The sequence below is a fragment of the Hibiscus syriacus genome, unplaced genomic scaffold (genome assembly GCF_006381635.1).
Source record: "Hibiscus syriacus cultivar Baekdansim isolate YM2019G1 unplaced genomic scaffold, ASM638163v2 tig00111016_pilon, whole genome shotgun sequence".
Taxonomy (NCBI): Eukaryota; Viridiplantae; Streptophyta; class Magnoliopsida; order Malvales; family Malvaceae; genus Hibiscus; species Hibiscus syriacus.
The window spans coordinates 360994-433082 of NW_024062955.1; the positions used below are offsets into that span (position 1 = coordinate 360994).

At 33.8% G+C, this 72089-nt stretch overlaps 4 protein-coding genes and 1 pseudogene across 6 annotated transcripts; 1 reads left to right on the forward strand and 4 right to left on the reverse strand.

The window, feature by feature from the left end:
• Window positions 1-11324: 11324 nt before the first annotated feature.
• On the reverse strand, window positions 11325-12168 carry LOC120150175 (ethylene-responsive transcription factor WIN1-like). The gene is made up of 2 exons (XM_039162880.1): window positions 11944-12168; window positions 11325-11825 (listed from the first exon to the last, which is right to left on the reverse strand). Exons 1-2 carry the CDS (start codon window positions 12021-12023, stop codon window positions 11366-11368), a joined length of 540 nt encoding a protein of 179 aa, XP_039018811.1. The 5' UTR covers window positions 12024-12168; the 3' UTR covers window positions 11325-11365.
• A 5146-nt stretch (window positions 12169-17314) lies between these two features.
• Window positions 17315-26309, reverse strand: LOC120150171 (CBL-interacting serine/threonine-protein kinase 24-like). 2 transcript variants are annotated; one of them, XM_039162877.1, is made up of 15 exons: window positions 26211-26227; window positions 25755-25965; window positions 25028-25090; window positions 24865-24936; window positions 24665-24772; window positions 24503-24577; window positions 24356-24409; window positions 23299-23424; window positions 22733-22822; window positions 20514-20633; window positions 20191-20310; window positions 19633-19749; window positions 19050-19106; window positions 18866-18940; window positions 17315-17784 (listed from the first exon to the last, which is right to left on the reverse strand). In XM_039162877.1, the coding sequence occupies exons 2-15, from the start codon at window positions 25917-25919 to the stop codon at window positions 17686-17688; spliced, it is 1341 nt and encodes a 446-aa protein (XP_039018808.1). In that variant the 5' UTR covers window positions 25920-25965; window positions 26211-26227; the 3' UTR covers window positions 17315-17685. The 2 variants fall into 2 exon arrangements, with proteins under 2 accessions (XP_039018808.1, XP_039018807.1); XM_039162876.1 differs by having other exon boundaries at window positions 17647-17784; window positions 25755-25957; window positions 26157-26309.
• Window positions 26310-30710: 4401 nt separating this feature from the next.
• On the reverse strand, window positions 30711-32111 carry LOC120150208 (thylakoid lumenal 16.5 kDa protein, chloroplastic-like). 2 transcript variants are annotated; one of them, XM_039162901.1, is made up of 5 exons: window positions 31720-32111; window positions 31445-31584; window positions 31230-31302; window positions 30957-31065; window positions 30711-30796 (listed from the first exon to the last, which is right to left on the reverse strand). In XM_039162901.1, coding segments are annotated over exons 1-5 (693 nt in total). In that variant the 5' UTR covers window positions 32090-32111; the 3' UTR covers window positions 30711-30795. The 2 variants fall into 2 exon arrangements, with proteins under 2 accessions (XP_039018832.1, XP_039018831.1); XM_039162900.1 differs by lacking the exon at window positions 30711-30796 and having other exon boundaries at window positions 30889-31065; window positions 31720-32109.
• Window positions 32112-43945: 11834 nt separating this feature from the next.
• Window positions 43946-46767, forward strand: LOC120150207 (glucan endo-1,3-beta-glucosidase 14-like). The gene is made up of 3 exons (XM_039162899.1): window positions 43946-44389; window positions 44909-45945; window positions 46454-46767. Exons 1-3 carry the CDS (start codon window positions 44338-44340, stop codon window positions 46529-46531), a joined length of 1167 nt encoding a protein of 388 aa, XP_039018830.1. The 5' UTR covers window positions 43946-44337; the 3' UTR covers window positions 46532-46767.
• A 535-nt stretch (window positions 46768-47302) lies between these two features.
• On the reverse strand, window positions 47303-51326 carry LOC120150188 (annotated as a pseudogene).
• Window positions 51327-72089: the final 20763 nt, after the last annotated feature.

Sequence of the window (72089 nt, forward strand, 5' to 3'; positions counted from 1 at the left end):
TAACTTCTCCACTTTGGAGAAATAAAAAACTTCTAACATTATCTTCATATCATTTTTCAAATGTCTGTAACAACAGAACCTTTCCCAAATTCACTATTGAGCTCGGATGCTCTTAACTCTTTTAACTATTTCGATACATTTATTCTATGAATTAAAGAAGTAGAAAATTGAAAACATACCAAAATATCATTCCACATCATAAAATATTATCTAATCTTATACAGGCACTCCCTGAGGTTTTCGTTCTTCTCCCTACCTGGCCAGGACAGTTGAATGTTATTACCTTCAGTCTATTGCCTTGTATTTCACTTTGGAAACTCTTATGATCATACATCTAATATAACATAACATTTTAATTCTATTACCAATACATTACACTCCTTACACTATCAGATCAGAAAAATGTTCACTTTATGTTGGCATATATACTTTTTAAAACACTTTTGACCACATTTTTAGCCTAGAATCGGCTAAACTGCAGCTCTGATACAATTAAATGTAACACCCCAACTCGTACCCGAACCGAATACGAGTCTGAGATGTCATATTAACTTTTAAAAATGACATTCTTATAAAATATCAAAACATTTGAACTCTTTTTAAGAAAATATCACAATATTCTATTAAATTATGTTTAGTATAAAATTTTGAGTCAGAAACTTATTTATAAATAGTGAAATATGATATGAACAGTATCGTATGAACAATAATGAATAGTACTATGAACAATGATGAACAGTACCGTGAACAGTTCCAAAATGTTAAAATTTTTATAGAATGTAAGAGGGGAATCGATTCCCCTACTACATGGAACCGATTCCCTGCTACAGTACTTCGGTAAAACATGTATAAAACTCAAAATTTAAAACGTTCATCATTATACATTTTCATTTACATTTATACGTTTAAAATATTCCAAAACTCTATTAGAGCGTAACCAATACAAATCCTTTATTTATTACATGCCAACTAAATTCTTTCTAACAAAATACATGTAATTCTATCTACATTTCTGATATGATCTTCGGTAAGGAGAACTGACCTGTCTTGATCCTTTTTACTTCTCTATTCACTTTCCAAACCTACATGTGAAACAATCACACACTAAGTCAATGACTTAGTGAGGCATATAAAACATATAATATAACCATATACCATTTCATATAAACAAAAGGTATACATCTGCAAATATTATCATTAATCACTTTTACCTACCATATATTCATCATATAACACATATATATATCACTATACCAAGGAATAAACATATCATCATGTAATTTCTATAGCATATTTCATATTACCAAATATACATATCACATATAGTGTATTTGTTATTATCTCTTACTAACCCATATACACATGTCAATAATTCTTTTTATCATATAACATATACTAAACATTTCTATACAGATCATGGAACACATATATCATTTTCAACACATTTAACATTTCACATTCATTATCATTAATTTTTATAATTTAACACCCTTATACATAACATATAATGCATTAACCAAGCAGTACACCATTACATAAATCCTGTGATCTATTCCATATAACCAATCACATATACATATCATATTCAGTATACTTATTAAATCTCTTTATTAGCCCATGTACACTGTTTAGAACTAAAGGTATGTGAGTACATTGAGGTTGTACACTAATACTGTCACCACAGCTCGTATAAGTCCCACTGAGTGACATATGAAATTTGTCCCGAATGACCATTGTATTGTCCCGAAGGACCACTGTATTGTCCCGAATGGCCTATGAAACCCTCGACTCCTGGCATGCCAACTATACCTATAGCTCTCGTATCATATAATATGGGATTATTCTTTTGCTTCATATATTCATGTACTCATATCATTGCTCTTATGATCACATTTCACATGTGCATATAATCACATAGTTTACTTTCATGTAATTCATGTCACTTTTCATATGAATTCATATTCATGTCTTATTCTTATCTTTGTTTCATCACTTAATCTCATATCATATAACATGTATTCGCATACACTATTTATACCAGTTTACATATCTTATCACACTAACATGTATTCACACCATTCATGTAACATATTCAAAAATATATATCACATACACTCATGCCACACAAGTGTCATATCAATCACAAATTGAGTAATATTTTAGGAGTCACTTCTTACCACAGTAACTCTGTCACTGGCTCATCGCAAGCCAATGTTTGTTCAACAAGTACAAATTAAATTGCACTCACCTTAGCCTTGCTTACTTTGATTTGATCCTAATTCTTTGATTGTTCCAGAACTTGTTTAGGCTCAATATCTACATAAATATAATTTTCAAAACAATTATCAGAAACCTAAACCTTAAACTTGATGTTAATAACTTAAGCTAGTTTAATGAACCAAAATTCCAAAATTCCATTTTTTTTCTTTAGGGGGGTATTTGTTCCCTCTGCATAATCTGGAATTTTTCGTTCAAGCCCAGAAATCACGTTTTAAACACGAAAATTCACTCAATTCAACTTGAATACTTCATATTTCATCCCCTTTCATATTCTTAACTTACATATACATGATTAAACTCTTTTATATCCATTTATCTCATCTTAAACTCAAAATCCTCTCCTCTTTATGAACTTCAATAATCATACCCAATTTTCAATATGTTCTAATTTCAATTCTATCACTTCATATCTCTTATTTAAACTGATGACAAGTCAAATTTAACTTCAAATTCAACTTATCAATTCTTTTTCGGAAATTCATTTAGAAACTCATTCTATTTAATCTTTCATAACTTCTTCATCTTTTGATTTTAAGATAACTTAAGCTTTCCTTAAGCTTACTTATCATCTAATGATCAAAACCCAACCTTTAATTCAACAAATATTCAACAAAATAGAAAACCCACCTTTGCCTTGGAGCTTTCACGGGAGGAAGAAGATGAAGAAGGAAGAAGAGTTTGTAGATAACTCTTCCCCACCCCACGTGAATCATTCATATAAATGGGGGAAAATATATTTCTTGTCAAATGACCATTTTACCCTTTAATTCCTTTGATAATTACTAATAACTTTCAGGAAATATCTCCACATAAATCATTGAACTATTTAATTATTCTACTTTTATCACCAAATTCTGAAATTTTATAATTTAGTCATTAACCTGTAATTTGGGATGTTACAAATAAAACCTGTAGCTAACTTCAAGACACCACATAGCAGAAAACTTCAAACTTAACAGACTATATTGGAGAACTGCATAACTCTAAACATAAACCTAGACTCGTTATCAACAGTAACCAAGAATAATAGAATCAGGGTTTAGAATAAAATCTTGAACGTATGGAATCAACATCGGCCATAAACTATTAGCCCAAAACCCTATCTGAATCATGGCTATATTAAATATTTGATCCACCGAAAAAGAGCTCCCATTAAACCTGGTTTTGTTTTTGCAAATCCATATTTTGCAAATCAGACCAAAAAAATCCCAGTTGCCATAAGGGTCACAATTTCCTTCTAATTTTTTGAGTGGACCATATCTCTAACAGCTCTTTAACCTTCATGGGGAAAACAATATTTGTCTTCCACATACTACACCAACGTTGCCAAATTTTCTAAACAACTTCACATTGACACAAAACATGATTGATTGATTTCGGTTCTTGATTGCAAAACTTACAAAGGGGATTATCATTGCATAAAACACCTCGCTTTTCCAGCTCTAGAATAACCGGCAACCTTTGATGTACTACTTTCCACAGAAAAATAGAAACTTTAGGAGGGATAAATTTAAACCAATCCATTTTCCAGATTGGATCTTCCAAGTTACCAGCACAAGCCAACTTTGTACAATAGGATTTAGAATTGTAGATGCCATCAATAGTACCTGACCATTTTAATCTATCCAATCCTGGTGCTGAACTAACAACTCTATTAAGAACTTGAAGAAATTCACTCCATAGCACCATTTCCCAATCAAAAATAGATCTCCTTAACTCGATCTTCCATTCCCAGAATCCAAGAAACCAATGACTTCCCAGATTTTTTAGTAGCAATCCCATATAATCTAGGAAATTATGCTTTTAGAGAAATCGATTCAGTCCAATGACCAGACCAGAAATCAATTTTGATACAATTACCCATCACACAACTCACTTCTGAAAATAAATCAACCCCATTTGACACTACCAGATTAGCAATATTACGCCAAACCCATCAAGAATTTCGAACATTTACAACTTTTGGGAGTAACTAATCCTCAGCATAGTTATACTTAGCAACCACTATCTTTCTCCATAAACTATCGTCTTCTTCACTAAAACACCAAATCCATTAATTAAGCAAAGCTCGGTTCCTAGTTTTGACATCAAATATACCCAAACCCCATGTGATTTTGGCCCACAAATATTATCCCACTTTATCCAATGAATGTCTCTCTCAGACTTAGCAATCCAAACAAAATTCAATATACATTTGTTTATCCTCTCAGCTATGGACTTAGGAATTGGGAATAGAGACATATAATACACAGGTAAATTAACTAAAACTGATTTAATCATCGTGATTCTACCCCCAAGAGATAGACGTTTACCTTTCCAACTGTTTAGACGAGATCTAACTTTGTCCAAAATGGGTTGCCATAGTGTCTTGGAATTCTTTTTTTGGCCTAACAGGAGACCCAAATAAGTCATAGGAAGATTTTCCCAACCACAGTAGATGGAATCAACCCACCTTTTTACTCTATTTTCTTCTACATTGATACCAAAAATCTTAGTCTTCTTCATGTTTAACTTCAGACCAGCAGCCACTTCAAAAATTTTGAGATCACGATTAATATTTTTTATCATCGTTTTTTTTTCTTCCAAAAAATAAGTAGATCGTCTGCAAATTAAATATGGGACACAACTACACTTCCAGACCTCCAACCCCACCACAAATACCAACTTCAGCCACTTTCTTTATCATACCATTGAGAGCCTCACCCACAAAATTTAAAAGTAACGGCGTCAGTGGACAACCTTACCTTATACCCCTCTTAATTGAAAAAAATATTAAATGAACATCCATTAACTAGCACAACAATTGTAGGGGATGAAATACAGAGATTTACCCATTTCCTCCATCTTCTACCGAAGCCCATTTTCTTTAAAATCAAATTCAGAAAGTGCTAATCCACAGTGTCACATGCTTTGCTAAAATCAGCCTTAACAAGACTGCTTCTTTTCTGCTTTTAATCAAATCATCAATGACTTCATTCGTGATCAAAATACAATCTGTAATCTGTTTACCATAAATAAAAGCGAACTGATTTTCTCCAATCACTTATTTAAGACAGCTTGCCATCCTCTTAGCCAAAACATGATATACAATCTTATACATGCTACCCACCAAGGAAATCGGTCTGAAATCCTCAAGATATACTGCCTTAGCTTTCTTAGAGATAAGAGCAATAAATGATTTATTAAAAGAATTATCTTCAACTCTGGAACAATAGAAATCATCCATGAATTTCATAACATCTCCTTTAATGAACTTCCAGAATTTCTTAAAAAAATCCAAGTCGAACCCATCCGGACCTGGTGCTCTTGATCCATCAGACAACTTTATGGTAAGCCAAACCTCATTTTCAGTAAATAGACTTTCAATAATCCTTCTAGTGGTAACATTTAATCTCTTGAAAGGAATATCAAATCTCTTAACATGTAATTTTTCACATCATTATAACCAAATCGAAAATAATTAACAAAAGCTTGTTGGATCCTTTTCTGATGTTTTGGAACCGAATTTTGAACCTTTAATTTCAAAATCTGATTAATTCTTCAACTGGATGCATCTGTTAGATGAAAGAATTTTACGTTTTTATCACCTTCTTTGAACCACCTAAGTCTGGATTTTTGTAGCCACTCTCGTTCTTCCTTCCTCAAAACTACCCATAACCTTGCCTTCATTAACACAAGCTCGGATTGAGTTGAACTATTGTTGGAATTCGATATGCACATATTTTCTAAATCATCTATATTTTTTCAATCTCTTCAACAGAATCTAACTTCTTCGCTCGGACTACCCTCTCTCATTCCTTGGTCACAAACTTAGACAACATCAAAATATGATTCATACCTTTACCCTGGTTAGATTCACATACAACCTTAATTCTTTCAAAGAGAATAGGGTCATCGGCCCAATGATTGAACCATTTAAAAGGCCGAGAAAGCTTTTTTAAATTCCTTTCTTTTAGAATAACATGTTTATGATCAGATAAACTTCTAGAAAGGATGATTTACTTCAGTTGAGGGAACATACATGCAATATCTATTGAAATCAATGTTCTATCCAGACTGCTCACATCCACATTCAAACCTCCCCTAAACCATGTAAAAGTACTTCCCGAAATTAAAATATATATCAAATATCATCTTGAAATGAAGTCTTCAAAAATTCTCATTGCAGCCGAATGATCATGAACCCTACTCTTTCTGATTCCACTCTGACTATGTTGAAATCTCCACCCACAATAATAGGAATATTCAAGTTTACAATGACATCATTAAGTTGATCAAAAAATTCCAATCTTTCACCTTGAGCATTCGGGCCATACACATTAATTAAACTTATCTCCATATTATTCTGCACTAGCAAATATTTTAAAGCCACTTGGTAAATCAGACCCAGTTACAAACACCCAGGTCGGGTTAGCCCAAGACCCAAACCCAGTTAGGGTTTCCCACATCTTCTCTAGCTGCACTAGCTTAGCCGTTGGATCTTGCCTTGATCCAACGGTCCAAATAAGAATATGAAACCCTAGGGTTTCATCATAACCCTAGGGCTACGCCAGCCGCCGCCTCCAGTGCCAGATGTTCCTCTCAACCACTGCCACGTAAGCTACCTTCGTTGAAGACCACAGGCCAGATCCAGAAGATCTGGTGCATTAAATATACCCACCTATAAATCGACGCCGCCCCTAGTCATCGCCATAGACCGATGACTCAGAAGGAGCCCATGTAACCCCTTCAGACCGATAAGGGTAACCTGATCTGATCTAGAGTGTCACATTAGGGCCACCGAAGCGACCCAATGTAAAAATAACGAAAAATTTAAAACTTTTAATAAAACATGTACTTATAAAATGATTTATCAGTATACAGAACTAAAACAGATTTTCAGACTCGTATATAAAATAAAATACAATTACATGCCCCCTAATCACATGTACCATACTCTGAAAACAACACCGGAAGAACTCCCTTACTGAAGTCGATAGATGTACTAGTACAATTCTTTTAACCTAAAAAGATGAGTAACAGAGTGAGCTTTGGAAAACTCAGTAATACAGAACTACCAGATGATGCATAAGAACGTGCATATACAAATAAACATATTTTTCCTTATTGGTTCAAATATTTACAGATTTCTTTGGCTGAGCTGAGGTCCCATTGATATTTCAGGTAGTAACAGATAATATTTAGTTCAGATGGAAATATTTCAGATATCTAGGTTCAGAAAATCAGAATAGGTTATCTAGTGTGTTCCCGTAAAACCAGTGAAAAGATACAGATCTTTTAAAACATATATATATATACCCCCATCCTTTCACAATCTGTTTGTGTAGGTTCCCCAGAACCATACACCCAACCCACACAACCTGTAAGGCCCTGAGCACAAAGCCGAGGAACCTGCAAAAATACTTCATTCAACAATACCCCCAATTAAAACATGTTTCGTCAGTAAATGGAGATATCAGAAATCAAAACAGAATTCAAAATAGATATCATAACAGAATCCAGATCATAAATCAAAACGGAATTCAGGTCATGTATCAGAACAGAATTCAAGTCGGAAATCAGATAAAATATTTATATGATTAGGGATAATTCTATGCACATCTGTCCTCCAATTCTTATAATAGTCATCTGAGCCATATTCAGATACCGAGTTTTTACTATATTCGAATCAAGTGTACAACTTCATTAATTACACATATTAGACCAAACATTTCCATTTATGCATTTACCAATATTCACATGTTTCATAAAGCATAAAGAGGTAGTAAAGTATTACCTCAATTTTTGTGTAATACTGATCGACCATTAAATTCCATTCGAACGCCCTCGATCTTGAAATCATCTTCCAATATTTCCTCGGATTCATATCAATAGAAATTACATAAAAAAATGGAGCTTAATTCTGAAAACGGATCGACTCGGATGATAAATCAGTGAAAAACAGGTTACCAAGTTCGAATTTGGTGAAACGGACTTCGGATTCAGATTCAGGACGTCGAAAACATAAAATATGACTTTTCAAAAATTTTGAATTTTGAGTCAAAGTCAACGGTTTTGACTGGCAATTTCGAGTCCTTCGGGTCTGAATTTCGAAAAATGGACTGCGGAATCAGACTTGTAACATCGAAAAACGTCAGGATAGGTATACTTGGTCAAAGTCAAAGGTCGTTTAATATCCGATCAAAGCTAGTCAAAGTTTTGGTCAATTGTGGTCAACGCCTGTTAACGGTCAACAGTCGACTATTTTACACAAATATCACTCTAACAGAAATTAATTACAAAATTAGCCATATTCTGTAAATATTTACGAAACTAACACCCAAATTTTACACAAATAGCACCCAAACATAAATTAATTACAAAATTAACACCCAGACGATGCCCACTCTCAGGCGGTGACGCATGCGGCGCTTGAACAGTAACACGGTGTCGGAAAATTCCCAGAAAAATTCTTAAAAATTATTTTAAGCGATTTTGAGGCAGTTACAAAGCTCGGTTTGAACAGTAGAGAGCTCGATTTCGAAACGTCGAAAACTTTGACGGTCTCACTCCTCCACGCGCAGGCGACAACGGAGAACATCGGTGGACTCGGAATGATGCAAGGAACACGATGGTACGGGAGGTGTCGTAAACGGATGATCGGATCATCGTGAATCGACGAAAAACGAACTGAAATTGAGTTATTACCGACGATACTTCCGACTGAAATTATCGACGAACGGTGATGATTCACGATGAAAGGTTTGAGGGGTTTTGTTCCTCGGTCGATAACGAACACGATGGTGGTTTCAGTTCGTCGATCGGAGGTCAGACGGTGAGTAGATCAGAGTTGAAATGAGGGTTGTTGGAAAGGGAAAACTGGGAAAATAATCTGGAACTGCGCACGAGGAAGGGGTTTATATTTTCTCCTAAAGAAAAATGGTCAAATCATGAGTTTAGCCACTGAATTTCTTGCACTTCTTAAAATGGTCTGCCAACTTTGAAAATTTTCAATTTAATCCTTAATTTCTTCCAAAATACCAATTAAATCCAATACTTTAAAATTTATAAATTTTAGCCCCTAAATTGGGGTGTTACAACCCATCCCTCTGACCGATCCGAGAGATGCACCACGGGGCTTATAAAACCCCCTCACCTACAAACATACAACACAACAAGAACAAAGAGAAAAAAAACAAACACGGAGAGCAACAAGAGAGAGAGAGAAAAAAACAGAGCCAACAACAACCACTAAACAGAAAAACGAGATCGAGGAAAGAATAACTTACCCACGTTCGTCGGAGTCTTCAAACAATCTCCGGAGCACTTGTTTTTCGAAGGTAAAAATGTAGATCTAAGACAAACGACGAGTTTTTAGGATGAGAGGGGTTCATATTCGGGAAAAATGAAGGTCGAGGTTCGATTTCGTGTAATTTTTTGAACTCTGGCCACCATGGACGGTGGTCGTTGGCGTCGATGTACGATGGCCGGCCTGGTGGCCGGTTTCCCTCCAGTGAGGGATTTTAGAGAGAGGCGAGAGAAAAATAATTCTCTCTTTTTAGAGAGAGAGTGAAAGAGAAAAAAATGAGGTTAACTTATTGTTTTGGGTCGATTTGGGGTATAAATACCTCTCCCCAAACGACATCGTTTTAGGGAGGAGTTTCTGCATATTTAGTGTGTATATATATAGTGAATATCTTTTCATTTTCTACTATTAATCTCAACCATCTACTTTCACTCATCCAAGGATCCTAAATATGTGTAAAACTAAAAGAGTTTTACATTATGTAACATGATCATATATATATTCATTCATTTATTTATACTTTTCATGAAATCTATGTTTATAGTGAAATCTTTATTTTTTTTTTAATCCATAGAAGTATACCATGTTGAAAATAATAGAACTACCATAAAACAAACATTAGCACTAGCTGAAAAGTAAATCAAACATAAATAGATCAAATTAAAGTTGTGTCATGAAATAATCGTTATCTTATAAGTAAAATCGTCCTAATTGGTGTTATCATAAAGTGGATATAATCCCTAAAGTTATTACAACTCTTCAATATTTGTACATCTAAATATTGAGGTGAAAATCAATTGGTAATGCTCTTCTTGAAAAGATGAAATTGAGGACGAAAATATTTTTTCCGGTTATAATTAGACGGACAAAAAATAATATTTCAAAAAAAAAGATTTTTTTTAAGAGATAAGGAGAGATAAGAGAGAATTTGTTCTTATTGTTGTGTCTTATAGAAGTTAAAAACTTTTATTTATGAGTTCAAATACATGGCAAAAAGGATAAAAAGTTAATAACGATTACAAAAAATAATTAAGTGTCACAAATATTATTTTATTGATCCTATTTTTTTAATATTTTGCGATGATTAGTAACGGTAAAATATAAATTATGATAAAATATTTTACTGATAGGATTGTCCAAAAGAAACATATATGAATCAGATCAAGCTGAATAATTCTTACCAAATTTAAGAATTTTTACATTATCAACCGATAAAATTGAACCAAGCTAAATCTCATCTCTTAAATATATCTTATTTCATATTTGCGTCGTGTTATTTATTTATTTATCATTCATAAAATTCTAACAATAAATCTTACCTCCACAAAACAAAACATGATAACTGTGGACGATAGTGATTTTGAAGTCTTCGTTTTATTGCAATCCTTTTAAGTTTGTTTTATCTAACTATTGTAAATGTTTTACATACATGAGGAAATAATTCTGCATCTCTAGTAATTTATAAACAAAATTTTAATCCGATTCATTTAATAAATTTATTGTTTAAATCATAACGCTACAAAATAACCTTTTTTATTTTCAAGCTACAACCAATATATATAAAAAACTAATTGTAAATCAAAATAATAATATGTATAATTATTGAATTTTACACAATTTAAAAATTATGGCATCCTTTCCTTTTATGCAAAGATTACATAATATATATGCAACAAATGAATGACATGATATATATATATATAATATCCTGTACAACACAATATATGACTTTTCAAACCAAAGCAAGTGAAAAGAGAGAATTAAAGATTACTTGAACAAGTTACCCTCTCCTTGTTCACATCAAACGAACAACAGTTCCTTGTTAAGCAGTTCTTCGATCATTTGCAGTGCAACTCTTTCTTCTTCATCCATGTCTGTTCTGGGTTCAGCCCCTGAGGTATTGGAAGGGGGTGGCACAGCAGCATTTCCTTTTCCAAGCTCAACAGTCATCACCCAATTGGAACCCGAGCTCTGGCCTGCCCTTTTTTGCCACACTCCTATGTGCGAATTCTCGGTGTCGAGCCTCAGACAAGTCATGGAAGGAGATGGTGTCTTGCTGCATTTTCTGAGCTTGGCATGTAGGAACTCCGACAGCTCATTGGGTGGTGTTGAATGTGTGTTTTCTGTGCCTTTTGGGTGATCTCCTCCACTTGGGAAGTTGGTTTTTGCATTCCTTCCACTCATTAAGATGGCCGCTTGGTCGTATGCTCGAGCTGCTTCTTCGGCTGTTTCGAATGTCCCTAGCCACACCCTTTTCTTCCTGCAACAACAGTTACAAATTTCGACCACGAATCGTAAAACATATTAGCACAATGTCAAAAAGATATTCCTAACATTTCACTAAATAGTATCTTAATCAAACGTTAAACGATACTTACAATAAAGGATGGCGAATTTCAGACACCCAGGAACCCCAGTGTCGCTGCCTGACACCTCTAAACTTCTTCGACTGCACCATGATTAGATGAATGAAACTGAAAAGTGTACGGAAAGATGAGATTTAAAGAAGAAGAAGAGAGAATTATTGATGAATGAAAAGTACATGAGAGAGAGGTAAGGGATATATGAAGGAAGATACTCCGTCAGTGGTAAGTTAAACTGAAAAGATGGGCTGACGGCGAATTGTAAAACTGTCGTATATATCATTCGTCACCTCAAAAATAAATGACATGGGTCTTACCTAGCAGAATACTATTCAGTCACCACAGGTGCTTCTCATCCTATATATACTTTCCATGTGCTTGAAAATAATGTGAAAATTTTGACATTGATGGGACAACTTGATTATTTACTTAAGTCATCGGTTATTTTTGAGTTAGGTATGTTAAACACTATTTACTTCTTCTAATTTTGATGAATAATTTATAGTTAGTGATCTATGATAGAGTTGCATATGATTAATGGTGTCTTTCCATGGTGATAGAAAAAATCTCAAGAAGAAAAGAAAGTCATTTTATTCTTACGTGAGGTTTATATAAAACTCTTAATGTTGGTGTCAGACTTAAAATCATAATTATTATTCGTAAGTTGACATATTAAATAGATATGACTGTATGAAAAGAGAATTGACTCTCACAAATCACATGAATTTATCAAAAGTCTTGTTAAAGAAAAATAACTAACGAAAGATGTAAACTTTGAGGACTATGGTCCACAGAGGGAATTCTTTGAAGATTTCTTCTTATTCTGAAGAGTTCAATCGTTAAAAAAATTATTGTATAGTAAATCAGAAGAAGATATAATAACTTTTAACTCGCATTACTAATTAATAGAGATAAATAATGTGGTGGAAAAGATTATTAAACGAAGTAAATAACCTTGTCAGGCCTTTTTAAGGGAAGTTTACGAGTTTCACATGGAGGGACTATTGATGTAGGGCATGGAGTCCTATGAGGTGATTGGAAGATGTTAGAGCAATAAAAACATGCAATGTACTGAAAATGTAAACAGCAATGACTTGGTACTGTCTCTTTTAGGATCAGAAACTGACTGCACTCAGTCAGTACTCGGAACTCACCTAGCAATGGGGCATAATTTATGATCTTTGGACTCTATTGGTTCCAATTGGCAAGTCGTTATGTACATTTTGAACCTCACTCATCTGTCCATTCACCCTTATTATTTCCCCCCTTAATTATATAGTTTTTTTTTCTTTGGCACCCCTATTCATAGGTACGTTGAACATAAAGATATCATTAGATATAAGGTCTTTAAATCTCACGGGAAGTTATGATCTTATATCCAAATACCTTATATTAATTCACAATCGATCCCATTAGTCAGACGTATCCATTTATAAATAATAATAATGATTTTTTACGCTCGATATTAGCATTAATCGTCATTATCAGTGGCGAATTCACAACTTTAATAGGGTGAGAACATACTCACCTAAAATTCAAATTTTTTTTATTAGTTATCTATTTTATTGATGATGTTTATCTTTAAATTTTATTTGTGTCCATCCGATTTTTTAAATTATATTGTCAACGTATGTGTGTCCACCTTATAAAATATTTTTAAATCCGTTATCGATTATTATAAAATCTCTCGATCAAGAATGATATAAAAAAATTATCACCCAAATAGAGAATTTTGATATTGATCAACAAACGTTTAATTTTTGGACTTTAACTTTCCGTTCAAATAAAAATAAATAATTTATAACTATCGTAACTAGCCACAATGAAATGCTGACTAATTGTCTCGGAGCCGCTCCTTCTTTTGGGGATTGATGCCTCTTGTGGTTTTACGGATTATCGAATCAAAGAACCAGTCATGTTCTTTTAACTGTGATTACTTTTTTCTATAACCAAGTTTCTGAGATCTGTATAAGGTGAAGTGAAAGCTCTTGTTCCATGAAGATTACTCATTTAATAAGGAAGAAATGTACAGGAAACAAAAGGGTACGATTCAGAGATACTAATTACCACCATTTTTTTATTTAAAAATAATTACCACCGTTTAGCACCCACCAAAAAATAATTGTTATCTTTTGAAATTTTAAATTTAAGTAATATGTATATAAGAATATAAGTGATTATTGTTAAATCGTTAAAAATATTTAAACGAATATAATCTTATATTCACCTTAAATTTATAAAAAAAAAAAAGAAAAAGAAAAAAGAATACCACCACTTTCTATGTCCAAATAGCATGAATGCTATTCAGGATCTCCTTCAAAATTCAAAACTGAATTACAAGTGAACTTTTAAGGAGAAAATTCATTTTCGGATATTGAAGAAGATACCAATTAGAAAGTTTACCTTTTCATCTCTACTAAAAAAATAGTACATGTTTGTTAAATAATAAACTGATTTTTAAAGGTTAGGATCCATTTACATATATTGTAGAACTTTTAATTAGTTTTACATCTTTTTAAGATCATTAGATAAGTGAAAATAAACTGTTGAGATTAACTTCTTTTTTTTCTGTAAATATATTCATATTTTTTATTGTTAATCTCACGTTTATTTTCTATCAATCAACTATTTTAAAAATGTGTAAAATTAAAAAGTTTTACAACAAATAAACAGAATCTACCTTTATTTTTAATAATAAATAATATTGGATAGAACGATAAAAACAACATAAAAGGTAAAGTAATATACGTACGTAGTTTGTATGTAGTGATATACGTAAATGACATGCAACGAAAATACATACAAAATATGTATTCATCCATTAAGAGTAGTTCTAGGTTGGTTTGAATGGAAAGCGAAACCCACATGCAAGAGTGTAGTCATTGAAAGAATATCATTGGCATGGGACATGCTCGTGCTTCAGTGTTCAAAGACATTAGACTGGTAGCTAGATACCTCAACAATGTGGTCCCAAAATCAGCCCATCAATACCTTTCAACATTGTTATTATGGTACCAATCCCCAAATTAAATGCTCCTTTTCTCCTTGTGGGAACCTTTTACCAAGGTAATTCTTTTGAAAGTTGAGCGAGCGCAGACTTTTGCAAAAAAAATAAAATAAAATTGAGCTTGCAAATTAGAAGTGATGAATGGGACGTTACTGAAGAAGGAAAAAAAACCTTTTACCTAACATCTCCACAATCCTTTACATTTAACCTTTTTGTAACCATTAATGATTGAATTTTTTTTTATAATCATCGATGTCTGATCTATTAATCAAACGAATACTGCAGAGGCAAGGGTGACCCTCTCAACCCAATTTACTTCATTTGTAAATGCAAGATTCGAAGCTCTTACTTTGTTTAAAGGATCTAATGTCTTATCTCACTAAATCGATTGATTATTAATATTAACGATTGAACCCGTATAAATAGTAATTATGTCAAACTTATTATACATAAGTAATAGAAAACAGTGCCCAAATGAAATGCTCCTTTTCTCCTTCCGCCCTTGTATTTCTCAAGAATTTTTTTTAATATCAAACTGAAGGGACCATTCTGCTAAGATATGAGAATATGGATTGTATTAAATTTAACTATGGGTGCAAAAGTCTATTAGTATTAGTAATCTACCTAGGGATGGGCATGGTCGGGTTGGGTCAGGTTTTTGGTCAATCCGACCCGACCAAAACAAGATTTCACCCGACCCAATATATAACTTAAAAATCGATCAGATCCAACCCGTAATAATAAAAAATATTATTTTTATTCAATAAAAACAGTGACTTAATTGAAAAAAATAATATATAGAGGGTTATTAATGTAATTATTCCTAAATATATAATATAAAATTATAATTTTTTTGGGTCGGATCAGATATTTTTCACCCTAAACCTAACCCGAACCGAACCGGAATTTTTTTAAAAACCCCCCCAAAAAAAACTAATCAATGTTTGAGCAACGATCTCTAAATCTACCTCGTACTTTTGTGTATACCCCTTGCCACTGATCTCTCTTTATAACCATCAATGTTTCCATCCACTTTAAGTTTCATTACGAATAAAACCTATCAAGTAGTGTTAGTGGTAAAAGGAAATAAAACCTAGCAAGATGTCTGCAAGGTGTGTGTGCGTTGTCAATAAATTAAGAAAGTTCTAATTAAATCCATCACTCAAATTATCGTTGGTTTGAGCCAATGTATGAACATTACTCACAAATTTTAAGTCGTTACAACCATAACATACTTTTTTATTAGTATGGGATGAATGAAAAGTAATATTTGTTCAAAGACTCTCCACCATTTGACATTGAATGTCCATACCTATACATACATAGTGCTCAAACCGAAGACCTCAAAAAATAACAATACTTCCTTAACCATTGGGATAGCAGCCTTCGGGCCTCTTTATAATAATAAATTCTGGCTCGGCCCGGCTCACTATTCACGATCACTCAATTGGAGATTCTCAAGACTATCGAATTGAACTCGAGACAAATAACTCTAAGAGTGAAAGTTTCTCTTAACCTGAAGCTGCTGTCGGTATTGGAAACGTATTCAGTTTTTTTGATCCATTCCATAGGCGAAATCCATCATTGGCTAAACAATTATTTGGTTATGGTATTTTGGGTAACTATTAAAATCGTTTGGTTCATGCTTATCCTATATTTATATACAAGAATCACAAAAATATATCAATAGCACCCAAACATCAAGGATTGTTAGAGTTGGGTGTGCATTAAGCTTAAATTCGGCACACAAAACACCCTCTAACTCCAATTCATCAACCACCTTGGAATTTTTTTAACTCCTTGAACGTTGTCCCACTTCTCGGACTATAAACACACACACAAAATATTTGAAATTTTTAAAATGAATGTCACATATTGATATTCACTACTAATTTTATAGAGAAAAAAATATAAAGGGCTATTAAATTATATCAAAATGATCTTTTTTAAACATTAAACTTCCAAAATTTACAAAATAAGTATTAAACTTTAGATTTTATTAAAAAATTAAATTGAATCATAAAATAATTAAATTCGATTTTTAAAATTTTTAAATTAATAGAATCAAAATTTGACTGAACACGAAAATTGATTCATGAATTCAAGTTACCTCAAATAATTCCAACTAATGATCACTCATAGTCGATTTTGCTGGATGCATCCTCGCAATGTTTTAGCTTTATCATACATTTCATGGGAATGCTTGAAAAACTTTCTTTCATTTTCAGTCCCAATGAAAAGTCCGGTATTAGGAAACTTACCACACTGATTTAACATGAGGGGGGGGGGGACAAGAATGAAAACAGTACTCTGAATTGCTGCTAATTTTGTGAACTGCCAAATATAGAAAACAACATCGAAAACCGAAACCGTAGATGCGAAGTAAGAAGAGGCTCCATTTGCAGCATGAACAATGAAGATGGAGCATTATTCTGTTATTATTATACAAATACCATACACCGAGTACAGCAGCAAGGCATTAACACTTAAAACCCAAGTCTTCTGGACCTGTGTTTCAATGGGAGAAGCAAAGGAAAGGAATTGGATGAAAAGAAAAGCCTACAGATAACCATGGCTAGTAATATATTCTCAAGAGCTTTCATCTGGAAAGGAAAACCTGGAAACCAATGTGTGCGCAGCAGACAACTTCATAGCAGCACGACATGTCGAAAAAGCTTAGCTGAAGAGGAATTGCTTCCTTCGGCCTGTTAGCATGTAACTGATTTTGCATAATGTCCACTTAAAATGGATCAGTAAGTAATTGTTCTAAAGAAACTGGGATTTCTGTTAAGACCCTCCGTTGGTTTCCAGATGATACTTTCTAGCTTACTACAGAAATTCTTGTAGAACTGTCAAAAAGAAAACATTGCTATCAGTAAGGGTAAATATATATTTTGGTACCTGAACTTGACTTTAAGATGCAGTTTGCCACCTAAACCTTTTTTGTCCAATTAGGTATCTGAACTTCATTTAAGGATTTATTTGGCACCTGAAGCTTTTTGTGGTTCAATTAGGTAAATGAGCGTGACTTGTTGGTCCAAATTGGTATCCAAACTTCACTTTTTGGTCCAAATTGATACCGTAAATGACTTGTTTAAACCATGAAGCCAAAGTTCAAGTACCTAATTGGATCCAAAAAAGTTTAGGCATCACATTGAATCTTAAAGCCAAGTTCAAGTACCTAATTGGACCCAAAAAATGTTAAGATATTAAATTGCACCTTAAAATCAAGTTCAGATACTGAAATATATATTTACCCTGGGTATAGACATTACATGAAACTACAATTTACTCAGATATCAATCAAGATACAAGAACCAGCTACCAATTCAAAAAAAGGTTTTGCAAAACTACAAGGCCAAGGTTGCTATAGGTCAACAACATATAGTGTAGGCAGCTAGGAAGCAAACTAGCCACATCCATCTCGTATCATGAATCGGAAAATTACAGAGATAATACAATAAACTAAAATAAATGTGAGATAAGTTCATTCTTGATTCATAAAACAGCAGCAGAATAGGTTTGAAATAGACTTTTTAATCTCATGCAAAGAAGATTGAGGACACTGGCATAAAAGGTGAAAGCTAAAACTTGGAATCGTTCAAGACAAAAATGGCAGAAGGGAAGACAACTAAGAACAAGCAAAAGTAAATAGCCATTTACTAGAACATAATGAAAATTTAATCACTCTAGCATGCCAAAAACGGTTGAATTCCCGCTTTTGGGACCAATTTGATAGAATCAACTCACCAGACAGAGATTTAGTACATATTAGAGTACCAGGAAAATTATTAACCCACTCTAGTTTAATCTAATTTGTATTGCATGTAACCTGTAACCTAAGGTTAAGAGAAAACTAAGAGTAACACAATGATGATAAAAGTGTACAATTGGATGTCTAAAATAATGAGCAAGACACACACAACCAACCTTGTGATATTCAAGAGTATCTCCAGCAGCTTTTCGAACATCTACCATGAACAGTGACGGCGCAACTTCAAAAATCTAAATAAGATGTATAAAACTGACTTTCAAACAGAAGTCAACTTGAAATTAACCTGCCAATGTAAAAACACATTTATTACGAAATGAGATAAGAGTTTGAGGAGTCTACCTCCAGGACCACTGCAAATTGTCCCTGCTTATTTGCAGATCTTCCCTCAAGTCTTGTCTGCAGTTAGAAGGAAAGAACAGATATTACGGAAAAATATGTGATATAATATACAGTACACTTGTACACCGATGTTCTTTTGCAATATGGAACATGATGCCCGCAGCCCGGACAAACAGTAGGGTGACCCACATATATTGCTAAAAACAGAAAGTTCAAGTAACCTAGACAGTGTTGTTTCTTCATTTAACCTTTTCCATTAATACCACTATCACAAAAAGTGAACAGGTACCTAATGTCTGGCTGCAAATCTTCGGTTGCTGGTATTAGCTTAACCGAATTATTTCTGAAAGTTCCTTTGAGAAATATTCAAATTTAGAATTAGCTAGGTGCCTATCACTAAGAAGCCATGTCGGACCTTCTCTATCAGCATGTTAGCATATGCCTAACTTTCTTTTATCTTTAGAAGAAAAAAAGAAAACGATTGGAGTAAAAAGGTAAAATTGCTTCATTTTGTGGAAAAGCCTCTCTAAAGCATACTTGTAATGAACAGCCAACTGAATTTTGTAAGGAAGATATGTCATACCTTGTAATTACGTGTGTGAACCTTCAGTCCCATTGATTCAGCAACAGCTTCAACACTTGAGATTATAACTGTAGCTGGTTTGCGTGATACAAAACGAGTTTGCCGTTTTACATAATCCTACCAAAGAAAAGTAATGTCTATAGCTTGTACAATATAGCATTAAACAGTATATATATATATCTCATTCTCCAAAAGAAATTATCAGCAAACAGCATTGATATCATAAAAAAGGGAGGAGAAGATCACTCCACCCACCCACCCCTTCTCATTTCCTGAATGCTATGCAAGTTGATAGCAATTCAATATGCCTTTTTCATATTTAAAGCAAGCATGAAAAGCAACAAAAGTATAAGCTATAACCAACCAACAACCATGACAAAGTGAGAGAAATAGAATGGACAGTTCTTTGAGGTGAAGAGGAATAACACAAAAGATAAAATACAGGGAATGCTAACTTCTGAAACCAAAAAAGTAGTAACAATTTGAACAACAAACAACAAATCAACAAGGACTAAGATTCTATTCAGTAGCAGAAAATACCGACATGTACTGCTGTACCTGTTGCCTGTCAAATAATGCAGATAGATTCAAGCCTTGGGATAGCGTAATCATCTCAAATGCATTCATTATCAAGGGACCCCCCTGATTGACTAAGGGCTGCTCAGATACATATTGGTCCTGCAAAGTACCGGTAACTGCTCAGAACACAACAAAAATCCAGAGAAAAGGGTTCTCAAGGCAATCAGGATGCATTAACATGATCGACTCTAATAACAACCATTAGTGTTGACATGAAAAAAATTAAAAATATTTAAGCTAGCATCAGATCTCATAGGCTAAGAAAAGTTATAGTACAAAGAAAAAAAGAATAAATTCCGCACCTCAATATCATTAAAAACTGCAAGGACATCATCCAAATTCACTTCTTCTTCTCTAGGTTTCACAGGCACATAATGCTTGCAGAACCATGGATCTTTTTTAATTCCCTCAATTTGAATACGCTACAGTTATCCCGCAACCAGTTAGAAAATGATTTAGAAACATCAAACAAGCATCATAACAGTTACTAACTTGCATTATTCACCTTGTTACATCTAACTAATGCCCACCATCGTATTTTGAAGAATTCAGAAAATTTCAAACAGTAGAGTTCAAGAAATAAATAAGGCCAGATGTAATGAAACTTTATTCTTCAATTCTCATGCCTAAACTACCTGCGGCATTTTCTAAAACTCGGGGACTTTCATCTAAAAACAACTTGTTCTATTCATTTGACTATTTGTATGGGTAGTGTTTTGCCTGGGGTAGACATCCACAATATACAGAACATCCACAATATCCCAGAGTGGTAGACATCAAAGCTTCTTGAGCTTAGATATTACCTCGAGTAGAATGACAAAAGCAATGCACTCAGTGGTTAAAGGGTGTGTAAAAATATAAGGTATCATGGACATACGGGATAATGCAATAAATATGGCATGTTAAAGATGGCATTCGAATAAACAAAACCTAGAGCGGTAGGCATCCACCATTTCCAGAGTGGTAGACATCAAAGCTTCTTGAGCTTAGATATTGCATCGAGTAGGATAACAAAAAGAGAAAATAACCTCAGTGACCGAAAATGCCTTATAATATACGATTTTAACCAACTTTTTTTGTATTTGCCAAAATGACCAACAAATTCGCAACGCGATCTCAAATTTCGCAACCCAGGTTCCAAATTCGCAACGCGATTTTAAGATTCGCAACGCGATAGTCAAAATTCGCAACGCGATTTAAGATTCGCAACGCGATACTCCAAAATCGCAATGCATTTGTTTCTTAAGAATTTTCTCTAAAAAGATAGTACCCGCGCGGACGTGTCGAAGACACGTATTACCACGACCACGACCACGACGGGACGGGATGGACGGCGGCGGCGCGTTAGAGTCCCCCTTGTTCTCTTTCACTCAACAAGGAAGTGGGAAATCCAAGCCTTAAATACCCATTCCCAATAGTGTTTTCAATACTATGTGGGATTGAGTATTGCCAACACTTGTTTCCAATGCTAAGTTGAAACATTTAACATTTAACATTTGGAGGTTGGAACACATTTAACCAAGTGAACATCGCCAAGATAATTAAGTTGGAACACATTTAATCAATGCTTGAGAAGGCAATGTACTTGGCGAAAGTTGGGTTAAGAGAAGATAAAAGAGATGATGTGAAGCAAGAGTAAACACTTCGTCGTGTTCCCCCGACGATGTCGCCATCACACCATGTAGCCAACACAAAAGACATTTGATTAACCCCAATGTGTTGTATACATCCTGGCACGTAATAATGGAATAGGATCTTATGTTAAAAACAAATATCACTTAAATATTGCAAAACAAACCAAGTTTTCCCAACTCGATTACAAATATCACTTAATTATCTTGGCCACCGAAAGGATGTTCACTTGGTTAAATGTGTTCCAACTTCCAAATGTTAAATGTTAAATGTTTCAACTTAGCATTGGAAACAAGTGTTGGTAATACTCAATCCCACATAGTATTGAAAACACTATTGGGAATGGGTATTTAAGGCTTGGATTTCCCACTTCCTTGTTGAGTGAAAGAGAACAAGGGAGACTCTCGTGCACCGCCGTCCCGTCCCGTCGTGGTGGTGGTCGTGGTCGTGGTCGTGGTAATACGTGTCTTCGACACGTCCGCGCGGATACTATCTTTTTAGAGAAAATTCTTAAGAAACAAATGCATTGCGATTTTGGAGTATCGCGTTGCGAATCTTAAAATCGCGTTACGATTTTGGACTATCGCGTTGCGAATCTTAAAATCGCGCTGCGAATTTGGAACCTGGGTTGCGAAATTTGAATTCGCGTTGCGAATTTGTTGGTCATTTTGGAAAATCCAAAAAAAGTTGGTTAAAATCATATATTATAAGGCATTTTCGGTCACTGAGGTTATTTTCTCTAACAAAAATAATGCATTGAGCGGTTCGAGGGCGTGTAAAAATAAAAGGTATTCACGGACATACGGGATAATGCAACAAATATGTCATGTTAATAATGACATTCAAATAAATAAAAAGTTGAGCTCATCACTAAGCTAAATACACTTACGGTTTTAGGATTGGGGTCAAGGATCTTTTGTATCAATGATTTTGCCCCAGGAGAAAACCAAAATGGACAAGAAAACTGGGCAGCACTAATCTGCACATTGAGAAAAGGATAGTAGAAGTTTCACAGTTATATCAGCACTCCTACCAAATTCTCAAGGGGTAACATTAAGTTGAATTAAGGTGGTTCCTCTTAGCAAGACATATATACTAAATGGTAGGATTTTACAAGAGTGATAAACAACTACATATTTGCATTTGCAGCCCCCATTATTCTATATGAAAAGATGCAAGAATTATAGTTTCAGCACAGGATGCAAGTCTGACAAAAGAATTATAAGAACAAAATAACGTACGAAATGGGTACATAGATAACACGGCAAGCACTCATTACAATTTACAACTCAAAAGAATGGAGGAAAAACAGCTAGAGCATTGCAACGTAACTGTAGACAAATAGCTTAATAGCAGCCTGTCTACAAATGATGGGAAAATTATTTACTAATAATAAATGAGTACATTGCAAATTATTAATGTATAAAGTAACTGTGAAAAAATGATGGTAATAACCTTCTTGTACAAGGTTGGAAGGTCTATCTCATCAAATGGGAGATACCCAGCCATTATAACAAAGAGAATGACTCCACAAGACCACACATCAGCAGCCGCACCATCATAACCCTCATTGCCGAGCACCTAATGGGCAATAAGTTACCATGAGATTAAACTACATAACAGCAATTAAACATATGCATTTGAACCGTCTTTCAGCATAAATTATATAATTTGGTTCTGATTCAATGCTGACCAGCTCTCAGCAACCAAGGAAAAAGAAACTACAGATATTAGTGAATTTGTCATGATGACAAACACAAAGTCAACAACCATCAATAATAAAGATTAAATATAAAAAGGAATAAACTGAACTAATGGGAAAATACTTATCAAGAAAAACCCCGAAATTCTTAACCATCCTTGGTGTCCTATTCATCACTTTATTTCAGCAGTAACACCCTTAGGACCCTTAGCATTTCAGCCCCTTCTCCCCCTTAGCAAACATCACAAACTAATGATAAGATATTACTTTCGGAATCTTATCAGTTTCTGCAAAGTAGCAGCATTTATAATATTAAACTGATTAATATGTATTTAGTGATTGAACACTCATAGTAACTGATAAAAGCGTATGTTAATCCAACTGATAACTACCTGAAGGAGTGACATAGCAAGGACAGTGAAGTGATAGATCAGTTGTTAAGATAGCTTTATAATGTAAGAGGTCGTCTGGGGATCAAACCTAAGAACATATATTACTTGGGAAAAATGGGCTATGCTTAACTGGAGCATGACAATTTTACATTGGCAATTTGATTTGGAAAATTTTACATTATTTAGTGGCATTGGCATATAAAATCTTAATATGCAGAAAAATAATATATATAAATATATTGCAAGCAAGGTCCAGCAGTTCAAAATATAAGAGGCTATAGTAGATAACAATTAACTTTGAGCAAAGTCATGAGAAAAAAAAATCCATTGTATTTTGGAAGTCAAACACAGTGAAAAGCATAGTAGACAATAAGGCAAATTTGATGCATAATCCTTTAAGTCACTTGAAGGAAGGTACCTCTGGTGCAACATAATTTGGGGTTCCACACGTCGTGTGGAGAAGTCTGCCTCCCTGCTCATGGACATCAATGCTTAATGAGAGAGAAAAATATTTACATGTTAAGACTTTTCTGTATGGAACACAGATATTAGTCAATATGCTTACTTGCTGGGGTAATGCACTCAGTCCGAAGTCAGAAACCTTCAAATTTCCAGAAGAGTCGAGAAGAAGATTTTCAGGCTACAAAATATGAAGGAAAAGAAAAAGTTGGTCAGGATTATCATGAAACATTGATTTCCAGAGATATTTGATTTCAAAATATTGCACCTTTAGGTCTCTGTGATAAACACCCTTACTGTGACAATGAGCAACAGCATCAATAAGCTGTTGAAAGTATAGCCTACATTCATTCTCAGAAAGTCTTACACAGTGAACCTACACATAGGAGTAAAGAGGAGATAAATGTTTCCCGGGTGGAAACCAACAACAAATGAAGGAAAATCTCCATGAGGAAGGAGATGTCTTACAATTTTATCAAAGAGCTCTCCTCCACTAACAAACTCAAGAATAATATATATCTTTGTCTTACTTGCCAATACCTACATTTTTTAAAAAAAAGGACAAGGTAAATATCAACAATGTAAGCAAGAACATAAAAGTATGATGTACATTAATTAAATATACTCATACCTCATGCAACCTAACTATGTAAGGATGTTTAACAATCTTCATTACGGATATCTCTCTTTTAATCTGAAACCAATCGGAAAAAACAAATTAAAACCCAAAAAGGGTTAGCCAACTAAATGGCATAGAGGAAGAGATTCTTCTGGTAGGCAAAATGCTTCTCCATTTTCTAGAAGATCTCAAATATTACGCAGCTAAACATTTAAAATCCATAGGATTAGGTTTGAGTTACCAGGGAAGCATGAACTAAAATACACAAATATCCTCCCGGGTGGGCTACAGGGAGGTGTCTCTAGTTCCAAACAATAGCAGCATATGAATGATACTTCTTTGAATTCATATTATACTAACATATTTTAATAGGGAAAGAACAATCTCCACTTCCCAGACACCTTTGGTTACTTAATTTCAGAAAAGTGATATGATCTATTTTTTGTGCTTAAAAGGATCAAAAGCCAAGAGAAAAGCTTATAAAGGACTTTTCTTCTGAAGCAGTACCCTCCTAATCCAGAGAATTTCACGTATTCTTCATTACAGCATGTCCAACAGCCTACTCTTACCAGCCATAATTCACGCATAAAACGTAAAACAACCCAAATTGCTTTCAAACCAAACTATGAAAGGTGCGAGCCAATTTGGTTATTAGCAGTGATCACAGTAACTTTTGACGAATTAAAAATGATAAAGCCAAAGGATTTTATGGTGCTTCTTGATAGAATTAAATAATTACCTGAACAACCATCCCGTGCTTGAGAATGGTGGGTTTCGCCAAAACTTTAATGGCCACGCTCTCTCCGGTGTCAGTATTCTTTGCAAACTTAACTTTGGCGAATGTTCCTTGGCCAATTGTTCGCCCAATCTCATACTTCCCCAGTTTCTTAGTTCCTTTCTTCATTATTCTTCAACGATCATTATAAACCAAATAATTAACACCTGAAGCCCAACAGGTTATCGAAATTAAAGAATTTTACAGTTCCTGCTGCGTTGACTACTCCATGCTAATAGAGACTAATAAGATGATGTAAAAATATAAATTAAAAAGTAGGGCAATCTTTGTCTAGCTGCTGAGAAATTAGAAAGAAAACGAGGGAAAAACACATTAAAAAAAGACCTGTTCCGGCTAAAATCTTACCTCCAAGAAGACTAGTAAAATTTAACTCAAAATTTTCTGTGTTGAATGAGAAAAAACGATTGTCCGAGCTTCGTCGAGGGATTGGCCTGATCTGCGACTGTAATTTGATCGATGATCAATGCAAGCAACGACAGAGCTGGAATTTCTGTTCTCATTTCTTTCTTTCTGTTCTTGTCATTTTATACGAGTTTTTCTTAATAATTTATTTAATATTTGATAGGGCGGTGTCACTTTGATTTCAGGTAGGGTGTATTCTGTTCGGTTTGATTTGGTTTTTTATCAAAAATTGAATTGAACTGAAATAAACGGGTTTTTAATATTTAAATCGAAACCGAAATTGAATAGTTAAAAACTGAAAAAATTGAAATTGATTTTTTCGATTCGGTTCGATTTTTTTAACGGTTTGGGTTTTTCGATTCGGTTCGGTTTATCGGTTTTTCAATAAAAAATCACTTGAAACTATAATTGTTTTTACAAATATTGCCTATTCGGTTCAATATGGAACAAATGGGTTTCATATGGAAAACCCGAACCGAACCGAATCAAAAAAATGAAGCCTTTAAACCGAACCGAAAACCGAACCGTTTAAAGCCAAACCGAACCGAATCGAATCGTTTTACTCGATTCGTGTTGGTTTTTCGATTTTCTCGATTTCGTTGCTCAGCCCTAATTTCAGGTGTATATTTTATTGGGTGACGTCAATTTAATTTAAAGTTAATAAAATATAATATAAATTAAGTATTTATCTATTTTTATAATTTTATTTTAATTATTTAATTAATATTTTTAAAAATTATATATAACATTATATTTTAATTTAAAATATATCAAAATATATTAAAATTTTATTATAATAGCATTTAATTATTTAATATTGATTTAAGATCGGTAAAATTTATAAGGCCAATATCAATACAATAATAGCCACCTAAATCCTATCTTTTTAATAAAAAAAATAAGATAGTAAATTTAATTTTATTAAAAAAAATAATTTTGACCTATTTTTTAAAAAATTTAAATTTTCATGTAATTTAATTCTTTTATTTTATATTATTTTTTTTCGAGGAATATGTTTTTTAATATTTTTTAAATAGTATAGGTGATTACAATATAGTATATGTTTAGAATTTTTCTTAGTTATTGACAATACATATATACCCTACATATGAAGCTACTTAAATACAGAACCTTAAGAGAGAACAACGTCCTCTTGAACTATTAAAATCACACGATGCGTTAAATCTAAATTTAATATTTAAAATGAAGTTTTTTATAAAATTATTTGGTTGTGAATGAAATGGATTTGTATTTGAGACAAAAGTTGAGTACATTTTTTCTTTGAAGATAATAGATTATTAAGTTGTATTTTTTTTATAAAAATTGAAACAGTTTATTCATTGAGAATTAAGTTGTTTTTTGTGAAATTAGATATATTACAAGCGCAAGTGGGTGGAACTTGCAAATATTAAATGGAAGTCAACATATAGATGAGATTTGTAAACATTCACATAATTACTCTTATGATAATCTACATATCCCCATACAAGTGGGTGAAATTATAAATATATTACTCGATTAAAATATTATTTTAAACAGTTATTTCATCGTTAAATATTAGATAGAATAATTATGTGACCTGATATGATAATTATTTTAGTTCTTAAAACTTGTATAATTTATCAATTTATTCCTAATATGAAACAAGTCAATAAATTTAACATTCATATTTATAATTCCATCATTCTAGTCTTTGTTATTTTTCTATATTACTTGTTATTCTTCTATATTATTATCTCATTTTTTAACAATAACTTGTTGTTTTTTATAAAATATAATTATTCAACTTCTTTTTTTATTGATGAAAATTAAATATTTATAATTGAAATAAAAGTTAAAATTAATAGTTTAGAATGCAAATTATCCACACACACACAAAAGACCGAGACCACTGAAAATTGTATATTATTACTAATATTCATTTTGAAATTAAATTTTATTTTAATTGCTTTTAGGAGGCAGGATTTCTTTAATTGTTCTTCAATTTATTGCATATATTTTTAAAATAAAATTCAAAATATTTTCATTTTTTATAATGTTTGGGCATAGATAGAGATGGACCAAGGAGGGAGGGAGGGAGGGAGGGAGGGAGAGGGAGACGGTCGTCCCCTTGAAAATTTAAAAGGATCATATATTCTAAATTTTTTTTACGTATTTTCTACTAAAATCTATTTTCATTTCCCTAAAATTTTATAAATTTTGCCCCCTCTTAAAATTTTAAAAATTTACTCATTTAACCTAAAATATTGTGTCCTTCCTGAGAATAAATTTACATATAAAACAAGCTTTTCTTTTGGATGTTAGCCAAGAAAGTGTTAAAGAAGGAAAAGAGGTTTTACTTTTGGTTTATTAAATTTTAAGGGTAAAATAAAAATTTTCACAAAACAATACATTGTTCAATATCTATACTAAACAAAGGGATAGGTAGGTTTCCTGAAAATGAAAAAGGAAACTAGTCTACTTGTTTTTTCAAGGGAGAGGAGGGTCCTATAAATTCATATCATCCCATTTATTTTTCCTTTGTCTTTTCCTTTGACTTTGTTGATTTCAAAACTGGAATTAGAACTAACCTATAATATATCTTTTGACAAAAATATATTAGTAGTCTTTCTGATTATTTTTCGTTAAAAATTTAGTGACAAATAATGTGATAGTTAATAAAATTGGTATGATACTAATAAATTTATTCATCGTTTTTCATTTCATTTTAATCCGATCTTAATTCTAAAAAAATAACATTCAACAATCTATTATTCCACCAATCTATTATTCAACTAATTTAGATCAAATTTTGCATAGGCGTATTATGAAAGCGACACGCTCAACCCAGTTTGTTCCATTCACAATAGCATGTATCTTTTTCCTCTTACTTTGATCTCATGAAAAATATTTTTTTTAAACTTCGATGATATCGAGTGTCGATCGTATCTTATCGACCTTTTTCCTTATTCCTTCCAACCATACATATTTGTCACATATAGTTTAGAAATAAAATTAAAAATATTCTCAATCTTTTTATAATGTTCGAATAAAATTATTTTGATTTTGGATTAGTAAAATAGATTTTTACAAAACAATACATCAAAATTAATATTTCATCATTTATACTAAGCAAAGGGATAGTTACACCACAAGCTTCCTAAAGTAGTGCTGGAAAATGAAAAAGGAAAGTGATCTGACTTGTTTTTTCAAGGGATAGGAAGGTCCTACAAATTCATATCATCCCATTTTTTCTTTTTCCTTCTTTTTGGTTGTCTTTTACTCAACTTTGTTAATTTCAAAACTAGTGTTAGAACCAACATATAACTTTCGGCAAAATATGAAAAAGTCCTCTAATTATAAGATATTTTTTATTGTACTTCAAGCTATGAAAAATTATAAAATAATCATCTAATTTATAAAGTAATAAATTAGTCTTTTTTTAATTTGACATTTAACAAAATTAATAGGGTTAATGCAAAATGAGTGTCCAAACTATAATCTAAGTTAACTTTAGGTGCTTAAACTTTTTTCGCTCAAAGTAAGTGTCTAATGTTTTCAACGTTACAATTTTAAGTGTCTACGCCGTAATGGCGGTTAAAAAACCTTTAACTGACACGTTTCATATTTATAGTTTTTTTTTGAATTTTTTTTAAAAAAATTAAAAAATATTATTATTTTTTAAAAATCCAAACTTCTTTAAAATTACAAAAAAAAAACCCAAATTCTTAAAATCTTAAAACCCCTTAGTGAAACTCCTAGGGAGGAAACATGAAGTTGTGGACGCTTCATGAGAGACATGAGTCTATGTAATTTCAATATCCACACTTGTTTGATATGTAAAATGTATAATAGAATAGAAATGTACTATTGAAATTATAAGTTCAACGTTCGGATATTTTTATTCGTATATTAATCGATTTAGTTCATGATCGAGGAGCATCGTCACATGTTATGAATTTCTTTTAACTCGGTTTGAAATCAAAGGATTATTTCGGGATTTTAGATATTTCAAAATTTCTTATAAGTCGCTCCGTGATTTAATGTAGCAACCGGAACCTTTAGATATCTTCGAGTCGGGTCTTGGGTGTTACAAATAACACATTTGTAGAGTGTAGATTTCCGAAGTTTGCTACACTAGTTTTGGCATGTCATTTTGAGTTACCTACGGCTTTCACTGCATCCAATCCTTCTCCATCCCTGTCCAGTATCTAATGGTAGATAGATTTAGCTGCTTCCGATGTATTGGTCAGGCCTAAGAGTTTACAGTGATAGATGTAACACTGTGGCATCTAATACTGCAAATGGATGTAATATGCAGCGTTAAGTATCAAGTGCAAACCATTGTGTAATCTCAATGGTAAAAGGAAACATTATTCTTCAAGGATCCAAATTTAAGCAATTGTGTCTGTAGTATGTGTTTACGTTATCAATATACTTAAAAATTTCTGAATAAATATTTTCTTGTAATCACTATACAATCCATACTATTTGTAAACGCAATAATGATTCCATCACAAATTTGTGTTGCTTATTGAGATTGAGAAATCTTACAAAAAAACAACCGAAGCTCAAATATATTGAGTAAAGTTATTACAACTCTTATGAAAGAAATAGTTTGGTAATCTCAATTTTTGGACAAGATGAATTGTCGGTACTATTTTGTTCTGGTAAAAACTCTGATGGATGACAGACAAAACATTTAAATGTGAATTTCAGTAGAAGCTAAGAAGAACAAAATGAAGATTTCATCATTCTTTTCTTCACAGTCCTTTAAGTTGTCCAGTAAGTCCTGTCAAGGTTGTCCATTTCTCAAATGCAGCTGCAGATTCCACAAATGCTACTTTGGATGATTCAACATCATTTTTTGTAACTACAGAGAGTACAATGCAAAGCCATTATCAGCCATTCACACAACAGATTAGTTTTAAATTGTACTGCTACTGTCTGCTATTGTCACCTGGACTATGCAACCATGCATTTCTTCGATCTCGATGCTTGAATATCGATGTTTTTTTACATGAAAGACTGACATACCTGATGATATCAATGAAGCTAAAGAAGAATTGAACGTCTCCACCTGCGTCTTCTCTCCAGTACTAGAGCTCAGCTGTTAAGAAAAAGTAAAGAAAACCAGTCATGACATCTTTAGAACATGAGGCATCTTCAAGAAAACCGGAACTGTCGATGTCGGATACTAATATTTTCTATAATATGGCTGATAAATTAAGTATGCAAACATTGTCAATGACCTTGTTGAAGGCTAGATTGGCATTCTTGACCCACTCTGTATCAGTGCTTCCCCCAAGAACTGAACTAGCTGCAGATAGATCATTGTTGTCAATGGCTTGTCCAATTTGGCTCAACTTATAGACAAGATCCTGCAAATACCCTGAAACATTCCAATTTCATTGCAGCAATGTCAGCAAACACCAAAGACAATAACATTTTCTGTTGAACTTAAGCAAACACATACAAGGTTTCAAAGAACTTGAATCAAACACAAAGGAAACGCAAAAAAAACAACCTTTCTCTTTGCCTGATGAACTGATTACTCCTTGTTTTTCAAGCCTATTCTTTCTATCCTTCTTGACTTTCTCCAAAAGCTCTACATCATCATCGGCCTCTAGAATTGCTGCAATGGCATTGGAGCAACCATTACCGGCAGCCAACACCAAGCCGGTGATGAAGCAAAGGGAGAAGCTTCTTTTAGTTAAAGCTGGAGTGGGGAGTGGAGATTCATTGACTGCTTTGCAAAGAGTACTTCTTTGGACATTTTGATTGTTGAGATGAACTAATGCAGGCCCTAATGATGATGATAATGATGATGAATATGTTGAAGGGGGAAGAGATGAGAGGAAGAAGGAATTAGCAGTTGAAAGAAATGAAGTTGCCATTTTTTTCCTGGAAAATTTGGTGGGAAAAACTAGAGGTATTGGCATTATCAGAAGATAAGGTTGGTGGATTCTGTTTGTTATCTGGGCCATTCATTTTTCAAATCCTTTCTCTCTCTCATTCCATCAATGTACTATAGTAACCAAAATAAAACCAATTAAATTATTATTTAAAATCATTACTAATTAAATATATTATAATTAATTAATTATATTAAAATCTATATTACTTGCAAATAAGGCTTGTGTAATCTTATTAAAAGCGAATGTTTTGTTTGGTTGACAAAAATAAAATAAAATTATGAGAAAATCGCCTCAGTGACCAAAAATGCCTTATAATATACGATTTTAACCAACTTTTTTTGGATTTGCGAAAATGACCAACAAAATCGCAACGCGAAATAAAAATCGCAACGCGATTTAGAAAATCGCAACGTTGAAAAGAAAATCGCAACGGTCAAAAGAAAATCGCAACGCGATATTCCAAGAATCGCAATGCGATTAAGAGAATCGCAACGCGATCTTCCAAGAATCGCAACGCGATTCAGAAAATCGCAACGCGATTCCAAGAATCGCAACGCGATTCCAAGAATCGCAACGCGATTCCAAGAATCGCAACGCGATTCAGAAAATGAGTAAATTCTTTCAAAAGCTATTGTATTTGTTTCTTTCTTAAGAATTTTCTCTAAAAAGATAGTATCCGCGCGGACGTGTCGAAGACACGTATTACCACGACCACGACCACGACCACGACCACGACCCGAGACGAGACGAGACGGCGGCGGCGGCGCGCGAGAGTCCCCCTTGTTCTCTTTCACTCAACAAGGAAATGGGAAATCCAAGCCTTAAATACTCTTCCCAATAGTGTTTCCAATACTATGTGGGATTGAGCATTACTCAACACTTCAAAGAAAATATAGCAATTTTTGTAGCATGTTTCCCGCTTAATCCATATTTAAAAATATTAAAACATTTTATCATATTAAAACTATATGTACAAGTTTGAATTGAAATGTAGATATCTACAACTCTTTTAATTCTCTTGATAAAATGTTTTAATATTTTTAGATATGGATTAAGCGGGAAAATACTACAAAAATTGCTATATTTTCTTTGAAGTGTTGAGTAATGCTCAATCCCACATAGTATTGGAAACACTATTGGGAAGTGTATTTAAGGCTTGGATTTCCCATTTCCTTGTTGAGTGAAAGAGAACAAGGGGGACTCTCGCGCGCCGCCGCCGCCGTCTCGTCTCGTCTCGGGTCGTGGTCGTGGTCGTGGTCGTGGTCGTGGTAATACGTGTCTTCGACACGTCCGCGCGGATACTATCTTTTTAGAGAAAATTCTTAAGAAAGAAACAAATACAATAGCTTTTGAAAGAATTTACTCATTTTCTTAATCGCGTTGCGATTCTTGGAATCGCGTTGCGATTTTCTTAATCGCGTTGCGATTTTCTGAATCGCGTTGCGATTCTTGGAATCGCGTTGCGATTTTCTTAATCGCGTTGCGATTCTTGGAAGATCGCGTTGCGATTCTCTTAATCGCATTGCGATTCTTGGAATATCGCGTTGCGATTTTCTTTTGACCGTTGCGATTTTCTTTTCAACGTTGCGATTTTCTAAATCGCGTTGCGATTTTTATTTCGCGTTGCGATTTTGTTGGTCATTTTCGCAAATCCAAAAAAAGTTGGTTAAAATCGTATATTATAACTTTTTTTTGGTCACTGAGGCGATTTTCTCTAAAATTATTAGGCTTCTAGCTTTTTTCATAATATTTTATTTCATAAAAATTAGGCTGTTAAGCTGGTAGTTCCACGTATTCGTTGTAAAAGAAACAAAACAAAGTACCAAGAATTCCAAATTGTCATCTCTGATATCTCTAATCATAGTCGTATCTGATATTTTCGGGACCTAAGTGAAATTAAAAAATAAACTCTTATAGAATAAAAGTATATTTTATTCATTTTAAACAATTATTTTAATATTATATTAATAAATAGTAGAAATGATTAAATTAGGAGTTTTAGTTATAAAAATAAAAAAATGAGATTGAAAAAATTAGGGACTTCAATTATAAAGATAAAAAGTAAACTAAAAAAGGGTAAACTACGTAAATGGTCATGATGTTTGCGTAAGTTTTCATTTTCACCACTGATGTTTCAAAATTTACAAATCGATCACTAATGTTATCGTTTGTTACAAATTGGTCACTCGTCGTTAACTGCCGTTAACGAGAGTGACGGAATACACAGATGGACTGTTTAAAGCTTATTATGATTGGGTTGACCGCCGTATGGAGTGTCAAATGTTAAAGTCATAGCTTGGGTTGTTGTTTCATCTTCTTTCAATATGATTTAGTAAATATTGGTTCTTCTTTGTTTCTGCTACATAAAAAGAATGGAAGCAAGGAAGACGGGGATGGAGAAAATAAGGAAAAGAGATCCTCAACCATTGTTCTCAAGTTTAATTGCTTTTGTGAAGGTTGAGTAGCCAAAATCTTCACACACACTTAAGATTTTGAAGGTACAATCAACATGTATGTGTAAGATTCCCATTTTCTTTTGAGTTTTCCTTATTTCTTCGTCTTTATTTCTTCATTATGTTTTTGTCAACTCCATGAAAGTTGATGTCTCGTTGAGTTTTCATTGATGATGATGACTGTGAATCCTACTACCATGAAAGAGAAGCTCGAAAAGAAAACTATGATTTGTTAACTCTATAGTGTAGAAAAAATAAAGAAGAAACAATGGACTTTTAGATGACAGAACTTTATGCTTTTATTCAATGCTTAGAATGGAACAAACATAGGCCTTATATAGGCTTGACAGCACAACAAACTGACAGAAAAAAAAGGAACCACTACTGCACGTAAATAACAATAAAATCAGAAAAATAAGGAACCACAACAATCAATACTAAAAATAGGATGACTTTGAATCACTCTCCAACACTCCCCCTTGATTCAAAGTTGCAAACGCCAAGTTGTTGTATAAAGTAAGCATGTTTATCTTTAGGGAGAGACTTCGTTAGTATATCTGCCATTTGCTCATTTGTAATGCAATATTTCAGAATAATTGATCCATCAGAAACAAGATCACGAATGAAGTGTGCCCGAAAATCTATATGCTTTGTTCTTTCATGAAATGATGGATTTTTTGACATGGAAATCATTGCTTGATTGTCACAGTAGATCACAATTGCTTCCTTTTACTTTAAACTGATATCATCTAGGATCCTTCTTAACCATAGAGCTTGACAAGCTGATGAAGTTGTAGCTGTATATTCAGCTTCCGATGAAGACAGAGCTGTTGTAGCTTATTTTTTAGAACTCCAACAAACATGACATGATCCAAAGCCGAAGACATAACCTGACGTGCTTCTTCTATCCTCCAAACATCCAGCCCAATCACTATCTGTATAACCACTCAAATTGAACTTTGAAATATTATCATACCATAGCCCAAAATCAAGAGTTTCAGCAATATACCGTAAGACTCTTTTTGCAATGACAAAATGATGCCTTGATGGACAGTGCATGAACCTTGAAATAACTCCAAGAGCAAAAGAAATGCCCGGCCGCGTATTAGTCAAGTAAATCAAGCCCCCAACTAGACTTCTAAAGCTCATTGCATCTGTTGCTTCAGTACCATCATCATTCTTCAACTTTTCATTCAAATTCATAGGTGTTACTACAATTTTGCACCCCATCATATTTAATTTTTTAAGTAAATCAACAACATATTTCTTTTGCGACACAAATATTCCATGTTCAACCTGCTTTACCTCAAGTCCAAGGAAAAATTGCAATGATCCAAGATTCGTCATTTCAAATTCCTTTTTCATACAAGCTTTGAATTCATTTATTAGGCTTGAGGAACCCATGTAAATCATGTCATCAATATAAAGGCAAATAATTAGAAAATCATTGGTACTTTGCTGTTTGAAAGAAAGATTGGGCTCATACTTGTTTCTTTCAAAACCATTTTTAAGAAAGTATGCATCGATTTTACTGTACCATACGTGCGGAGCTTGCTTCAGCCCATAGAGAGCTCTTCGTAGCTTGTACACTTTTTCTTCTTTGCCTTCGATCGTGAATCCGTCAGGTTGAGCAGCATAGACCTCCTCTTGTAAATCACCATTTAGAAAAGCCGACTTAACATCGAACTGATACACTATCTTTTTTAAATGTGCAGCCAATGCCAAAATAATCCTGATGGTTTCAAACCATGCAACCGGAGAGAAAGCATCATCAAAATCTACACCTGGTTGTTGTGAATATCCTTTCGCCACTAGACGTGCTTTGTTCTTTTGAATGTTTCCATCTGCGTTGAACTTGGTTCTAAAGACCCATTTAACACTAATGACTCTTCTGTCTTTAGGAAAATCTACAAGCTCCCATATCTCATTACGTTGTATTCCTGTAATTTCTTCTTTCATTGCAATTCGCCATTCCTCTTTGTCTGCTGCTTCTTCAAAAGTTGTAGGATCAGCAACAAACAAGGCCTGCGTAGACGCATAAATCTCCGTCAAAGTTTTGAATTTCTTTTGAGGGGTCTCATCATCAGAGGAAATGCTACCAATCGAAGATACACTTGACGAAGTTGGAGGAGACGACAGATTTAGAGAAGGGGGTTGTAACACTTCGATCTGTGGAGCTGTTTCTTTACTTGCAATTTCAAACTTGACATCACCTGCATTTTCTTCCCAAGACCAGCTTGCATCCTCATTGAAAATCACATTTCTACTGATTATTATTTTGCCATCAATAGGACTATACAACCTGTAAGCTTTGGACTCAGAACAATAACCAACAAAAATGCATTTTGTTGATTTTTCATCAAGTTTGCTGCGTTTATGTGAGTCAACTAAAGTATAAGCAACACAACCAAAAACCATTAAGTGGCTTACCCAAGGTCTTTTTCCGTACTAAGCCTCATATGGAGTTTGATTTAGATTGTCGGTGATAAATTCAACAAGTAGACTGCAGTTGCAACAACTTCTGCCCATAATTGATTTGGAAGTCCTTTAGCTTTCAATATGCTTATTGCCATTTCCACAACCGTCTGATTCTTCTGTTCAGTAACACCGTTCTGCTCTGGAGTGTATGGAGTAGTTAACTCACTTATCAGACCATGTTCTTCACAGAAACTATTAAACTCATGTGATACAAATTCACTGTCTCTATCTGTACGCAGAGCCTTGATGCATCTTCCAGTTTGCTTCTCCACAAGTGCCTTGAATCTTTTGAATTTTTCAAATGTTTCTGATTTGAACTGTAAGAAGTAAACCCAACTCATCCGGCTACAATCATTAGTAAATAATTAAAAATATCAACTCACACTAAATGATTGAGTTTTCATGGGACCAACCACATCAGCATGCACAGGTTCAAGGCACCTTAATGCCCTTCTAGACTTCCCCACATAAAATGGTTTTTTACATTATTTTCCATATATGCACCCTTCACACGTATCTAAAGACTCAATTTTAGGCAATCCATCAACCATTTTCTTTTGACACAATAATTTCAAACCTTTGACATTAAAGGCTCATACCTCAAATACCATAATCTCTACTCACTGATTTCTTTAACACCAAGTGCATGGTTTTGAACATCAGAAATAACAAGTGGGAATAACTTGTTTGGTTTCATGCGAACGTCAACTATAGTTTGATCTGATTTTTTATCTTTGATCACACATGAGGCATCATCGAACATGATAGAGTATCCAGTAGCCATGAGTTGCCCTACACTCAACAGATTTTATAATAGTGTTGGAATGTAATAAACATCATAGAGAAGTTTCACATTACAAGAACTGCTTTTGACTGCCACATTGCCCTTCTCTTCTACTTGAATTTGCTTGTTGTCTCCAAGTGCTACTTTTTATTTAAAGGTTTCATCAATCTCGTTGAACAATGACTTCCCACCAGTCATATGATTCGAGTACCCACTGTCTAGAAACCAAATGTTGCTATGGCTTGTTGCATTTTCTTGATACGCCATGAACAATTTGATCTCATCATCTTCTTGCTCTGCATAACTTGCTTGTTCCTATTTTGATCTTCGCCAGCAATCTGCCTTCACATGCCCAAATTTTTTACAGTAAAAGCATTGGATAAACCTTTTGTTATCTCGTTGTTGTGTTTGATTTTGGTATCCATCGCTTCAGCCTCGTCCTCTGCCACGACCTCCTCGTCCACGAGATCCAACCTGACCTCGCCATTTTTGTTCATTTTTCTAGGGAAATGCCTCTTTTTTCACATGAAAAGCCCTGTTCTCGGTCTTCTCTTCTGTTCTGTTCAACTTCGCCTCATGGGACTGCAATGATCCCATCAATTCATTAAATGTGAATATTTCCAGGTCTTTGGATTCTTCTATGACAGCCATTATATGATCAAACTTAGGAGTGAGACTCCTTAAAATTTTTGCAACAATTGTTTGATCATTAATATTCTCCCCATAAGACCGTATTTTGTTGACAATTTCAGCAACTCTGGATAAAAAAATCCTACACCGACTCTTCACCTTTCATCTGCAAGGTTTCAAAATCCTGACGAAGTAATTGAAGTTTTATCTTCATTACCTTAGAGGAGCCTTGAAATGTTGTTTGCAAGATTCCCCAAGCTTCTTTCGTTGTATTTGCTGCAACAATTTTAAAAAAAATAGTCTCATGAACGGCTTGTTGGATAAAAAATAATGCCTTTGAGTCATTCTTCTTATTGTCGCTCAATCTCGCATCTTCATCTGGTTCGGTATAGCCATTCTCAACTAAGTCCCAAAGATCTTGAGACTTGAACAATGTCTTCATCTTGATGCTCCAAAAACTCATAGCTTTCTCCATTGAAGATTGGAATCGATATTTGAGATACATTCATGACATTGCCATTTGTCGCCATTTGTTACAAATCCCAGCTACAAACGAACCTAGCTCTAGATGCCAAAAATGTAGAAAAAATAAAGAAGAAAGAATGGACTTTTAGATGATAGAACTTCCTACTTTTATTTAATGCTTAGAATGTAACAAACATAGGCCTTATATAGGCTTGACAACGCAACAAACTAACAGAAAAAATGAACCACTACTGCACGTAAATAACAATAAAATCAGAAAATATATAGAACCACAAAAGTCAATACTAAAAATAGGATGACTTTGAATCATTCTCCAATACATGGTTGGGTCCAGTATTGGGGTTATGCAAACTGGTCAAAGCGCAAGGGTATAAGGGAATTGATGTCTCTTTATAGAAGTATGTTTCCATCATCTTGTTGCATCAATTGTTGGGTCCAATATTTTGGTAGTCTCTGATAATAAAGTTGGCATCTAGAGGGAAGTCAAACTTTTCTTTTAGAACCCATCTATAAATTTTCTTTCCATACTTTCCATGATGACTATGACGAAGAAGACAACCCAAAGAACATAGGACCGATGCCTTTATGGTTGCCTGTGGTGATCTTGGAATGGAAGTTTCAGTTGAGAGCAATAGAATGGGTTGTTCTTTCATCTTCTTCCTTGTTTTACCATGGTTTGTTGCTTCATTTTCTTCCTCTTTCTCACCTTCTGCATTAGAGAAATTCTGATAATTTAATAACTCATGTGGCGATCAACCCAGTCCAAGTAAGTTTTAAATGGTTCAGCTGTGTATTCTGTCACTCTCGTTAACAACAGTTAACAGCGAGTGACTAATTTGTAATAAACGATAATGTTAGTAAGCGATTTGTGACTTTTGAAACACCATTAGTAAAAACGAAAACTTACTCAAATATTAATGACCATTTGCGTAGTTTACCCTTAAAATATTAAGTGTCTCAATTATAAAGATAGAAATAGATATTAAAAAAATTAAGGGTCTCAATTATAAAGGTAAAATGTGAGATTAAAAAAATCAGAGGCTTTAACTATAAAGGTAAAAAATGAAATTACAAAAATTAGAAGTATCAATTATAAATATAAAAAATAAAATTGAAAAATTAAGGGCATCAATTATAATGATAAAAAGTATGATTGAAAAATTAGGGGCCCTAAGCAACTATTAACTGGCTCTGATCATCACAATCCAGGACGAAATAAGATTTAATGTTATGAGACAAACTTAAACAATTTTAGAAATGAAAATAAATTATCAATAAAAATATATAAAAAAATACTTAAATTATATGAGAATTTTAAATCTTCAGATAAGGTGACTATCCTGTCAACCCCTCGATCCATCATGGTCACTTTTTTTTTATAAAAATCAATTTAAACCAACTGCCATCATCAAACAATGTACCACAAAAACAACCTGAAATGCATTAATAGCACCAGTAACTAAACAAATAGAAGCATGTAAACACAAACTATAGCTTCCTCAAGGGGTATGTTTTACCATTGAGCATCGAAATAACGCATACATCATTATCAGGAATAGATCAAGGGGTTGTTGGGATTATCATCCCTCGATAAAATTTAAAATAAAATATATTTTAAGTTTTATTTTATATTTTTATTGATAATTTATTTTTATCTCTAAAATTTACTAATTCAATTCCTAAAACTTAAAAAGTTCATTTTCAACGTAATATCTTACATTCGTTTATAGGTCTAACTTCCACAGCATAATACAAAAAAATCACATAATGAATGTCAACTTTTTGTTTAAACTTTACCTACTTATGAGTCCACAGAAGAAATTAAAGGCAAAAAGTAGATTCCCTTGCGTGGATCATCTTATTTAATTTCCCAAAAAGCTTCCAATTTCTCCATTTCGAGGCCACCTATAAAAACCAAAAATCTTTATTTATTTTGGTTTCCGATACTTAACCGTGTTGAGATCCTACACATCTTTTTCATTTTTATTCAAACATCGTCTCTCGAAAAATAATATTCATTTTAATATCTTTTTCCCATTAATTTTTCAGATTGATATTTTTTCAGTTATATATATAAAAGGTGTTGTACGCTAAAAATATATACGAAGGACATTTTTTATATAACGTATCTTTGTCTGACTTGATTGTTTAGTTAACGATTCATATGAAATATGTTGTTCTTTTATTTCTATATAAACACCACCTTACTTCCATAATTTTTAACTTTGATATTTAAAAATCTTGTGTTTTTTAACAAACCAATCTATAGCAGTGGTTAAATGGACGGTCGTTATCCTTAGAGGTCTCGAGTTCGAGCATCAGTGTTTATAGAGTTGTTTAATGATTTATAATCTTTAAAACATATAGTACCTTGTAATCATCTTAATTTAGATTGCGAATCAATACTCATTAAGAACAAAATTCTCATTCTCTTTATATAAGTAGAAATTATTTTAAAAAAAACTTTTATTATTTATAAAATTCATTTACTTTATGACAACACACCCTAAATCCTTTATTTTCCTCCTTTTTAGTGTCTCTAGTTTGGTTAATTCCCCCTCATGTACTGTGAGAATCTTTTCATCATGATGTGCATTTTGCAGCATTTTTAAAGACCAATTTCTTTAACAATTGAACTCAAATTTAATAATAGAAAAAATATTTTTTTAAAGATTCGAATTAAAATAATTATATCTACATAACCTATATTTTCAATAATTAAAAAAATTTCTGAATATTTTTTGTCTTCCACTTATCCAAAATGGAAAGTATAAAGTTCACCACTTTATATTGAATATATACGTCAACCTTCTTTTGTCTTCCAATCATTCACTTTCCTTCTTTTTCTTTTTCAAATTACCAACTTCCTTAAGCAACTGCATAATATATTACGTATATCATAAATGTTTGTCCCATATGCTTTGATAACAATAATTTTTCCTTCATTACTTTTAATTTAAGCGTTAAATTTGAATTGAATTAATTGAGTGGTTTTAATTTAAACATTAAATCTCAAAAGATTTTGAATTTGAGTAGCTACATTTATAGGTTGTGCATGCGTTAGTAATAATTAAGAAAAATTATTAACATATATTACATTGTAATCAATTTAGCTATTAAAAAAAATAAAATTGGATGAAAATTATTGGTTAATTAAAACCAATGTTTATTACTGATGTGACAAGTTTTATATGTCTAAGATGATGATGTGGCATATGACATGTCATCACTTTATACACATAACATGTTTCATGTCATTGTTTTAGAAACATAAGATTTGCTACATCAACAATAAGTGTTAGCTGTTAATCAATTAATGTTTTTTTCATCCAACAAAGAGAATTTTATTTTAAAATGAACATCGGGGATAACGCGCCTAAAAAATAATAATAATAAGGATGAAAGTGATTATTTAATTAATTTTTAGGGACATTTTTTAGATACTATGTCAATAAGATCTCTTTATATTTTTGAATCATATAAAATAAAATTTGGGTTATCAAAATGAATAATAATTTTTTAATAAAATAATAATAATTCATTGAATTATTATTTAAAACTATGATCGCGAGTTTTTTTTTATAATTTTATTAAGAGTATTTTTACATTTCAGATTAATTAAAAAATGTGATGATATTTTTAATTTTTTGTAAAATTAAAATACTTAATATAAAAATAAGTGCTCAAATTATATTATTTTTCTTAAAGTGGTGTCTAAAGTTTTTTTGGTCAACCTAAGTACCTAACGTTATAAACATTACCATTTTAGGTGTCTCAGCCGTTATGACCGTTAAAAAATGTTGTTAAGTGACACATGTCACATTCTGATAATTTTAAAAATTTTATTTAAAAAACTTAAAAATGTTATCAAATCAAAAAAAGAACCCCTAATTTTTATAAGATTTAAAAAATCCAAAGTCATGAAAATCTCTAAAATCAACCTCAAATTCCTAACCTTAACTTACCATCCCCTTACTGGTCACGGCCGCCACCACCGAAGATGTCCTTCTCATCTCCCTTGTCAGTCATAGTCTTCTTTGTCTTTGAGATGGCCGTCAGGGTTGCGTGATATCACAATTTTAAAGCTTTATTCTTCGTTATATATTCACGATTTTAGGTTTGTCAGCTCTCGTTGGCTCCTGTTCTGGTCGCTATCCGTTAGGAAAATGGTTTAGGGTAGAGGTGCGATTGGGTGGAGGTTCGATCTACTATAACGACAACAAGGTCGATGACTAGTGTGTGTATAGGGATTATATTTAAGATTTTAAAAGTTTGGGAGAGGTTTTAAGATAAATTTTGATTTTTTAAATATATAACTTTAAGTTTTATCATTTTAAATAAAATTTTCAAAATTACTTGAACGCAATACATGTCACTTAACGGTGGAATTTAACATCCATTATCGACCAGACACCTAAAGTAGTAACATTTGTAGTGTTAGACACTTGTATTTACAAAAAAACTTTATGTGTCAATTTGAGAAAAACAATATAGCTTAGACACTTATTTTTGTATTAAAACAAATTAAAAACTCAATTATTTTTATACAAAATACTTATCTCATGTCATTAAATATTATATTATTTTAATATTTATATGAGATATAATGATGATAGATATATTTCTTAAAACGTTCAGTGATTCCAATGTAACTTTCAAAAGTTCAGTGACAGGAATGCAAGGTATTTAAAAGTTTAGGGACTACAGAAGTAGTTTACCCTTAGGCCAACAAAAATCTTCCCACATTGGGCGCTTGTATACAGCCTAAGAGAAAAGCGAGTGGGTAGGAAACCAAAGCTCAAAACTTGAGAAATGGCAAGTAAGCATTGACCAATGACAAAGGAATCAAAGCAAGACACCAACTTTAACCCACCAAAACCCCAAATAATCTTTCCTTTTTCCTTTTTCCTTTTTCCTTTTTCCTTTTTCCTTTTTCCTTTTTCCTTTTTCCTTTTTCCGTGTTAAAAAAAATATTTTAGTCATTTAAAGGGGGCATAGCTCAGCCAGCATTGTCCTCAATAGTCAAAAGCTCAAGGCTAAACCCTTCTCTCTTAGCAAAGTCCCACAGAAAACGACCTCCACAAGAGAGAGAGAGAGAGAGAGAAAAAAAAAGCTTTTGTTCTGTTCTGAAATCACTCCACGGTTCACAATCTTCCATTCCCTGATTTACCCAAGTTTTAGTTGAAGAAGAAGACGAAGCTGAGATTGTATGAGAGTGGAAAACAAAAGCATGAGTGGAGGGGGTGTGGTGTAAAGAGGGAAAGTGAAGTATAAAGGAGGAATCTTTATTGTGTTATAGCATTGCATTGAAGGAATTTCTTCCATTTTTTTATTCTAAAAGTTGGATCCTTTGATTCTTCCTTGAAAATAATAATAATAATAATAATAATAAGGCAATGAAAAGTTTTGGGGTTCATCTATTCTTCCTGCTCTTTCTTGCTGCAATTGGTACTTTCTCCTTTACTTTTTCCTTTTAAGGGTTTATGATCAATTCGTTTTTGGGTTGTTTTCTGATAGTTTTTTATGTTGTCTGAATTGGGTTGATCTTTGAATTTGTTGAATTATTTGTTTTGATCAGTTTGTATTGTATTTTTTCTAATGAAACTTCACCTTTTTTTTTTAATTGGATTCATAATTTCTTGATTTTGGTTATTCCTATATTTTGTTAAGTGTAAACTATGGTGAAAGTAAAGGTGTTGTCAACTAAGAGGCTACTCTTTTGCTTGGATTTGGGATTTGAATGCTATTGTTCTCTTGTTAGGGTTAGTAGAGTAAGTAGGAAATCAGCTTGGTGGATAATGTTTCGATTCGAGTCTCATCAAAATACGAGATTTTATTTGATAGAACTTTGAGTTTGATCATAGAGATGGTTTTACTAGTATGTAACATTTATGTGACTTCAAGCATCTGTGCTTAGACATTTGATGGTTGATTAAAAGGTTGTTTTCTTTTTAATCTTTTCTCCAGCATCTTTTCCTGTGCAAGCATTCACCGGAACCTATGGCATTAACTATGGAAGAATTGCAAACAACATACTCTCACCGCATGAAGTCGTCACACTTCTGAGGGCGGCGAAAATAAAGAATGTTCGGATTTATGATTTTGATCACAGTGTCATCAAAGCATTTAGTGGGACAGGGCTGGAACTTGTGGTTGGACTCCCGAATGAAAATCTGAGAGACGTGAGTGCCAATGCAGATCATGCTATGAATTGGGTCAGGGACAATGTGCAGGCATATCTTCCCGATACGCAGATTCGTGGGATCGCTATAGGGAATGAAGTCTTAGGAGGGAGCGATGAATTTTCTGGATTTCTTCTGGGTGCGGTTAAGAACGTTTACAATGCATTAGATAAGCTTAAATTAAGTCACGTGGTTCAGGTTACCACGGCTCATTCACAGGCTGTTTTTGGTGAGTCCTTCCCTCCTTCATCAGGTGCATTCAAAGATAATGTTGTTCAGTACATGAAGCCACTCCTAGAGTTTTTTTCGCAAGTCGGCTCACCGTTCTGTTTAAATGCTTACCCGTTTCTAGCCTACATGGATAATAAAGACCAAATTGATATCAATTATGCTCTCTTCCTACCAACAGAAGGAACAGATGATCCAAAAACTAAGTTGCATTATGATAACCTGCTTGATGCTCAGATTGATGCAGCATATGCTGCGTTAGAAAATGCTGGATTTGGAAAGATGGAAATCATCATCACCGAAACCGGATGGGCTTCACATGGAGATGAGACCGAAGCTGCGGCAACTGCAAGTAATGCAAGGACATATAATTACAATTTGCGGAAAAGGCTTGCAAAGATGAAAGGAACTCCACTCAGACCGAAAAATGTAGTCAAGGCATATGTTTTTGCAATCTTTAATGAGAATATGAAGCCTGGGCCAACTTCTGAGAGGAATTTTGGACTGTTTAAACCTGATGGGAGCATCTCATACAACATCGGGTTTCATGGTCTTAAATCTTCGTCTGCAGATTCATCATTGCCGCCTTTGAAGGTACAAGGTTTCTCCCACCCTTGACACTAGATTTGTGTATTCTCAGACAGAATAACCATGGGTGGGTCAATTTGTTATAAGGAATGCTAGTATCACTAGGCCAAACCAGTGCAACTGTTTTCAGAAATTACCTGCAACCAGAGTTCTTTACACCGAGTGCAATTATTTAGTGTCCTTTGCACTCGATCTTCTACATCCGGTTTTACCAACCGAACAATCATTCCGATACATGCACCAATGCTAAATGGGAAACACGAACTTCAACAAGAAACATGTTAATGCCATATGTTTTATGTAGTGTTTTACTTGCCAGTACTGCATTCATACACAATACCTCCGGATTGATTTCCTGATAGCATGAACCACTATCCAGATTCGAATTTAGTTGTACATCTTTGTGGCCGATGGGTAGCTTCTATTTTCATTGCAGTTGGAAACATAAAGTTGCTGCAGTATGTTGTTTTACCATCCTATTTCATCGTATGTTGTTTAACGTGAAATTTTGCAGGAAATTCGAGGTTTTGGTTGGTTTGGCTTCTGCTCCATTATATTAACAATGAGTACTGCATTACTGCTTCTATTCTGAAGACGGTGATTGAATTATCTGTTGGGGCGCATTCTGTTCTGCGTTTGCATCTGCATTCGATGCTAAGCCAAAATCCAGAAATTCTATAATTTTAGGGTTATAAATATATATTTCTCATGCCATACTAAATAAAACAATCCAATACACCTGATTTTTGTACCTTTACAAAACACATGATGGGAAGTTGCTGATTACTTTGCAAATCTCAGACAAATGTACATTTCTTTTGCCTCAATATATCTCTCTTATAACTTTTGTTAGCATATAATATAATTATAATACAGTCAACAATCTCATGTGGTTAAACTCTCAGTTATCACATCTATTCTTCTTTAGGTTGATGGTTCATTAGGAGTAAAAGTTTACTTCCTCCTCCTAAGTAAAAATTGTACGAAAAAATATATATATAACATTGTGGGTTATGCTTAAGGTAGGTTTCCTTTATAATCATTAGTATGGTCAATTAATTTAAACCGGATATTATAGAGATTCATAATGAAAGTTATCATTTCAACCAATTTAAAGAAAGAAGCTAACATGTGCCGACATTTGATTAAAAGATTAAATTATTAAATTAGAATTAAATTGATAAAATATGTAAGTATTATGGATTAAATATATAATTTTATTAACTATTATATCATTTTTTCTGTCAAAGGTACATTAGAAAACTTGATTGACATAATGTAAATAGTTTAAGTGGTCTAATTGATAAAATTAAAAGATTTTATAATTAAGTAGTTATTCGGCCTAAAAAAGTATAATATTAACGACATTTTTGCAAAAATAATATTAAGAGGATGAATCCTGTGCAGCATGGATAGGATCCGGATTCTCATCATCGTCGTCAATATCACCATCATCAAACATCTGATCAAGAACGAGGATCAGTGCCATTGCAAACGCACCGTCGAACCCCGGCCTAAGACAAAGCAAGAAGACATCTTTGCCCAACATCACGTGAGTGGAGGGGTCCACTTTTCTTTTGATCTCAAAGAAGTGCTGTAGATTGCACAGCAACGTTTGCGATACGAGCTGTCGATATGGCACTCGTCGCCTGGATCACCGTAACGTCAACCACAACACTTGACCGTCCGATGATGGATGATCGACGGACACAGAAAATCGGGCTTTCTTTTTCCCTTTTCTCCCCCTAGGAATCCTTCCCACCTTTGATGGAGACTTGGGTGGAGTTCGGTTCGCATGACTACTTCGAATTAGAGGGAATTAGAATCTAATTCTATTATTTTTCTATGTTTGGTTCAAGTTTTCAAAGGGAATTGAAATCCCTCATGACTTCAACTTTCCATCAAATGAGTTAAAGTGAATTTTATCTATTCTACGATGGAATTCAATTCCCTTGTTGGAGGGAATTGAAATCAAGGGAATTGAATTCGATTATACTACCCTCATCAATCTTTTGGTAATTTATTTATATATTGAATAAAAATATTTTTTTATTATTTCGGGTCGGGTTTCTAATTCATATATTCGGGTCGGGTCAGTTTTTTTAAGTGTGATATTCGGGTTGGTCGAGTTCAGGTTTAGGGTGAAAAATATCCGACCCGACCCAACCCAACCCAACCCAAAACATATATAATTTTACCTTATATATTTAGGAATAATTACAATAATACCCCTCTCTATATAATTTTTTTTTAATTAAGTCATTATTTTTATTGAATAAAAATAATTTTTTTTATTATTTCGGGTCGGGTCGGGTCGGGTGAAACTTTATTTTGGTCGGGTTAGGTTTAGGGTGAAAAATACCCGACCCGACCCAAAAAATATATAATTTTATCTTATATATTTAGGAATAATTACAATAATACCCCTCTATATATAATTTTTTTTCAATTAAGTCACTGTTTTTATTGAATAAAAATAATTTTTTTATTATTTCAAGTCGGGTCGGGTGAAACTTTATTTTGGTCGAGTTGGGTCTCGGATGGAGGTTCCCTTGTTCTCGGGTCGGGTGGACCAAAAACCCGACCCATGTCCATCCCTAATTGGGATGATTTTAACTTATGATGTTTATTAACATGATTTTTATAATTTATTGAAATGAATAATCAATCAATAAAATTAAAATTTAATATTTTTTAAATTTTTATAATATATTGCTACATGTAATTTATTAAACAAACTAAAATTAAGTAAAAAAAAATAAGAAGGGCAATCCTGTCATTTTACATTACTGAAATCAAATTCATATCTGACATGTCTAAAATCAAATTCATCTGACATGTCTATGAACCAAACAGAATATGGAATTGGATTCCAATTCAATTTCCTGCCAACAAAACAAAATATGGAATTGGATTCCAATTCCTGACAGATTCCAATTCATTCACAGATTCCAATTCCCTCATAAACATTCCAGCGAACCAAACGCCACCTTGGCTTCTGAGTTTTACCAAACAGTAAATCAATGTTGATTAGCTTAATTATATTTTTTAATTGCATTTCATAAGAGAAAACCAAATAAAATTTAATTAAATAATTATCAGATGTGCAAATATACATTTTTTATTAATTTGGAGTAAGTATAAAGTAATAAATGTTCAAAGATAATTTTCAACCATTTAACATTAAACACTCATACCCCTAACATTCATAATGATTGAGCAAGATATTTCAAGGAAAAACAACAATTTTATATAAATTTAACATTGAACGCTTACACTCCTAACATTCTCAAATCACACCCCTAATATTCTCAAAAGTGGGTGAATGGAAAAATTATATAAAAATAAAAATTTAATTGTATCATACATTCTTAAATTATGATTCTCATTTTGAATTTGTCACTAAAATTTTGAATATTTATGTTTTATCTTTAAACAACGACTCTCATTCTAAATTAATTCCCTTACTAGTAAAGTGGTAAGGTAGGGCGCTATTCGATGAAGAAAACAAACTTTAGGAAAGTGGTTCAAGTAGTCCTCAAACTTTTGAACATTTCAGTTTCATCTTTAAACTATACCTCTTATTCTAAATTTATCCCCAAATTTTTTAACATTTCAATTTCATCCCAAACTACAGATATAAGTTAGTCACATATCATGTTAGTGAAGCCGTTAAGTTAAGCTATATTATTATATTGTTGAAAAGAGATAAAAACATAGGGTCAATCATAAACTATGGTTGAAATTAATTATATATTTGAACAAATTTGGGGATGAAATTTGAAGATTCAAAAGTTTGAGGATTAATTTAAAATGAGGGCCACAGTTTGAGAATAATATTAGAGTGTTCAAAAGTTTGAAGACTAATTTAAAATGAAAGACATAACTTAAAACTAAAACTAGAATATTCAAAAAAAAAAAAAATTGAAGACCAATTTAAAATGATAACTATAATTTGCAGATGTGGTGTAATTAAGTCAAAAATAAATTATAATTGTTTTTTTAAGTGGTAATGTTGGTTGAATAGGATAGTCTTTGATTTAAGTAGTTTATTCTAAATGAAATAATTTAATTGGTTTAACATTTAATGATACTTTGAAAAGTTAAAGATTTTACATATTAATTCTAAATGACAAAATCAACTTAAAATATTATTAAATAAATTATATAAATTTGATTTAATGTAATTTTTCAATCAAATTTGTGTCGATATTTCTAATATCAAACCTCATTACAAAATTAAGGGTAAAGTGCACATGTAGTCCCTCAACTATACGATGATTTTTTTGAGTACATCGACTATTAAAAATTATAAATAGTCATCTGATTATAGGATATTATTTTGTTGAATCCCCAAGTATTTAAAGTTACAAAATGATCATCAGACTATTTAGTGTGTTATAAACTGATTTTTTTACGTTAAAAGTTAACGACAGTGTGACCTGGATATTAATTTGTTGACTGAGATATGATAAAATCCTATCTTAAAATTTAAAAGAATTATCATATCTCAGTTAAAAGGTTAACATCACTGTTATCAAATTTTTAACGAAAAATGACAAGTTTGTAATAGATTAAATAGTTGGGTGACCATTTTATAATTTTTAATAGTCGATGGACTCAACAAAACAACACCTATAATCAGGTGACTATTTTATAACTCTTAATAATCGATGGACTCAGAAAAATATCATTAAATAGTCGGAGGATTATTTGTGTATTTTAGCGAAAATTTAAATGATATGCTTTTAAAAAATCTTTTAAAAAATCTATCAATAATAAATTTAAAATAATAAATATTTATTTTTTAAAAAAATCATAGAAAATAAAACATAACAAGATTCTTGAAAGCGACGGAGATATAAATATGCTCTTATATTTTAAAATTTTGTGATTTTTCTCCTTAAATCAGTTTTATAATATATGAGATAATTATATGTTAGTAATTTCTTAGTTTGAGTTATGCAAAAGGAAAATGAAGTTGGATGAAGAAACTGACCTTGGGGATATGGGTGAGGAGACAGTTGCCGGGGTGAGGAGACAGTTGCCGGTGGCCGTAGTAAGAATCGAACCTCAACATCACATCTCCTTTGGGGCTGTACACAACGACTCCATCTCCCGGAAAAAACACCGACGTCGATGGTTTAACCGTCGCTTGGAATCAATGCGTTAGGAATATTGTTGTGGAAGTAGATAATAGCTAGGTGGTGACAAGAATAAACTCCACATCTCATGCCTATGACGGGTCCATTATTTGTCGGATTCGTAGGCTCATCGACAGATGCTGGAATGTCAAGTTCAATCACATTAATCGCGAAGCAAGTAAGCTTGCTGATGCACTGGCTCATATGGGGAGGAATGGCCCTATCGGTTTGCCGTGGTTTCATCAGCCTCAGAGGGATATGCAGGAAATTCTTAGAACAGATAGAGCTGGTGTAACACCTAGCCTAGTACACTGTTAACACAGTGATCTTCTTGTTACCAAAAAATAAATAAAGAATAAAAAACTAGAGAAAATATAAGATAAATATTTAATTGTATAGTTTCTTACAAATAATAACTGTTTATAAATTTTAAATATAATTTTAATCATATTTAGAAGGGTGAGAAAGAGGAAACTCTAGGAAAATTAATTAAAGTGTTCATACTGAGTCTAGAATCCATAACCTAAAAAAATATAAAAGAACAAAGATGAGCAGTTTGACCAACCAACTAAATATATTTTATGAGATAAATTATCCTTTAGAATAGAATGCTATAAAGTGTAATTATATGACTTGAATAAATAATGTTTCATCATAATTTTTAGTTTTTAGAATGGAATGTATAATTATTCCAATTCAAAATCATGATTGTGAAAAGGCCAAGTTCATGGCTTTCTTCAATGTTGACCGACTTACCCTCATACATGAAGCTTCAACAAAATCATTACTTGTGGGATTATTAATGATAAATTAAGTCGTTTTTATGGTATCTAGATTAACAAAAACTAAGGTCCACTTATAACTATAACTTGTTATTCTATACTTAAATTTTCTAGATCAAATGATATTATGAGGTGAAATGTATTTTAATTTATAAGGTTACATATTGTAAGGTATGGCTTACATCCTCGGTCCCTGGTACATAATTACAAAATTAACAAAATCTCTGATCTTGTGAAAACGTACATCAATGTGCTTAGTTTTAGCACGATATACTTGATTCTTAGCTAAGTGAATAGCACTTTGATTGTCGCAAAGCAGCTGAACTCCACCTTGCTGAACACCCAACTCCTTCACTAAACTAGTTAATAGCCTCGGCTCAGAAGTGTTTGGGAAGCCCCGCATTCAACCGCAAACATCTGGCTCTTTCATTCAACGACCTGTTCATCCGTTTCGCAACACCATTCTGTTGTGGTGTCTTGCGCACTGTAAAATGTCTCTTAATCCCGTGCTCCTTACAGAAGTGTAAGAACTGTGAATCTGTGTACTCCGTACCATTGTCAGACCGCAAACACTTGATTTTTCTTCCTGTTTGGTTTTCTACCTCAGCTTTCCACAGCTTGAACTTCTCAAAAACTTCAGATTTCTGTTTCAAAAAATACACCCAAACTTTCCGTGAAAAATCATCAATAAAAGTAACATAATACCTAGATCCACCCAAAGACGATGTCGTGGAAGGCCCCCATACATCAGAATGCACATAATCAAGAATCCCTTGAGTTGCGTGCCTCGCAGTCTTGAAACGGACTTTAGTCTGTTTACCAAGAACACAATACTTGCAAAAATCGAGCTTACAGCTTTTGACACCATGCAACAGATTTCTTTTGTGTAATTCTGTCATACCACGTTCACTAAGATGAGCAAGACGCATATGCCACAGTTTTGTAGTATCATCACATGACTCAACAGAATGAACTCCACCTGCAACGGTACTCCCTAACAATCTATAAATATTTCCTGCAGTCATCTTTCCTTTCATCACAGTCAAAGCACCTTTAACAATCCGAATGGTTTCCCTATCCTCGTCAGCCTTAGGGATAAAACCATTCTTGTGCAAAGTGCCCAAAGAAATCAAATTCTTCTTCAAATCTGGGATATGTCGAACACCACTCAACGTCCGAACAGAGTCATCATACATCTTAATTCTGACATCACCAATACCAACAATATTGCAACATCGATCATCACCCAAATAAATAGAACCAGAATTAATCGACCTGTATGTCGAAAACCATTCCCTATTTGGCGTGATGTGATAAGAAAATCCAGAATCAAGAATCCACGCATCCGTCAATTGAGTCGTTGAAATAAAAAGCATATCACCCTCACTGCAATCATAATTGTCATCCTCGACCACATTCACAGACTTGGATGAAACATCACGCTTCTCATCAGTCTGCTTTTTCAACTTCGGACAGTCTCGCTTCATATGTCCCGCCTCCTTGCACTTGTAACAGTGAATTGTCTTCTTATCCCTAGATTTGGATCTGGAATTCCGCTTGCCAGACCCTGCCTTCTCTGGCTTCCGTCCACGGTCTCGATTACCCTTGACATATAAGCTATCGGCTTGAGAGTTTTTCCCTGCATTCTGCTTCCGTTGGTTGTGAGCCAACAAGGCTGCAGTAATCTCCTCAACGTTGATAGTCTCTTTCCCATATGTAAGAGTAGTCACCATGTGTTCATAAGAGGGAGGCAACGAACACAACAAAATCATCGCTCTGTCTTCATCCTCAATTTTTACATCAAGCCGAGCCAAATCAGAAACGATTTGATTGAAGACATTCACGTGTTGCGCCAAATCATGATCGTCCTGCATCTTCAGCCCACACAGCCGCTGCTTTAGATACAGTTTTGTCGTTAAGGATTTGGACATAAACTGACTTTCCAACTTCCTCCAAATTTCGTCTGGAGACGATAGATGCATGACGTGATACATAACCTCGTCCGCCAACCATAATCGTATGGTTCCTACCGCTCATTGTTACAATTCTTCCCAATCTTCCTCCTCCATCGACGCCGGTTTTGTAGGTCGCAAAGCCTTCAGGATCCCCTACTGCGCCAACAGATCCTTCACCCTCGTTTGCCATAATCCGAAGCTTTATGGCTCACTGGTTTAGTGAAGGAGTTGGGTGTTCAGCAAGGTGGAGTTCAGCTGCTTTGCGACAATCAAAGTTCTATTCACTTAGCTAAGAATCAGGTATATCGTGCTAAAACTAAGCACATTGATGTACGTTTTCACAAGATCAGAGAGTTGGTTGCATCTGAAGAGATTTTGTTTTAGAAGGTACACACTGATGAGAATGCTGCTGATATGTTCACCAAGCCAGTTACGACAGACAAGTTCAAGCATTGCTTGGACTTGTTGAATGTTTCAAGTTGTTAAAGAACTAAGGTAACCCAACCCACATTGAATGTTTCCTAAGGGGCAGGATATTCGCCAAGGTGGAGATTTGTAAGGTATGGCTCATAATTATGTACCAGGGTTTTCTATTATAAATAGAGATGTAACCTAAACCTATGTGAATTGAATAAAATTTTCTAGCGCCGCCTAGGCACCGAGGACATAAGCACATTGCCGAACCTCGTTAAAATTCTTGTGTTCTTTCGTTTACTTTGCCCGATTTATCAACACATATCAATCGAATACGAAAGAATTGATGAATTTTTATAATTATATTTTTGAAAAAAAACAAGGGTAAACTACATTTATGACCAGTGTTATATTAATAATTTTAATAATTTTCTAGATCAAACTATTGAGTACCTAGAATTTTAGATTAAATATATTTGGCGGTTACTGATGGAGGCTCTTGAGGCGCACGTTAGCTGGCCTAATATGTTCTCCGGTCTCCTTCTCCGATTCTAATTTCTCACTGGGTTCTTTCAATTCTGCGTGGTTGCTGGTTTTATCTTCGGTTATTTGCATGGATTTGAATGCTCTTAAGCTTGACTGGAGGAAGCTTTTTGTGGGGACGGAGGAGCAGTCCATGGACTTCTTTCCCCCTGAGGTCCTGGATGGTACCACTACTGTTAAACCGCCTTTGACGGTGTTTGAGGAGGGTATCGCCGAATGGAACTTCGCGATTGTGGGCCAATTTATTGGTGCTGCTCCAAATTTCGAATCGATGCAGTGAATTATTAGCTCGCTTTGGGGGAAATCTTCGCCAGTAAAGGTTAGCTTAGCTAGTTATAATCTTTATGTTTTCTCATTCATGAATACTTTTATTAGGGATTGGGTGCTTGAGAATGGACCTTGGCACGTCCAGAATAAACCTCTGGTACTGAGGATGTAACACTCCAATTTAGGGGCTAAATTTAAGAAATTATAAAGTGGTGAATTTAATTAGATTTTTAGAAGGAAATTGAGGATTAAATTGAAAAATTTCTAAGTTGGCAGACCATTTTATAAAGTGCAAGAAATTCAGTGACTAAACTTATGATTTGACCATTTTTCTTTTGGGATGAATTATAACACCCATTTCCCGTGTATTCCGCAGATTAATTTCTCAATTTCTCTCCCCCTTCAACCCTCTTTTCAACTCCGATTTACTCGCTGTCCGACCTCGGATCGATGAACCAAAACCACCATCTTTTTCGTTATCGACAGAGGAACAAAACCCCTCAAACATTTTGTCGTGAATCGTCGCAGTTCGTCGTTAATTTCAGTCGGAAGTATCATCGGTAATAACTCGATTTCAATTGGTTTTCGATTCACGACGATCCGATCATCCGTTTACGACACCTCCCGTACCATCATGTTCCTTGCATCGTTCGAGTCCACTGGTGTTCTCCGTTTCTCCGTCGTCGTCGGCGCGTGGAGGGGTGAGACCGTCAAAGTTTCGATGTTTCGGAATCGAGCTCTCCGCCGTTCAAAATTGTGAACCGAGCTTTGTAAGTACCTCAAAATCGCTTAAAATAATTTTTAGGAAATTTTTCATGAATTTTCCGACACCGTATCACTGTTCACGCGCCCCACGCGCCACCCTCGAGAGTGGGAATCGTCTGGTTGTAATTTATTTCTGTTTGGGTGCTATTTGTGTAAAATTCAAGTGTTAGTTTTGTAAATATTTGCAGATGGTGACTAATTTTGTAATTAATTTCTGTTAGGGTGATATTTGTGTAAAATGGTCGAATGCTGACTGTTGATCTGCGTTAACCGGCGTTGATCACAGTTGACCAGAACTTTGACCGGGCATTAAACGACCTTTGATTTTGATCGAGTACACCTATCCTGAAGTTTTTCGACGTTCTAAATCCGATTCCGCAGTTCGTTTTTTGAAATTCGGACCTGAAGGTCTCGAAATTTCCAGTCAAACCTGTTGACTTTGATTTTGACCGAAAATTCCAAATTTTCGAAAAATCATATTTTATGCTTTCGACGTTTTGAATTCGAATCCGAAGTCCGTTTCATCAAATTCAAACCCGGTAAGATGTTTTTGACTGATTTATCACCCGATTCGATCTGTTTTTTGGAATTAAGTTCCGTTTTTTATGGAATTTATATTTTTATGTATATGAGGAATTATTGAAAGATGATTTCAAGATCGAGAGCATTCGAATGGAATTTAATGGTTGATCAATATTGCATGGAAATCGAGGTAATACATTACTATCTCTTTATGCTTTATAGAACATGTTGGTATTGGTAAACGCATAAATGGAAATGTTTGGTCTCATATGTGTAAGTAATGAAGTTCTACACTCGATACGAATACGGTATGAAGTAGGTAACTGAATATGGCTCAGATGACTATTATAAGAAATTGGAGGACACTTAGAATTAAATTACAAGTTCTGGAACTAAGTGATAAAGGAATCAACCATGGAAGTGGTTGATGATAAATTATGAGAATATTTCGATTAGGTAAAATTGCAAAATTACCCTTATGTTGGAAAATGACAAGAATTATCCCTGGAAGTGGATTAATAAATCTAAAAAGACATATTGATCTGATTAAAACTATTGATGTGCATAAGAAATATTAGTTTGTTGAGATTTTCGTAAGCTCGAATCGACAACCGGAACGGTTTTTTATTATAGGGAGTAAGGAGATTGAAAGATAGAAAATTGCACAGCGATTAAGAGTGGGTTGAGTTTCTCAACCAAAGTCTACATCTACTACCTTAGCTCCTCACCAAGGATTTTCCTACAAATTCACTAATTTGTTCTTTCTTTTGAGGACAAAGAGATAACCTTACAACTCCCTAGTTTTTCCGGGCTAAACTAGAACATTTTCCTAGCTTTTACACGAGATAATCTAAAACCTTTCCCCTTTAAAAAAGGATAAAAGATGTAAACAAGAAAACCTCTCTAAGGTAGGCGTTTACAAGATTGAGCTCACAAGAACAAAATATTTACAAGAGAAAGATGAATAAGAATGAAAAACTCTTCTCTTGTGTTTGATTGCTTGGATAGTTGTTCTCTTACTTCTTCAAGTGTCCTTAGCTTGTATTTATTGCTTAGAATGTGTTTGATGTAGTATATAACCGTTGGGGATGTTTTGGAGCCGTTTAGGGATGATTTTTCTACTCAAAAAAGCTGCCCATAACATGGTGCATCGGTGCACTATCAAGGTGCATCGATACCCCTTCATTAAATTCAAATAAACTAGCTATTACTAGTTGTTGCAGCCTTGGTGCATGGATGCACAGCAGGGTGCATCGATGCACTAATTGCATTCGAAATGGAGTGCATGGATGCACTACATGGTGCATCGATGCACTAGTGGCAGGTGCATGGATGCACTGTAGGGGTGCATGGATGCACTTTGACACCCTTTAGCATTTTTGCTCAAATCTGAATTTAATGGACTTTGAATTATTTTTGAAACCTTTTTAAAACTTTGAATAAATTCAATTCATGTCCAAAAACATTTTGCCTTAAATTTGTTATATCGAAACATAATTCAACAATCTCCCCCTTTTTGATATAACAAAACATTTGAAAAATTGTTTTTGGCAAAACTCCCCCTTAATAAAATGTTTAATGAAAAAGATACCAATTGTTAATAAAATGATATCAATTGTTACCAATTGTTTGAAAATATATGAAAATGTTAAGCTCCCCATTTTTCATTAAAAAATTGAATTTTTCAAACCACAATTCTCCCCCTTTTTGTTATATAAAAATAATTCAATCTTTGAAGTTCAAAATAACTTTGGAGAGTACTTAGTAAATTTGACATTTTAAAACTTATTTGAAAAATCAAAGCTTCCCCTCAATAAATGCATTCCAAACAAAATTTAGCTTTAAGAACTTGACACTTAAACAAAATTGAATTTCAACAAAGAATAATAAACATGTTAGTAGTACATGAAATTCAATATATCCAAGTCTAAAATACTTTATGCAATATTAATTATTGAAATTAAGTGCATATGCATAAAGTTTTCCAAAAATGTTATGCATTTGTAAATTTTGATATCAATTGTTAGAGAGATATCATTTTCATTTAAATCACATGCATAAACATTTAAATTTAGGTCAAAAATTTAAAATTTGTAAAATCAAAGTTTTTGAAAATTTTATATCAATTTTTAGAGAGATATCATTTGCATTAAAACCAATTTTGACCAAAATTTTATTATGATGAACTAAAAATAAAAAAATCATTAAAAAATTAAAATGTTTATCATAACCATTTTTTTAACATACATGGGATTAAAAACAATGCATAATCATTTAAAATCAAAACTCATGCATGCATAAATCTTATGAGCAACCAAATAACTAAAATTAAAAACATTAAGCTTAGAGGTTACCCATTCCTTTTCATGTGTGGATAGAGCATCTTGAATATCATCATTTTCATCACCATTGCTCCCACACACCTACAAGAGACATTTAAGTAGATTTTGGTATCCAAATTGCTTTGCATCCTTGAACGTTAGTTTCAATGCCCCTTGTTCCTTTCGGAATCCATACTTGTCTAATTTTAAAATGTTTTCCTTTCTTCAAAGGACAAGTATGTTCCTTATGACCATGATAATGACATTGTCATTATTGAACTAAATGAATTATTTAAAATGATTTCTTTTTCTTTTGTTAAGCATTCAAGCTTAACTTTTAAATCAAAATTTTCTTTTTCAAAACTTTCATTTTTTATTTTTGAAAGCTCTAAATCCTTTTTCAAAATTTCATTTTGGCTTTCAAAATCTATTTTTGTTTTCAAAAGAAAATCGTTTTCGATTTTAAATTTTGAAATCATTTTCTTATATTTGGAGTTCATGGTCTCAAACTCCAAATATAACCTATTAAAAGCATCTTGTAACTAATCAAACGTATATGAATTAAATTCATTTGAGTTAGAAGATACATCGGGCTCTTCACGAGCCATTAGAGACACCACCTTTGTCGGTTCTTCTTTCTTGTTTCCATGGATTTCCACAAGCTTATTCCAAAGCTTCTTGGCACTTGAACACGAAGAAACTCCTTCATAGATTTCAGGACCAAATGCATACAATATCATGTGCATTGTCTTGGCATTAAGTTGAGCTTTCTTCCGTTCTTTCTCACTCCACTTCTCCTTCTTCTTTGGAGAAGAGTAGCCGTTCTCGATTATCTCACATGCATCAAGATCATTGGATTAGATGAATACCTTCATTAATTTCTTCCAATGATGATAGTTGGCTCCATTGAAGTATGGAGGCTTGTCATTTGGTAGGGAGTCTTCCATGTGGAACGAGCCGTAGGTGGAAGCCATACTCTCGGTTGTGTAGAGAATTGGTAGAGCGTCTTATAGGATCGTCTCAAGGTGGTTAAACCTTCTTAACGAGTTAGGCTCTGAGGCCAATTATTGAGATTTTCGTAAGCTCGAATCGACAACCGGAACGATTTTTGATTATAGGGAGTAAGGAGATTGAAAGATAGAAAATTACACAGCGATTTAGGGTGGTTTGACTTTCTCAACCAAAGTCTACATCCACTACCTTAGCTCCTCACCAAGTATTTTCCAACAAATTCACTAATTTGTTCTTTCTTTTGAGGACAAAGAGATAACCTTACAACTCCCTAGTTTTTCCAGGCTAAACTAGAACATTTCCCTAGATTTTACACGGGATAAACTAGAACCTTTCCCATTTACAAAAGGATAAAATATGTAAACAAGAAAACCTCTCTAAGGTAGGTGTTTACAAGATTGAGCTCACAAGAACAAAATATTTACAAGAAAAAGATGAAAAAAGAATGAAAAACTCTTCTCTTGTGTTTGATTGCTTGGATAATTGTTCTCTTACTTCTTCAAGTGTCCTTAGTGAAGATACTAATTTTTTACCCATTTTTTATTGATATTATTATTATTATTATTTTATTATTATTATTATTATTAAAATTATTATTATTACAAACAGGCAAAAATCGGGACCTAATTACAAATCTGGAAGCCCAACCAGATGGCCCAACTGAAACCCTAAACCAATTTAGGGTTTCAACTAGGGTTTTCTAAACCCTAACTCCCAGCTGCCTCAATCTTCCAGAAGGCCAGCCGCCGCCTCTGCTCAGCCGCCACCTCCACGTTGACGCTTCAGCTGCTGCCACGCCACCTCACCGAGGTTTCTAGAAGGCCAGCTGCCTCTCCCCACGTCGAAGCCCTATGGTGAGTCACCACTATAGTCTGATGACTCACCTAGGGTCGCCATTTGGGACCGATCCGAGAGCCACACCGTCGATGGCAATAAAAGCCATCGACCACCTGCAGAAAAAGGGAAGAAGGAAACATAGAAAAATAGAGAGACAACCACAGACACAGCAACCAACAGAAAGAGAGAGGGCACCCGAGAGATACCGAACAGACAGTAACTACAGAGAAAAAAAAATAACCCACAACAGAAACATAAACCAAAAGCAGAGAAGCACTTACCAAGAGGAGCACGGCCATCGGAACCTCCATGCACAGCCAAACATAACCGAAATACCGAGAGTATTTCTGTAGATCTAGGTAATTACAAGGCTTTTTAGAGAAAAAGGACACCGGATTCGTCTTTAGGACGTTCTGATCTTTATTTTGGGGGATTTTGAAATTTTCCGGCCACTGACAGCGGTGGCTGGCGATGGTTGCCGACGCCGGAGCACGGCTGCCGGCCAGTGGTCTCTCTCTCAGTTTTAGAGAGAGTTAAAAATTCTCTCTCAGTTAGAGAGATAAGAGAGAAAGAAAAAAAATGAGATAATGGCCCGAAGGGCCGGCCATTTCAGGGTATTTATACCCCTTCCCAAACGACGCCGTTTTAGGAGGGGTATATCTGTAATTTCGCGCATGGCCAAACCATACGCACAATCATCCCAGTTTGTAACCTTTTCAATTTAGTCACCAGAATTGTTTTTCTAGATATTTTAATTTTGTCTTCCAATATTATTTTATTATGTTTTAGTCCTTTCCGGTGTTTATATATATTAGGGTAAATACTCATTTTAGTCCCCTATAATTTTAATTAATTATATTTTAGCCCTCAATAAATAATTAAGGTTAAATTACACTATTAGTTATTATATTTTATAATATTACAAATTAGGGTATTTAATTTTAATATATTTTAATTTAGTCATTAATTTTAATATCTTCATTTATTTTAACTACAAGTTTTATTACTTTTTATATTTTAACATTATAGTTTTATTTTTATTTATTTTAGTCATTATTTAGTTATATTTTAATTTAAATATTAATTATTATTGTTTTATTTTTAATATAAATTATTTTAATCATGTTTTATTATTTATTTATTTTTCAATATTAAGAAAGGGCAGTCTTAAAATAACTGGATGTCCATTTTCTAAATATTTTTAAATAAATAAATATCCTATTTTTTTAAATTATATATTATTTTTAGAAAAATGTTTTAATTATTTATTTATTTTTTAATATCAAATAAAAGAGCTGTCTTAAGGCACCTTGAAGTCATTTTCTGATATTTCTAAATAAATAAATATTTTTTTTATATTTTATATATAAATATATTTTTTATATAATTATAAATTTGAAATAATAATATTATAAATTAAATATATCTTTGAATTTTAAAATTTTCAATAATAGAGACAATTTATAATTAATAAAGTACCAATTTTGGGCGTTATGGGGGTGCTAATCCTTCCCTAAACGTAATCGACCACGAATCCTGTTTTAATAAAATTTTTGGTTATACGCAGATCAATTTTATCTTTTAAATTATGTTTTATTAAAAACTATTTTAAAAGATTGTTTTTAGGTATTTGACCTACCTAACTCAAAAAGGTCAATGACGACTCCCAAAATATATTTTAAATAAGAGAAAATAACCTCAGTGACCAAAAATCCCATATAATATACGATTTTAACCAACTTTTTCCGTATTTGCCAAAATGACCAACAAAATCGCAATGCGATCGCTAATTCGCAACGCAATCTCCATTATCGCAAATCAATTTCCAGATTCGCAACGCGATTATGACTATCGCAATGCGATTTTCCAATTTCGCGTTATGATTTTCCCAATTCGCAATGCGAATAAGTAAATCGCAATGCGAATTTGGAAAATCGCAACGCGAATTTGGAAAATCGCAACGCGAATTTGGAAAATCGCAACGCGAATTTGGAAAATCGCAACGCGATACTGACTTTCGCAACGCGATACTGACTTTCGCAACGCGATATTGACTTTCGCAACGAGATAATACATAATCGCAATGCGATTTTCAAAGCGCCATTAGTATCGCAAAGCGTATTTTATTTTCAAATTCCAAACACGAATATTAATATATTGGAACACTGAACCGTCCACAGTATATCCCGTAATCGCAACTCATAACCTAAAACCTAAAATCACAACTCAGTCCCATCTCCATCTCTCACTCTCTCACCCATCTCCGACGAAATCCGTCCCCATCTCCGGCGAAATCCGTCTATCTCCATCTCTCAGAGCCACCCTCACAATTAGAAATGGAAAATCAACCAAATCAACCACCGAGGGTTAGTTTTTTTAATTATTTTCTTTTTGAAATTTTTGCATTATTATTAGGTTTTTCATATTGAAATTGATGATAAGTTTACTAGTAATTTCAATAATAATTTAACCATTTCACTTAGATTGCTTATTAAATCAACCGAGAATCGCAACGCGAAATGAAAATCGCAACGACAAAATCGCAACGCGATTTTATTCTCTTGTTGCGATAGTCAAATTCGCGTTGCGATTGTCATTTTCGTGTTGCGATTTTCATTTTCAGAAACTATTCTTCTTCTGCAAATTAAAACTTGAATGAATTGCATTATTTCAACCAAAAAACAAAGACAAATAAGAAATTCACAGTGTTGCAAATTTAAGTTTGAAGAATAAACTACTACTCTTTATGTTTATTATTGTTTTTGGTATATCTTCACAGTGTAGTTTTTGGTATATCTAACTTAGTATGTTTATTGTTTTTGTAGAACTTTTATTCGGCTCAATTGACCTTAAGAAATAAAGTCAGCCTGGCCAAAACAATTGCGTCGAAGCTTTCACCTGCACAAAGAAAAATGTTTGAGGATACTTGCTTCGGGCCATGGCGGAAAGTACAACATCCCGGTGGAGATGCGATGTTGACACACCTGTTTCTTTAAACCATGACTAGCGATCTACCAGATACTATACAACGTCGTGATGAAGAGATATGGTTTGATTTTCCACGCGATACTGTTCTCCACCTCCACGGGATGAGTTAGGGGAGTTACGTGTTGAGGTCAATGCCTTGCGTGAGGAGGTCGGTACTTTACGCAAAGACGATGGTGCATGGCGTGTTGAGGTATCTACTTTACGCGGTGAGGTAGCCGCTCTACGTGAGATGGTAGCATCGTTGCAGAATGAGGTTCATACTCTACGCAACGAGGTAAGTTTAAGATTTTTCATATTTAACTTGATGATAAATTTACTCATAATTTCACTTAGATTAACTATTTCACTTAGATTGCTTAATAAATTCATTCAGTTGCTGCCAATACTGCTAAACTGTTTTTGTTAGTATTTGTTTTTGTTTTTGTCTTTTGGTTGAAGTAATGCAATCCATTCAAGTTTCAATTTGCAGAAGAAGAATAGTTTACTTTCGCAACACGAAAATGACTATCGCAATGCGGAAATGGCTATCGCAATGCGAAATGAAAATCGCAACGACAAAATCGCAACGCGAAATGAAAATCGCAATGCGATTTGTGTTTCGCGTTGCGGTTTTATCGTTGCGATTTTAATTTTGCATTGCGATTTTGTCGTTGCGATTTTCATTTCGCATTGCGATAGCCATTTCCGCGTTGCGATAGCCATTTCCGCGTTGTGATAGTCATTTTCGCATTGCGAAAGTAAGTTTCGTGTTGCGAAAGTAAACTATTCTTCTTCTGGAATGTTTATATATGTTGTCCTTTTAAATGTTTATATAAGTGCTTACTTCTGGAATGTTATCTGATGCATTTTTGTGAACTATGATAGAATAATGACTTGGGTGAATACAATGCAAGTTTGAAACATATTTGTCTTTGTTTAATATCATGTCAGTTTATTTACTGATTTATGTATTAATTTTTTTTAGCGGCCCAATAAGGTGGATGCTTTACGTCGGGTTTTCCTTGCACGACGGAGTTCACGCATCAGACGGCGTGCACGTGCTATTACGTCTCCGTTCACCCCAATGGTGCGAAGACTCCGCAAGAAGAAGCCCGACTCACCTGTCATCCCTCAAGAGTCCCCTCCAATCGTTCAAGAGGCCCCTATCATCCCTTAAGAGTCCCCCCACCGTTCAAGAGGCCACTGTCATCGTTGAAGAGGTCCCTCTCACCATTCCAGAGCCCGATTCACATGGGGTAATATATCGAATTATTGAGAAACCCCCACCGTTGCCAGACATGATGGATGAGAGTTGGCTCTCGTATGAGTTACCGGCTAGTACCCTTCCGGTATCTGAAGTGGAGAGGAAACAACTACCGGAAACAATTCTGGATAATACCCTTTGGGTTAAGACCGCAGTTGATTTTTATCTACATGAGCGGAGCCAAGGGTGTTACACTGATATAAGAAAACTCAACGATGAGATGTATTTGTTGCTTAATCGGTCTTGGTGGGGTGTGTTATTAGGGGTTGAAGACAGTGGCTATTTCGATGGGGAGGTAAGTCTTATATTTGTCTTATATATGATTTTGATTAATTTTTTTAAAAATTAATGTAATTCACTAATATATGTCTTTTTTTTGTAAAACAGCATATCGATGCGTGGGTGTCACGTCTTCTAATAATAAGGAAGCTTAGGAAAAATAAAAAAAATCGCGATATACAATAATGCCGGCGGCTTTTCACGCAGTTCACTTGAAGAATCAACGAGATGAATCATTTTCGTTGGGCAATGGACAAGCTAAACTTTATCCTGCATGGTGGGAGGTCGATAAGGTTAGTGTTTATTTTTTAAATTTTTTAAAGGTGTTCATAAATAAGTGCGCAAATAAATGAATGTTTACTTATGATTGCAGGTGTTTATCCCTGTTTTGGAACGTCGTCAATGGCTTCTCGTCCAACTTCAGCTCCCATCCCTGAAGATAATAGTATATGACAGCATGATAAATTACATATCACTGTCTGATTTGAGAGATATTATTAAGGGATGGAGCTCTCATTTGGATAAATTCTTGGATGGGATTAATTATTAGACTCATTCTGGACATAAGAAGCCAAAGAAGTTCAATGTCACAGTTGTCAGAGACGAGACCGCGCCACAACAATCGCCGGGAGCCAGAGGGGATTGTGGTCCTCTTGTATGCTTGTGCTTGGCGCGTTTGACGACGGGAAGCATAGAGTTTCTACCTCCCACCGATAGAGATAGAGATGCAGTAGGCTTGTGGTTTTGGCATTATATGGCTAGAGCGATATATTTTGAGACGCTGCCTACCTGCATCCGCGTTATGAAAGTATCCATTGTTAATTGGTAAGTCAAATGCAAGTTTTGTTAACATATATACTCCCTTTGGTTTGAAAATGTTTGGTTAAGTACCTAGAATTCAATAATTTGATGTTTGTAGGTTTTAGATGTGTAGGTAGTCTTGTTTGAGGAAATGTTTGGTTTCTGCAGGTTAATCCTTAAGTGAGCTGCGTGAAATGGATGTACGGGTGCAAAAGTTGATTCATTGATTCAATAATTGATGAGGAAATAAGAATTATTATTATTTTTTGATTGTTTAATTGATTTGTAAAAAATGATTTGTAAATGTTGATTTGTTTAATTGATGTGTACATAATTCTTATTTGTGCTTGTTTAATTGATTGAAATGTAATAGTTGATTTGTTGATTTTCAATCTGCATTATGTTGAAGGCAAAACAGACTATCGCAACAAGAAACTGACTATCGCAACGAGAGAATCGCAATGGGAAATGAAAATCGCAATGCGATTTTCATTTCGCATTGCGATTTTCTCGTTGCGATAGCCAATTTCGCGTTGCGATAGCCATTTTCGCGTTGCGATAGTCATTTTCGCGTTGCGATTTCCCCGTTGCGATAGTCAAATGAATGTCTAATAAGTGATAACAACTGAACAGATCATAGCAATGTTCAAACTCAAGTTACTAATACATGCCTAACTGAAAATGTTAAAAGTGCACACATAAAATACACATAATACAACGTTTGCATTTAAAAATCACCTAAGTTAACAGTCCCAAAAGGTGAAGCCAGTTGTGATTGGGATTTTGAAGATGATTGCGATTTTCAGAATCTCGTTGCGAAAGTCAGAATCGCGTTGCGAAAGTCAGTATCGCGTTGCAAAAGTCAGTATCGCGTTGCGATTTTGTATTATCGCGTTGCGATAGTCAGTATCGCATTGCGATTTTCCAAATTCGCATTACGATTTACTTATTCGCATTGCGAATTGGGAAAATCGCAATGCGAAATTGTAAAATCGCATTGCGATAGTCATAATCGCGTTGCGAATCTGGAAACTGATTTGCGATAATAGAGATCGCGTTGCGAATTAGCGATCGCATTGCGATTTTGTTGGTCATTTTGGCAAATCCGGAAAAAGTTGGTTAAAATCGTATATTATATGGGATTTTTGGTCACTGAGGTTATTTTCTCTTTAAATAAAAATCATTTATTTATTAGTTTTATTTTTCCCGCCAAGTAAAAATTTCGTGTCCGGGCGAAAACCGGTTACGACAGCTTGGCGACTCCGCTGGGGACTGTCAAATTAATTATAAATTGTCTCTATTAATTAGAAATTAAAAATTCATTTATTTAATTTTTAATTCTTTTCTTTCAAGTTTTTATTACTTATGATTTTCATAATATTTATTATATTTATTATATTTTTTATTTTTACTTTATTTTCAGATATTAAATTTTTCATTTAATTATTTGTCAAAGGTTTGAATATTTCTCCTCACACACAACACTTGCATTACATAACATAAGCTTTCTAATCAAGCTTGTCCCTTTTAAGTGGGAGTGAAAGCGACGTCTTCGTGAGAATTTATTCTCCGTGTTAGACCTAGCAAGTAATTTTCGGGGTTCATATGCTCTATGTCTTCGTGAGAATTTATTCTCCTTGTCAGGCATAGAGAAATGTGTCCCCTCGAATTGAACTCGATCCGCTTAAGTCTGTAATGGACTAGGATTGAGGGTTGGCAGCCCAAGGGGGCACCAACAAGGACAGTTCGAGTACCTTTACTCCTAGAACCAAAGCCCTGCATATATTAAACCTAGAAACTCTTCCGATCTGAAGCCATGCCGAAATTTTGTCTAGAATAGGTGTACATAAAGGAGAAATAAACTCTAGATTTTAATTTATTTTATTTCTTTTTCTTTTTCCTGAATAAATGCATGCGAACTAGAAATCATGCAGTTAGGTTAATTTTTCCAAACAAAGCATGGAACTAGAAAGCATGAGGTTAGGATTTATACCTTAATAGATAGAATCTTTTCTTTTTATTAATTGGTACTAACTATTTTATTTTTTTCTTTTCTTATTTTTCAATGTATGTTACATTGCTCTAATTTGTTTACATTTATTTCTTTTGTTTGCATTGCATGATCATGGCATAACCAAAAGGTGTTTACTTGAAAGACTGTTCATCAAATTGGAAAGAAATCGTAAATGGACAAAAAAATTTATGATCAAACAAAATATGATGCGGCCAAGGAAAGACATCCTGAGGAAAGTCTGAGGATAGAAGCAAGCAATGCACACAGAGATCCTGTTATATTAATACCAAAAGTACTCCACAAAGATCCTGCCAGATTGATACCAAAAGCAGTCTACAGTAAGAGTATCAGTCGGGACACGCAGAATAGAGGAGGTTTTTATGAAGCTCAAGCATGTTGTTTAAATGATCAAAATAAGAAATTGAGCACAAAAATGGAAGCCATGCATGAAAATTTCCAGAAGATCAGTCAAGCCTTTCGAAAGGCTGGCATAGGAAACACCCCAGAAGAGTGGATCACAGGGGTCACCAAGCTGAAAAAGAGCTGCAACATATATGAAGATCTTGTTCAAGAACTTCTTGGACAGAAAGGTTCTCTTACAAGGGAAAATGAGCAACTCCGAGAAATGACACAGAAGATGAAAGAGAATGTCATGGAAGAAGTTGCAGTCTAGACAAATAATATGGTTCTTAAGTGATAGATTTAGCTGATTTTACAAGGAGATGAACCAGACTGAAGACTCAACTTTTTGAGAATGAATGGAAACTAACTGGGCTTTGGAGAAGTTAGGAGTAAAAGATATCCTTATATGTAAAGTTTTGTTTGATGTACCAAAACTTTTGTGTTCAATGAAATCTGTTCTAAGATGATCACTATTGAGTAAACACCTTTTCATACATGCATTTGCATTTTGCATCTTTGCATTTTTCATTGTGCATTTATACTTTTATATTTTCTTTTGTACTATACAATTTGCATTTTTATTGTTACATTCACATATTCACATTTGCATTTACATTTGCATTTTTTACGTTTGTATTTACATTTTCATTTTTACATAATTACATTTGGTTTTAAACTATTTTACATACATTTAAACATGAAAACATGAGAGTAATTCGTGGAGGATTCCATGACAGAATTTCTGAAATCAAAGTGGAGCTAACTTGGTCTTCCTAAACAAGGATAAGAACCATGAATGAGATTTTAGCAAGGGTTGGTAGAATTGAGAAACTACAAGAGCAACTTATCAAGACTCAACAAGAGATGATTGATCAAGTAAAAAAATCCCATAATGATTCAAAAGAGCAAATGACAAAACTGATGGACCTGATAAATGTTGTACTCCATGGAGAGAAACCCTTAAAGGATCCCGCTGTGAAGGTTGTGAATAAGGTTCTGAATGATAATGATGAGTTCGATGTGATAGTGTCTGATGATCAAGAACCTATTAGAGAGCATGGTAATTCAAGACAGATTCAAGATTTGGTCCCAAGGGGCAATCTAAGGAGTCTGGTGAACACTACCCCAATTATAGCTGAAATGAGCTTCCAGAACCCCTCGATCACAGGAGAACATTTATTCGTTCAGAACGATCAAAGAAAGTAATAATCTCTCGAGCAAGAAAACCTCTGAAGGTTTTTCAAGAATCTATCTTAGATTTGTACCCTCATTTGGTTAAAGGTCAATACATTACACCAAGATTGGTGAAAGTGTCACCAAAGCCTTATGCCCATTGCTATGATCAAAATAGCTTCTGTAATTTTCACTTGGGAGTATATGGGCATTCAACAGGGAATTGCTGGTCATTGTTAAAAGAAATAGAGATGCTTGTTGACAAGGGAGTCTTGACACAAGAAATGATCAAGAAATAGGGGACAAATAAGGATGATAATCCTGAGCCAAGCACACACCCAACATTCAAGGAATGATAGATGCAAGTTAAATAAACAAGTTGAAGTTGTTATCTACCACTGTAGTACTTTTCTATTTTCAGCATCATGTTTAAACTTATTTTTTGTTCATTTCTCCGCCTTTTGTGCAATAAATAAATTTGTGTTGCTTATTAAGGTTATGAGCATTGAGTCAATTTTGCAATCTTGCAGTTCTTTGAATATCAGCTAGATTAAAAAGCTCTTCATGATTAGAGTTATAATCTTTGACAGAATATCAGGATTGAAAACCAGAAAAACAAGGACCATTGACCTTACCTCAGAAGAAATACACCCAAACACTATCCTATTACGAATATGAGATAGCCTACTCCTATTGAAAGAAATTACAAAAAAGGCTTGGTATTTATATATAGGAACGTACAACATGTGGCATCGTTGATGCATTAAATTACAAAATCAATTAGAATATTTTTCTATTGATGACGTTCGATGATGAACATAATTTTTACAAATAGGTAAATCTAGTTTAAGTCAGTTGCTTGGGAATTGAACTCTAACGAAGAGATTTTCTGAATTCCACCAAAACACCTAGACTATAACAGGTTCTTCTTAACAAGCTTAAGAAATTGGATTTGGATACCCATGTTATATTATTATATACAATAAAGCTTGAGTTGTCCCACTAGAGCAAATGGTTAATCACCCCGGCTTTATGAATAATATTCAGCTAATCTATTTATATTATTATATGCAATAAACTGTCCCTCTAGAGCAATTGGTTAATCGTCCCGGTTTTATGGATAAGTTTCAATTAACTTGATAAAGGTGATTATATTATTATATACAATAAAGCTGAATTCAGCTAGCCAAAATGGCAAATGTGTTAACAAATGGACTAAGGGAGTTACGAAACACCTGTTATAGTCAACTTCACACAAGCACTCAGAAATTTCATTTTTAGACCGATATTTTCACACTACTTTGATTAAATGAGTCTAAATGAAAGATTTCAGAGAATTGAAATGGAAGGACTCTATAAGGTCTAGTAATTGGCAATCCCAGATGCGTCATTTTGTACGTATCCGGTTAAAATACCAAGTCCCCAAAGTGAGGCATGTGATAAATTTCACAAAGAGCGATAGATGAGTGACATCTTAAATAGATGTAACCATAGAAAATAGGAAAGCCATCCTGAAACCAAACCAAATCTTGATACTTGTCAAAGAACTATAATTATCAAACATTAAAGAATTGTTGATTCTTTTGATATTCTTTGAATTCATGCTTATGATTTGATTTTATTGTGAACCTGTGATAGGCAACATTTTACAAAATTCTTTCATTCTTCGATAAATAAAGAAGGAAAAACATTTTCAAACAGGACAGTCTCAAATAAAGATGGTCCTTGAAGCAAGTTGTTGTTTATTTTACCTCTATTGTAGAAAAAACGAGACTAGAATGATGAAGCATTGCACTTTCTTGAAAACAAGTGGTCCAAAAGCCAAAAGTCTGGAGAATTGAACTTGTAACGCTCTTTGTGACATCATTAGCAATCCATCAAGAAAGATTATCACTTATCTCATGCTGAAGGCGATAAGCATCACCAGATAAATTATTTTCCCCAGCCATCAATCCATGTCTCTAGTAAATTCTCCAATCACAGAGATATAAGTCCCAATAAGATGTATTATGGGAATGAACAAGTCACTACCTGCACTCTGGTTATACTGTGATGCTAGCTCAAGTCTTGATACATCATTGTTGCCTCTTCCATGCTGATCAATTTCCTTGACAAGATTATATCCATTATGTCTTTCAGAAGAATGCTGAACTTGAAATTGAGAACATATGGCATAGAATAAGACATTGAAACAGATTCTACACTTATAAGCCTTTCATATGGGTGAACATTGGTTACAGGATTCCAAAAGTTGAGATAACCAGTCTTACCGTCTACTAAACCTTTCCATGATTCGGGAAAAGTAGAATACGACAATGGTATCTTGAAGCAACAGAAGAGGCAATCACTATAATAGTCATTGCAAGAAAATGCACCAACAAAAATCCTCGAGTCCATATTGATGATGTTTATTTCTTCCATTAAGGTTGTTACACGGGATGCCACCGACAACAAGGTCGAATCCGCTAAATCTACTCATCAATTGCTACAACTGATCACTACTCAGTTCTTGCGCATCTGTTTTCAAAGGTATTCCAAGACATTAAAAGGCAACCTCTGCATCATTGATCAAAGAGAAAAGAGACAGGACATTGATACTACCGATGAACATGTCTCTAGCAGATTCTACTCCTCATATATGGTTTTTAGGGAAATCTAAAAACATTTCCACCTTATCAGATTTAAGTGG

Excerpts from the sequence above, each read along its gene's own strand:
- LOC120150175 (XM_039162880.1), bottom strand. The coding sequence starts at position 12,023 with ATGGTGCAGTCGAAGAAGTTTAGAGGTGTCAGGCAGCGACACTGGGGT. Across the intron at positions 11,826-11,943 it reads GAAATTCGCCATCCTTTATT|GAAGAAAAGGGTGTGGCTAG; the intron begins GTAAGTATCGTT and ends CTGTTGTTGCAG.
- LOC120150207 (XM_039162899.1), top strand. The coding sequence starts at position 44,338 with ATGAAAAGTTTTGGGGTTCATCTATTCTTCCTGCTCTTTCTTGCTGCA. Across the intron at positions 44,390-44,908 it reads GCTCTTTCTTGCTGCAATTG|CATCTTTTCCTGTGCAAGCA; the intron begins GTACTTTCTCCT and ends TCTTTTCTCCAG. Across the intron at positions 45,946-46,453 it reads CATCATTGCCGCCTTTGAAG|GAAATTCGAGGTTTTGGTTG; the intron begins GTACAAGGTTTC and ends GAAATTTTGCAG.
- LOC120150208 (XM_039162901.1), bottom strand. The coding sequence starts at position 32,089 with ATGGCAACTTCATTTCTTTCAACTGCTAATTCCTTCTTCCTCTCATCT. Across the intron at positions 31,303-31,444 it reads CCAATCTAGCCTTCAACAAG|CTGAGCTCTAGTACTGGAGA; the intron begins GTCATTGACAAT and ends TTTTCTTAACAG. Across the intron at positions 31,066-31,229 it reads AGCTTCATTGATATCATCAG|TTACAAAAAATGATGTTGAA; the intron begins GTATGTCAGTCT and ends TACTCTCTGTAG.
- LOC120150171 (XM_039162877.1), bottom strand. The coding sequence starts at position 25,919 with ATGAAGAAAGGAACTAAGAAACTGGGGAAGTATGAGATTGGGCGAACA. Across the intron at positions 24,937-25,027 it reads ACATAGTTAGGTTGCATGAG|GTATTGGCAAGTAAGACAAA; the intron begins GTATGAGTATAT and ends TAAAAAATGTAG. Across the intron at positions 19,107-19,632 it reads TTCACACACGTAATTACAAG|ACAAGACTTGAGGGAAGATC; the intron begins GTATGACATATC and ends TTCTAACTGCAG.